This window comes from Pyrgilauda ruficollis, unplaced genomic scaffold (assembly GCF_017590135.1).
Source record: "Pyrgilauda ruficollis isolate IOZ18807 unplaced genomic scaffold, ASM1759013v1 scaffold236, whole genome shotgun sequence".
Lineage (NCBI taxonomy): Eukaryota > Metazoa > Chordata > Aves > Passeriformes > Passeridae > Pyrgilauda > Pyrgilauda ruficollis.
The window spans coordinates 347654-417720 of NW_024523205.1; the positions used below are offsets into that span (position 1 = coordinate 347654).

General features: G+C 50.0%; 3 protein-coding genes across 5 annotated transcripts in view; 2 read left to right on the plus strand and 1 right to left on the minus strand.

Annotated features, from left to right (window-relative positions):
- PDE2A (phosphodiesterase 2A) overlaps positions 1–1752 on the plus strand; it is a 23200-nt gene extending 21448 nt beyond the window's left edge. For both annotated transcript variants that reach the window (XM_041469563.1, XM_041469562.1), the window contains exon 30: positions 1–1752. This exon is cut by the window's left edge and continues 1261 nt beyond it. The gene's annotated coding sequence lies outside the window, so the exon portion shown is untranslated.
- A 1850-nt stretch (positions 1753–3602) lies between these two features.
- On the plus strand, positions 3603–16868 carry LOC121354724 (beta-arrestin-1). 2 transcript variants are annotated; one of them, XM_041469547.1, is made up of 16 exons: positions 3604–4023; positions 8980–9010; positions 9616–9676; positions 10101–10145; positions 10517–10713; positions 11296–11355; positions 11477–11544; positions 11987–12122; positions 12202–12286; positions 12384–12456; positions 12799–12936; positions 13125–13208; positions 13408–13431; positions 14309–14379; positions 14753–14804; positions 15434–16868. In XM_041469547.1, exons 1-16 carry the CDS (start codon positions 4004–4006, stop codon positions 15543–15545), a joined length of 1257 nt encoding a protein of 418 aa, XP_041325481.1. In that variant the 5' UTR covers positions 3604–4003; the 3' UTR covers positions 15546–16868. The 2 variants fall into 2 exon arrangements, with proteins under 2 accessions (XP_041325483.1, XP_041325481.1); XM_041469549.1 differs by lacking the exon at positions 13408–13431 and having other exon boundaries at positions 3603–4023.
- Positions 16869–20324: 3456 nt separating this feature from the next.
- WDR73 (WD repeat domain 73) lies at positions 20325–26221 on the minus strand. The gene is made up of 8 exons (XM_041469561.1): positions 26168–26221; positions 26024–26091; positions 25563–25651; positions 24806–24894; positions 23622–23689; positions 22795–22968; positions 21310–21684; positions 20325–20722 (listed from the first exon to the last, which is right to left on the minus strand). The coding sequence occupies exons 1-8, from the start codon at positions 26206–26208 to the stop codon at positions 20484–20486; spliced, it is 1143 nt and encodes a 380-aa protein (XP_041325495.1). The 5' UTR covers positions 26209–26221; the 3' UTR covers positions 20325–20483.
- Positions 26222–70067: the final 43846 nt, after the last annotated feature.

Consider the following 70067-nt stretch of genomic DNA (forward strand, 5'->3'; position numbering starts at 1 on the left):
ATCCTGCTGACATTTTGGGATCCTTCTAGTCTTGCAGACCACTGGACACGAACCTCAGTGGTCTCATGTGGTCCCTCTGGTCCTGCAGGCCACTATGCATCGACCCTGCTATTTTCCTGTGGTCCCTCCAGTCCTATGTGGCACCATGCATGGATGCTGTTGGTCTACCATGCTTGATCTGGTCATGCATGGACCCTGGTGTTTTCCCACGACTCCCTTCTTGTCCTGACTGCCATGCATGCACCCCACCAATCTCCTGTGGACCACCGTGCATGGACCCCAATGCTCTCCTCTGTGTCCTACAGACCACTGTGCATGGACCCTGCTGGCCTTCCTGTGGTCTCTCCAGTCCCACAACCCAACCCATATGGACCTTCTCAGTCCCAGGGGCTCCACCAGCTTCCAGGGTCTCACCAGCTGTATGTGATCCTGGGCTCTATCACCCCAGCCAAAGCCACTTGAAACACCCATGAGCAGGGGAACTGCAGTGAGCAGCTTGCCCTGCTGGGGCAGAGCTGAAGAGGGGGCTGGGGCTGAGTGGGTGTGCTCAGCATTGAGGGATTAGGGTGCATTGAGCCCTCAGGCTGCATCATCCAGCTTGTGGAGGCTGGATGAGTCCACCACCACACCAGGAAAAGGCGATGGGAGCAGCATGGTAAAACTCCAGCACTGCTGGCATTGGTGTTGGTTGTGTTGGGATCAAGAGTGCACATGGGACCATTTGCCGCCCCATCCCCACTCCTCTGCAGTAACCCATGGCACATCCCAAGTGGACCACAGCAGGTCCCTCCTGGATTTGGGCTGCACGATGGCTGCTTCTCTCCTTGGCTTGTCTGTAAGCGATGACTTGCCTGTGTTCTTGGGATACCTGGAGCGTGTGTCTGCAGGAGCAATGGGAGACCTCAATGCTGAGCTGCTCCACGTGGCTGAAGTGACCTGAATTCCTTTTGCCTTACCTACTCGGAGATGCCTTTAGTGAGATGTTTTGCCCGAACCCTGGTGGGACCCACTTGGTGACTGAGCCTGTCTGCTGGCCCATAGTTTTGCCTCCAAGACCCCCTTAAGCCCTTCCCCCCCTCCCCACTCTGCCATAGGGGGTGGGATGGTCCCAGAAGGCAGCAAACCCCCAGACTGCAAGAGGAGGACAGCAGCTCCACCCCTGTCGTGATGTTGGCACAGCCCTGATACCAACGTGCCAGTAGGTACAACTGTTCAAAGACAGTCCCTGCATCCCACTGCTGATCCAGGGATGCCTGACGATGCACGGATCTCTCCATCCAACAGATGTGGGGGTGTCCTGCACTTGGGTTCTGCATCCCGGGTACCACACTGTGGTGGGGGCACACAGGGTTGCCCTTTTCCCAGCTGTATCCCACTTTTCCAGCCCCTGCTGCTGGTGTGTGTAGGTAGTCAATGCTTTCCCAGCTCCTGCCCCTGTATATACCCCTCTGGATACTGAGGAGTGCAGCTCACACCCAGCCCAGCTCACCCGTGAGTGTGCACAGGTGTGTGTGGGTGTGCAAACCTCCTCTAGCTTTTCTGTCCTTCTGTCTTGCGGCACTGGTTGTTCTGGACTCCAATGGAGCCTAAGGAGGAGATGACTTCTCTTTCTTCCTCTCCTTCTTTTCTTATTCTCCTTCTTTTCTTCCTCCTCCTTCTCCTCTTCCTCCTCCTCCTTCTTTGTTATTATTTCTCTTTTTTTGGTGGGTTTTGGTTTTCCTAAATAAATTTCATATGTCAACCTTCCCGTGACAGGTTGGTGGGTGGCCTTGTTGGGGTCTGGGGAGCTCCAATTAAAACTGATGAACACCAAAATCACCTTCATGGGGAGAATCCAGCTTGGGTCGTGTAGCTCTGACTCCCCAGGAAGCTCCAGCCCCTCCTTGGATGTTCCACTCTCAAGGAATGGTCCAGTGCCCCAGGATTCACTGATCCCCTCTGAATGCTCCAGCTATTCTTGTCCCTTTCTGTGCCCTGTTCCCTCCTGAAATGTTCCAGAACCCCAGGATGCTCCAATGCCCTGGGATGCTCTTCTCATCCCCATCTGCCAGGTTGGGCCCCCCCATGCCTGGACAGGAGCCATGTTGGGACCCATCCAGCCTGGCAGCAGGGGGAGCTGGGCCTGCAGCAGGATCCAGCTTGGGCTGGGACTGCAGTGGGATCCTAGGCTGGGATGCAGGATGAGGCCTGTGTCAGGACCCCCTGAGCCTGGGCTGGGACTGGGGCAGAATCCAGCTGCTCCTCTGGCTCCTGCAGCCATCCTTGCATGGCCCCATGGGGGACCCCCTAGTCTGCCCATCATCCATGCATCAGGGCTGTAGCTTTCATTTCTGCCATCCAGCTAAGGAGCAATTTATTATCCAAAATCAATGCAGCACTTTCATCCCAGCCCAATCTGACAGCTTTTGGGCATTTTATACCCAGAGGAAAAGTCCTTGGAGGCTTTGGTGCTGGCATGCTCTGGCACTCCATGAGCTGCCAAAACTAGGGTGAAAAGCTGTCCAAACTACCAAATGCCTCCATCCTGCTCCAAGCGCCGATTCAAATCCTGGGATTAAATCCTTTAATCCTCCAAACTAGTCCCAGAGCAGGGTTTATGGCCTCCAGCCAGGAGCTGTCCCACTTCTGCCACCGACGGCTCTGTGCCCTTAGGTGACATTCCTTCCTGGATGCGTCAGGGTATCGCGGCCTTCCTTCCAGACCCTCACCGCAGCCTCGGCCTGACATTGCTTTCTGTCCTTTTGTCCTGGGTGATCCCTAAGGTGCAGTGCAGGTTTCCCCAAGGACAAGCTAAAGCTGCCCCGTGGGTGGGGTGCAGGTGTCCCCACAGTGGGTAGAGGGGACACCACGTGTCCGTCCTCGCTCCCCTCCATCCGCCCCACGGTGGCCGTGGGGGTGAGATAGGAAGGGGATGCTCCAGCTAGGGATGGCCGTAGCACTGGAATCACCTGAAGCCCGTTCCCCATGGGCTGCTCTGCGACAGGAGGCGGGCGGGAGACGGACACGGCCAATGGGGAGGCCGGAGGAGGAGGACGGACGTGTTCCTTCAAGGAAGGCGGATTCCATTGGAGGAGGGAGGGACAGCTCGTGGGCGGGGTGTTCGCAAGTTCGTGTGCGTGCGTGCGTGCGTGCGTGCGTGCAGGGGTTGTGGGCGCACATGTGTACATGTGTGTGCACATTCTGTTTTGTGTCCACGCACATGGATGCGTGCGCACACGTCTGTGCATGCATGTATGCGCACGTGTGTATGTGTGAGTTCACATGTGTGTGCATGTACGTGCAAGTTGTGTCCCTCTGTTCACGGACACCTCTCTTTGTACTCACACTCCTGCGCCTGTGTTCACATACGTGTCTCTGTGTTCACAGACGTGTCTCCGTCGGCACGCAGGTCTTTGCTGTCACACGCGTGTCCCTGTGGTCACACAAGGGGTTCTCCCGCTATGTCCACGTGCAGCCGCTGGGGGGCGCCCCGAGCTACGCGCGTGCTCCCGCCGCTCTGTGTGTGTGTGCGCGCGCACTGCCCCACACTCTCCTACCCCCTCACCGCCTTCCCACCCACCTCGTGTCAGCCCGGTGCCCCCCCCCCGCCTTCCCCGTATCCTCTCCGTGTCTTCTCCCCGCCCGTGCGGCCCTTGCGCGCCGCCGCCCCCGGCCCCGGGGCAGCGGCTCACGGGTGGGCGGAGGCGGCGGCGGCAGCGTCCGCACCGGAACCGGGACGGGCCGAGCCCTGCCGAGCGGCTCCGAGCGGCTCCGAGTAGTTCCGAACCCGCCCGAGCGGTTCCGAGCGGCCCCGAACCGGCCGGCGTGGCGTCCGCCCGGGCCGAGCCGAGCTGTTCCGAGTGTTTCCGAGCGTGCTCGAGCGTTTCGAGCGGTTCCGAGCGGGCCCGAGCAGGGCCGCACCGGGCCCCGCGCCCGCCTCGCCGCCGCTCCCTCCACCATCCAGCCAGTAATTTTCCAAGCCCAGCCGGCGCTTCTCGGCTGAGCCCGCAGGATCGGCGGGGCCATGGGAGACAAAGGCACCCGGTGAGTGAGGACCGGGACAGAGCGGAGCATCCCGGGGGGCATACCCGGGCATGGCGGGGGAGGGGTGGGACAGGCGCTGCCCGTGCCCTGCGCTGGAGCTGGTGGCCCCCTGGGCTGGCCCCTCTGCTGGGATATGGTGCTCCCGAGGGGTGGTGAGGACCCGGAGGCTGGGGGCGTCACTGCTCCCTCCCCATCAGATGTGGAGCCTGGATGGATTTGGGATGGGGGAGGCTGTTGTCATCTCAGTGACGCCAGGGGACCCAGGCCCTGATGTCACTCCCGGCATGCGGCACAGCTAGGGGTGTCAGGGAGCACGTGCCAGCCCTGGAACGCTGGGACACGAGGGCCTGCGACGCCTTCATCCCATGGGAATGCTGCCGTGGGGATGCTGTATTTTAGGGGCCCCTGTGCAGAGGTGGATGGGGACCTCCCTGTGCTCCCCAGGGCTCCAGGTGCAAAAGGCAGCAGGACCCGCTGAGCTGCACATCCTTCAGGGGGCTGTTGGAATTTGAGGGAGAGCCTGCCAGCCCTTGCTGGGAGGCCTGGGGAATCTCCTGTGACATCCGCTCACCGGCTGGTGCTGGCAGAGTGATCAAGGAGTTACACTCCCATTCTTCACCCCAGTCCCTTTCTGCCCCCGTAGCCATTAATCATGGAGGACCAGGGGTTTCAGAGGGCTCCTGCTCACCCCTCAACACCATCGCCCTCCCTTTGCTCATCCACTTGTCCCCTTGGCATCAGGATCAGGGGGCTTCGGTGCAGCCTCTGCTCCCCTCTGCCCTCCCCCCAGAAGGATGAGGAGGTCTGGCCCTGCCTGGGCAGAACCTTCCAGAAGCATTGCAGTGTTTTGGAATGGCAGGATGGGAGTTGTGGGTGCCTGTTGAACTCATCCAGCATTTGGGAAGCGGCTGTTGCTGCTGCTGGGTGTTGGTGCCCCAGCCATGGCTGACAGCATCCGTTTCCTCCTTGCTCAGTATCCTGAATTCTTGAGAATTTATATTGTGCTCCTGGAGCTGGCAGACGGCCTCACACATCAGGGGGCTGGAGCACCACTGGGTTCCCCCTAATGTCTGGGTGCATACCCCAGGATGCAGCTAGTTTGGCCTCCAGGTTTTTCAGGTGCCAGGGGGAGCTTGGTGAGCAGCATTCCCATCAGCAAGCGTGCCGGCAGGAGAGGCATGAGCTGATCTTCTCCCTGCCTACGCAGTGTGTACAGTGGGAGCCAGGGGAAGGTGGGGGGGGCGGGGAAGAATTGGGCTGACAAATCCCTCTCCAGTTTGGATCTCGAAACCCAAATCCACTGGGTTTGATCAGGAGGTTCAGCTGTGGGAGCTGATTTACTATCTGATTTCCCCAAAAGCCCATTTTTGCTGATTCCTGCTGTGGCACCCCACTTTTCTTGGGAGTCACCAGTGGGAAGACCTGGAAGAAACAACTGAGTTGCTGGCTGTTGGCATCATTGATCACCTTTCCCTGCTTTTCCCACTCAGCACCCAGCCAGGGCAGCTGCAACCCCACACAGGATGCCCAGCTACTGGAATTCCTGGCTGCTGGGAAGTGCTGCAGTGGTTCTGGTACACCAGAACCCACCTTGTCTGGCATTAAGCACCCCTTGCACCTTTCCTCTGGCCCAATAGTACCATCCAGCCCCTCTGTAGCATTCCACCATGGCATCTTGCTGCTGGGGGGTGACCCCCACTTAGCGCCAGACCTGCTGCTCAGTCCCTCTGCCATCCCATTCATCCCTCTAGATGAAGCCATAGGGTGTGGAGCAGGACAGGGATCTCCGCTGGAAAGAGAAAGAGCCCTAGAAGGTGGCTCAGGACTCCTGCTTCCTGGATGTTGTTTGGAGAGCAAACTCTGGTAATAACAGCAGGATCCAGACACATCCCGGATCCCACAGCTGAGACGTTTCCTTGCCAAGGAAGTTGGTGGAGCTCGGAGGGATGCTGCTGCTGACCCTGGGAGGGGATAGATGGATGCAGCAGGATGCAAAATGCAGCACTGGGCCTGTGGGATGCTCTTGCTTTGGGATTGGCTGGCATGGTTCTCCAGGCTTATCCAGGCACAGCTGGCATGGAGCTTCTGGCCGCCACCATGGGGTTGTGCCAGTGCATATGATGTGGTTGCTGGTGGTTCCATTATCCCTGGAGGTCCCTTCTAACGTGGCTCTAGCTAATTAGATCTGCCAGCCGACCTTGTTAGCATGAGAGCTGGCAAAATCCCTGAATTATGTGCCCTAGGTTCAAAGGCAATCAGTGGTGTTTGTTGCCATCAGATCCTGTTCTGATGACTAGGGGAATTAAATCCTCATAAATCTTCCCAACCAAGATCCAGCAGACCCCACCCAATCATTGGCCACCCAATAAAGCTATCATTAGCTCTGGCTGGGTGCCTAACAAGCTCATTAAGGGATAGGATCTGTGGCAGTGAGAGGGCAGGAGAGATGGGATGTGGCTGTGTGGCAGCATGACAGGCTCAGGGGGCACTGGGACTGCCAGCCCACGGCATGAGGCCCCAGGCCTCTGATGGGCAGCAGCGGAGGCCACTTCCTGCCTCATGCCTCCAGTATTTTGACACCAGGAAGGGCTGGAGGGGGAGGGAAGGCTTCACACTTCCTCCTTTCCTCCCTCTAGATCCGGTGGCAGGTGAGGGTCACCCCGCCGGCAGCAACAGGCCGCCGTGTCCCCATGTGCCCCTTCCCTTCTGTCACTGGTGCTGCAGGGGAGATGTGAGCTCCTGCACCCATGGTGTGGGGCCAGGCAGGGCTGCTGCATCCACAAGATGAGGGTACTGCATGCTCATGTACCCACAGTGAGGAGCCAGCCTGGGCTGCTGCATGCACAGTGTGGAGCTGTGCGGGTCTCACATTCTGTGGAGCTGCTGCACCCATAATGTGGGGCTTCTGCATCTGCAGTGTGTGGCTCAGCAGGTCTCAGGCTCCGTGGGACTCCTGTTCCAGCGTGGTGCCAGCATGAGAATGTGCCAGGCAGAGTGGTGAAGAATGGCTTCCTGCAGAACTTGCCATCAATCTCACTTCACTGGGTTCATTAGCAGCTCTGTTAGTGTCTGCAGGGCTGGGTGCGAGCATCACCCCTGTCTCAGGGGGCTGGCAGTGGCACCCACTGAGCCTCCAGCCTTGGGCTGCCCTTTCTGGGGCTCCCCAGCACACCTCAGGTTGTGATCCAGCATGCTGGACCCTCTTTGGGGTTTCCCTTGGGAGCTGGTCTGTGGGGTGACAGGCTCTCAGGGGATGCTCCGTATCCTGCTTTGAAGTAATGCCTCATTAATTACCCATGAAAATCCTGCTGTTAGTTGCTCTGGGCTCTCAGGAGGATGCATTCATTGCCCCTCCATCCCTGACTCTGGAGACTGATCCCCCCATGGCTTTCAAATCTCAGAAACTGTGGGGTGCTTATGCCCTTCCATGGCAAGTTGAGGCCTTTATCTCCCCAAGCTGCTTAATTGGAGCAGCATTCCCATTAATTCCATCTTTCTTTGCACCAGCACAGGATCACACCTTCATCAGCAAACCCTCATGACAAATCTTATTGTGGAAGTGCTTTCCCATTTCGTCTGGGAAAAGTCAATCCCCCAACCCCCACAGGGAAAAGCCATCCAGGAAGAGCCAGCAGGATGTTCCTGATGCTCCCCATGGCTTGGGACAGCCAGAAGGATGTCCCCAATATTTTATGTGTCTGGCAGAAGGTTCCTGTGGCTTATCTGGGGACAAGGGAATGAGGGCCCCCAGCCCCCACGCTCCCTTATGCAGACTAGATCCTGCTTCCTGGGCAGAGCTTGGCCAGGCTGCGCTGGTCCCCATGGCTCTCTCAAGAGAGAGTGGGATGTGGAGACTTGGGCGTGCAGGAGTGTACGGACACACAGATGCAGGGATATGGAGATGCAGGGACACAGGGACAGGATTTCAGGGATATGGGAGTGAGGGGTGTGCCCACACATCTCCTGATGCATCCTGCCCCGTTGCTGGGGTGGTAGGCACCCCCAGGCTGGAACCCAGCTGCTGCCTTCCCTGCCTGCCCCTTGCCTTGGTGTGGGCAGCTGCAGGCACTGGGGTGGCTGAGGGTTACTCATAGTGTGGGTCCATCATCCAGTAGCAGCCTTTGACATTTTGGCAGAGCCAAGCAGCTGCCCTGGGAAATTGTTTTTTTCCAGCCTAAAATCACTACTAATCTTCCTGGATGGTTTTAATGGAATTTAAAGGCGAGGAGGGATTATCTGAGGAGAACACATTATGGGTGGCTTTGTGCCAGGGCAGGCTCCAAAAAATCTGGCAGCACCAGGCACCCTACCTGCCTCTGCCCACTTCCTGCCTGCAGCAGACAGACTGGGAATGCTCTGGCATTCCCCAGCAGTGTTGGGGATGTTGGATCCACATCCTTTCTCCCATATCTCTGTGGGGTGTTTCAGAAGGACTTTAGGAGTTGAGAGGGCTGTCTGGGGGCTAGTTACGTGGTTTGGAATGGGAATAAAAAGCCCTGGGGACAGGAGCACCCAGACTTTTCTTGCTTCTCCAGTGGCTTTGGGATGCATCCATGTGGGGTAATGGTGAGGTGGGTGGGATGCTCCCATCCCGTGGGATGCTCTCATCCTGTGCATGCCTTGACCCCATGGTCCCACACGCTGGTCCCCAGGGCCAGGTGGGTGCTGGGGTGCTGCTGCTTTTCACAGTGGTCTCTGGGCTCCATCCTCAGGCGAAGGGGTGGGCCAGGGTCCTGATGCCTCCATTATCCAAAGCTGGGTCCTGGTAGTGGGTGCTGAGGGTTAGATGCACTTGGCACCATGGGACTGTGCCAGTGGGTGCTTCTTCCCGCAGGGACTCTTCCTGAAGGGGAGAGCTGGACAGCTCCATGGGCAAGGAGCAGGAGCAGAGTGGGGGGTTCAGGAGTGGAGGGTACCCCTTTCTCCAGCACTCACCCCCTCTTTGCTGTTTTGCAGGGTGTTTAAGAAAGCCAGTCCTAACGGGAAGGTAAGGGGGACATGGTGGGGAAAACCATGGGGTCACAGGCATGGCTGGGAGTGGGGGATGGGCATGTCCCTGAACCCAGATTCCACCCAGTGCACTGCTGTCTGCCTCAGCATCCTGCCAGGGTGGCAGGAAGGGAAACTGAGGCACAGTGGGGCTGGTGGGGGGCTTTCCCAAGATCAGGGGTCAAGCAGACAGGTTTTGGAGTGCTGGGGTGCAGGTGACTCTGCCTGTGGGGGTTTTGGGTTGGGCAGCAGGAGCTGATGCAGGAAACCTTCTGCATGGCAGCTGCCTGCCCTGTGCCTCAGTTTCCCCATCAGGAGAAAGGTGAGAGGGTGACACTAGGGGGCTCATCCCTGCCTGACAGTGGAGTACAAACCCCCGGGGTGCCACCCAAGCGTCCCCAGATGCAGAGTGCCTCCACCTCTGGGGGTATCTGGAAAGGTTCCAGGCTTTCACTGGAATGGAGTGGGATTGGATTTTGGCTACCACAGGGACAGAGTGACACTGGGGATGATGAGGAATATGGACTCCAGTGGGTGGTGACAACATGGGGGGCCCTGGGGAGTCTGCTGTGTGCACCCCTGACACCCTGTTCTCCCCTGCAGCTCACTGTCTACCTTGGGAAGAGGGACTTCGTGGACCACATTGACGTGGTGGACCCCGTGGGTATGTGGTGGCAGGAAGGGGACCTCAGTTGTAGTGTAACGCATGCCAGGGTGGGCTGGGCTGTCTGGGAAGAAGAATTTTGGGGAGCAGAAAACAGCTGATTTGGGATAATATTCATGTCCTGCTGTGGCTTTGCATATGCCCTGGGTGCAGTAGGTGCAGACTGTCCCTGCTGGCAGTGTGTTCCCCCCAAGCCCCAGCTGGTAGCTTGGAGGTGATGACTCTCTGTGTAAAGGGGGAGCATGTCCCCCTTTAATTGTGCTGGTGTCTCCCCAAACCCTGCCTGTACATTCTTTTGTAACCCTACCAGCATGTCCCCTGACCCTGCCATCGTGTCCCCTAACCCTGCCATTGCATTCCCTGACCCTGCCAGTGTGTCCCTCCGTCCCTGTGGTGCATTTCTGACCTGGCTGTTCCATTGCAGATGGAGTAGTGCTGGTGGATCCTGAATACCTGAAGGAGAGAAAAGGTAACGTCTACCCCTGGGATCCCTGGGGCCACAGGAGTGGCACTGCCACAGGGTGATGCTAGCATCCCCATGCAATCCTACCCAGGCATTGGCATCTCTGGACCCTTTGGTGACAATTTCCAGCCCCCTGTCCCCATGACAGATTCCCTGTCCTGTGGAGAATGGTGGTGCTGTGGTGGGCATCCGAAGGCACAGCTGGCTGCTGAATCCTCATATTCTTAACATGGCATGTCCTCAAGACACCACTACTTCCCAGTGCTGGTGGGACTGGCATGAGCCAGGATGCCACTTTGCCTTGTTGCCCCCATGCCATGATGGTCCCCTCCATGACCCACACCCTGCTACCAACCTCCCCTTGTCACCCTCTCCAGTCTTTGTGACGTTGACCTGCGCTTTCCGCTATGGCCGTGAGGACCTGGATGTTCTGGGGCTGACCTTCCGCAAGGACCTGTTCGTGGCCAACTCCCAGGCCTTCCCCCCGGTCCCCGAGGACAAAAAGCCCCTGACGCGGCTGCAGGAGCGGCTCATCAAGAAGCTGGGCGAGCACGCCTACCCCTTCACCTTCGAGGTAGGGTGACAGCAGGCGCTCTGGGGTGCTTGAAGGGACAGTGAACCCTTTGGTGGGGACATCAGGGTCCCATCTGGCCCTGTGGAGTTGTGGTTGGGGGTGAGATGCTGCTGTCTGTGATCAAGACACAGCTTTTGGTGGTGGATCTTCAAACTTGTGATCAGAAAGTAGCCACCAGTAGGGAAACTGCCAGTCTGTGTCAGCACCAGGGGGTTCATGCTAACACTGGGAATCCATGCCAGCCCTGGACAGCTCGTCAGGGAGTGGGGTGGGGGTAGACCCCCTGCTCCTCCAATTTCCCCAGCACAGCTTTGGCAATGCTGGCCCCTCCCTCTGGAGCTCTGTGACATTTTACGGTGCTCAATCCTATGGCCTCAAAAATGGCCCTGATGCCCTGATTTCTCAAAATCCCTGATTAATTAAAACCCTCTAAAGTAATGTATTTTTTAACACTTTGGGATTTGGGAAATGCAATAGTAAAATGAGGAAATCCTTCCTGGATTTCCTTCTTTCCACTGTGGATAGGATAGGGAAGTACTAGTAGCCCCCCCAAAAAGCTCCTCACCTCCCTTTCCCTTCCAGATTCCCCCCAACTTGCCTTGCTCCGTCACACTGCAGCCAGGCCCAGAGGACACAGGGAAGGTAAGGTCCCCCCATGTTCCCATGCCACTAGGACTGTGGTGAGTGGCCACTGCTGGGGACACCTCTTTGGGGAGTGCAAAGGTGTTTCTCTGTCTCCTTCTCCCCCCTTCCTGGTTTTCAGGCCTGTGGAGTGGACTACGAGGTTAAAGCTTTCTGTGCTGAGAACCTGGAGGAGAAGATCCACAAGAGGTAAGCAGAGAGGATCCATCCAGCCTGGATGGGAGCGGCATCCTCCTGGTACTGGCAGCAGGAAAGGGGCACCACAATTTGTTACCCATCTTGGGTGAGATGTTTTCCAGAATGGGATAGAATTGTCTTCCAGGAGGGGGCTTGGATGGGGATGTTTTCCACGATGGGGCTGGGATATGGAGGTGTTCTCCAGGATAGGGATGGGTCAGAGAATATTTTGGGGCTGGGATATCCACCACTGTGCAAGGAGCCCAACACTTGCTGTGGGCAACCTGGCCCGGCCATAGGGCTTTCCCTTTTTAGCTCTGGTGGGCATCCAGACAAGACCTTCCATGGCATCCTTCTGACCCAGCAGACCAGAAGAAAAGAGGGATTTGACCCAATGGGCCAAGAAAGAGGGTAGCCTGTGGGCAGCCTGAGTTCTCCTCTCATCTTCCCACAGGAACTCGGTGCGCCTGGTGATCCGTAAGGTCCAGTATGCACCAGAGAGACCCGGCCCCCAGCCCATGGCAGAAACCACCCGGCAGTTCCTCATGTCAGACAAGCCACTGCACCTTGAGGCATCCTTGGACAAGGAGGTGGGCAAGGACTGGGGAGTGTACACGGGTGGGGTGACCCTGGGGATCTCACCATCCTCTCTGTTCTGCTCCCCTACAGATATACTACCACGGGGAGCCCATCAGTGTCAACGTGCATGTCACCAACAACACCAACAAGACGGTGAAGAAAATCAAGATCTCAGGTGAAGAGTAGGGTCGTGTCCCCCTCCCCACTGGTGTGCCTGTCCCCATACCTGTGGGGGCCTACCCTGATCCCCGTCTCGCTGTGTCTCACCCCAGTGCGCCAGTATGCTGACATCTGCCTCTTCAACACTGCCCAGTACAAGTGCCCAGTGGCTGTGGAGGATGCTGAGTGAGTACTGGCTCCTTGGGAACATCATGAGGAGCCCTGGAGACCTCAGGGGGGTCTTGGAGGAGCATTGGAGGTCTCCTTCCCCATTGCAGCCCCACTGGGTTGTTGCACTTGGAAAGCAGGAACCAGTGGGAGGAACAGGGAGAGGGAGACCTTTTTTCTGGTGGCATCTTGGGGATGTCATCCTCTGTGTCCTCCAGGACGGAGATGTTCATCAGGCTGTGGCAGGGATGGGAATATCTGGAGTTCACCAGGCTAAGATGGAGATGTCTGGAGTGGCCTGTGGGGCTGTGGGAGCTGTGGGTGGCTGAGTCTCTGACTGATGGTGGAAATCTTCTCCAGTGATATGGTGGCCCCGAGCTCGACGTTCTGCAAAGTCTACACCCTGACCCCATTCCTTGCCAACAACCGGGAAAAGCGGGGGCTGGCGCTGGATGGGAAGCTCAAGCATGAGGACACCAACCTGGCCTCCAGCACACTGTGAGCCCCTCTACCCCCCAGGGCTCCTGTCTCCCCTGCAGCACGGGGGCAGAACCTGGCCCTGGTGGGCATCCAACCCCTGCTCCAGGGGTGATGCTTGGGGTAGAGGAGATCCCATGGAGGGACCTCCAGGAGGGCGGGTCCCCATGGATGTTCCCTCACTGATGCCCACCTGCCCTGTCCTCCAGATTAAGAGATGGAGCCAACAAGGAGATCCTGGGCATCATTGTCTCCTACAAGGTGAAGGTGAAGCTGGTGGTGTCACGAGGAGGGTGAGTGTTGGGCACACCCCCCCACCATACTGCACATCCTTCTCTAACCTTGGGACTGGTCTGTGCTGCAGGTGGGGCCCCATCATCCTTAAAGCTCTCCTGGGACTAAGCAGCATGGGTGGGACAAAAGGTGTGTGGGGATTGTGTGTCCTTGGGAGGGGACAGTGACTAATGTGTTGTATCCTTTGACTCATGCCAGCCTGCTGGGAGACCTCGCCTCCAGGTAACACCGCACTCCCCCCAGCGCCCCCCAGTCCTCACTGCAGCCCCCATTGCATCCCCTCAGCCCCTCAAGGTGCTACCTGGTCCCATGCCTGTCCTGGGAATTCCACTGTGTTGGGGATGCTGTCTCACCTAAAGCAAAAAACCTGGCAGAGGTGGGGCTAGGGTGATGAGTCTGGGAATGCTGGCAGGGTTTGAATTCTGCATCCTCCTACTTGTACTGGAGTGAGAGGCCTGTGGGCGCTGCTGGAGAGAGTGAGCAGGGCACAGAGGTGGCTCTGTAGGGCTGAGCATCTCTGGATGTGGGGAGGCAAGTCTCTGGGGCTTCCTAGGTCTTTATTCTCACATCACTGCCCTCCCACATGGAGGTCCCTACAGAGACCATGGGACTACTCATCCTCTTTTGGGACACTTCTCTGTCTGAGCTCTGTCCTGCCTGCCCCTGGGGCAGCTTGTGGCTGTGCTTAGGCTGTCATGCCCTGATGTCACCTTGCCCACTGAGCACTGGGAAAACTTGGTGCACCTCCTGCCATTCCTATGTCACTGACTGCAGCCTAAGCTCAAGGGATTTTGCATACCCCCCCCCCCCCACCCCCATAGCTGCTAAAGACAGATTTTTGTCATGCTGCTCTCCCTCCTGATGCCCCTCTGCTTCCCAGGGGACCTGTGCTGATCCCCCACCCTGGAGTCCAAGCTCAACCAAGAGGCATGAGAGCTGTTGAGCAGCTCCATGGAGGATGACACAGGGGTTTGCCCAGCTTTATGGTCTCTACAGCAGCTGTAGTGGGGAATGCTGTTCTGCTCGCTCTCTGCAAATTTGCCTTGCTCTACATGTAAAGTGCAGGCATGCCTGTGCTTTACCCTGGTGTCTCTTCCAGCGACGTTGCAGTGGAGCTGCCCTTCACGCTGATGCATCCCAAACCCAGGGAGGAACCAGTACACCGGGACAGTGAGTGTCTGTCCCTGAGTGACAGGGCCAGCATCCCTGGGGGTGGGTGGGGGCAAAGGGAGCCAGTGAGGCTGCGCGGGGGGAGATTCTTGGCTCCTGTTGACTCTGTTCACAGGGCCTCAGCGTTAAAATCATGGGGGTGCTTCCATCAACCCAGTGTAGCCAAACTCCAGTGGGGGTTGCATCCACACACTGGAAGTGGTGATGACCCCAGGGGAATCTCAGCCACCCCAGTAGAATGGCAATGATGACTGCAGGGGGGTCTCACCCACCCTGGTAGGAGGGCAGAGATGATCCTGGGGAAGTTGTCACCCACCTCGGTGGGATGGCAGTCACCACCCTCTGACTAATCCTGTGTCATCCCTTTGTTCAGTTCCAGAGAATGAAGCACCCATAGATACAAATCTGATAGAGCTTGATACAAAGTAAGAGACTAAAATACACCCTCCCCCAATTCCCACATTTCGTGTGGGAATGTGAAACATGGCGGTTGCATGGCACCCCCCCCCACCAATCCTCTAACACCTGCCGTGCCATGGGATTGGCATGTGTGATTAACCCCACGCATGTCACCTGTAATGCATGACGCATGCTGTTCCCCTCTCTCTTCTCTCCTCCTTCACCCTTCCCTGCATGGCTTTCCAAAAAACAGGAGAAACTGCAGTAAGAGGCCGCTGGGATCGTGTTGGGGGTGTGGGAGGTTGTTGCCACAGCGTTCCCCGGGCTGGTGACATGTTTGGGAGGTTTTAGGGTACTTAACCCACCCAGCTACTTCCTGCCAGTCTGCGGTTCCCCCAGAGTGGGACAAATGCCAATGGCCCTGGTAAAGCTGCACCTGCTGGAGAGCCTGGGGGCTCTTTTTTGGGTGCATTGGGCAAGTTAATACTTTTTAGGCTTTGAAAACCAAGGCTGTTTGCTAGAGATGGGGAGTTTTGGGGCCCCCTGAGCTGCTGTAACATCATGGTGGTGCAGGTTGAGCTCACTGGGCAAGCTGGGACAGGAGGTGTTTCACCTTGCACCCCACCTAAAGCCCCTTCCCTTGTGTCCCCACTAGTGATGATGACATTGTGTTTGAAGACTTCGCCCGCCAGCGACTGAAAGGCATGAAGGATGACAAGGAGGATGAGGAGGAGCGGACAAATTCCCCACAGCTCAATGACAGATAAGCGAGCCCCTCCCAGCTCGCCACCCTGCCCCAGGGACACCCCTACATTAGGCTGCTTCTCTTTTCTATAATTAATTAATTTTGTTTTCTACCTGTACTGGGAGCCTACCAATTGCCAGATGGCCACAGGACCTATAACCATCCAGCTGTGCCGTGTTGTCTCTTCATCCAGCTGCCAGAGCTGCTGTTTCCTGTGCAGGGCATGGCTGGGGAGGTGCTGGAGGCAATGGGGCTCACTATAACTCTGTCCCTGTCCAGCCTCCTGCCACTTACTAGAGCCCTTTACTATGAGATGCCCCTTTTATGAGTTTTATATAAGCCCAGTCTCAACACCAGTTTGCTACAGGGAGGGGGGTTGCAGCAGAATTGTGGGGAGAGGGGTGTGTTTTTTTAGGCAGCCTTCTCATGGGAAAAGGCACCTGTGCACCTTGGTGTCCCTTCCTTTCACCCATGGCAAATCCCCCTCTGTCTGGCCCTGCTGCATGTGTTCCCTCCCTGGGATGCACGAGCCTGGCTTTGACTTTGGCCCCTGCCCCATCTGCTCCAAGTAAATGGGGTGGGCAGTACCTGCCCTTTTCTTCCCCCAAGTCCCCCCAAAGTGGCCAACCCCAAGGGTCCTCCCAGCTGCATCTGTTCTCACACCAGTGTAATCTCCACAGAGGAAACCAGCTCAGAGCTGGGAGCTGCTGGTGCCAGGTTAAGGCAGCAGAAGGGACCCTGTGGGTCTGTGCCATCTGCCACACACTGCTTGTTCTGGGACAGGCCTCAAATGCCTCTTCACAGCCATGGCAGTGTTGTGGCAGAATAGCCTTGTCCCCCAGCGGGATGTTGCCAGGGATACTTTTGTCCTGCCAAGCTGCAAAGCCCCCCTGGTTGATGTTTTGCTCTGCCTGCATGGGATCTAGCACCTATTTGGGGGTAGGGGAGAATCAGGGCTTTTGCCACCCTAATCAGTGTTTCAACAGATGCTTATACCTCCCGGATTGGTGGTGCCTGGACCTCCTCCCCCCTCCAAGGGTCTCTGGTCTCCCACCACTCACTGAGAGGCCACTCCCACTATTTATTGTGCTGTTGCAGTCAGCGTTGTCATCTGAGAGCATTTTGTAGGGATAGCTCCATCCCCCCCACCCTGTTTGTGGGGTGCTGAGCTGAGCCCACCCCCCTCCCCCTGTAATTTTGGGTAAAGCTGATGGGCAGCGTGGTACTTCTTTTTGTAAAGTGGTTCCTTTGTACTGATCATTGATACCTGCTGCTTTGGTTTCTCCACCCTGTCTGTGATGTTTCTGTGTTCTGTCAAATAAATTATTCTAGTTTATTAAACTCAGAAAAAAAAAAAAAAAAAAGGAAAAAAAGAAAAAACAGTAAAATACAGTCCCAGTGCCTGGACACTTTTGTTGGCTAAGGGTGGGGGAACTGGCACAGACAGCAAGTCACAGAACTATAGAATGGTTTAAGTTGGGAGGGACCTTGAAACTTATCCAGTTCCATCTTCCCTGCCATGGGCAGGAACACCTTCCACTAGACCAGGTTGCTGAAAGATCCATCAAACCTGGCCTTGAATACTTCTAGGGATGGGGCAGCTTCTCTGGGCAACCTGTGACAGGGCCTCACCACCCTCACAGGGGAATTTTCTTCCTCCTGAGCAAGGACGAGGGAGCAGCTACCTGCCCTGCTCATGCCACTCCATCCCTCCACTGATGACAGCCTCCTTGGTGTGCAGAGACATGCAGAGCCAAGGAGGAGATGAAGGATTCTGTATCCCACAGCAAGGACTGGGCATTATTTTGGAAATTAAATGCATGGTCATGCAGTACTTGATGAGCACAGGGCACTAACAACTTGCTTGTTAAACAAGCCATGTCCAATCTGTGTCCCATTGAGGAGCTGCTCAGAGCTAATTTTAACGATCACAGAACCATTGAGGTTGGAAAAACCCTCTAAGATCATAGAGTCCAGTGGTTCCCCAGCCCTGTCGAGGCCACTAAACCATATCTCCAAGAGCCACATCCAAACATCTCTTAATGCTGCAGGGAGCTTCTCATCCCCTTTGAGAGCAGCAGGAGCCAGTACTGGGGAATGAGTCACGTAACACCTCCATTTATGGACCTGAATTCAGAGACAGTCCCTCATGGAAGGGCTGTGTTTTGTCCTCTCACAGTCAAGGAAGGAGAAACCCTGCCTCAACTTGTGACAGAGGAGGTTTAGATTGGATAACAGGGAAGCTTCCTTCCCTGAAAGGATTGTTCAGCCTTGGCGCAGGCTGTCCAGGGCAGTGGTGGAGTCCCCATCCCTGAAGGGATTTAACAGATGTGTAGATGTGGCAATTGAACACATACATAGTTTAGTGATAGATTTGGCTGTGTGTGGGTAAAGATTGGACTCCATGATCTTCAAGAGCTTTTCCAACATAAATGATTCCAGGATTCTGTCTCCAGCTGTGTTACCTTGCCCAGGGGTTAAAACTCTGTGGCCTCAGTGAAGACAGGCCTTCTGGAGGACCTTTCCATGGTCCCAGGGAGGGCAGAGGTTGGACACATTCATGTCCCATGCAGCTTGAGCTGCGCTTGCCATGCTGATGCTAAGGGGAGGGAGAGACTGTCCTTAAGTTGGTTCACTTCATGGGAGTTGGCATTTGTGCCAGAGGCTGTCCCAACCTTCCCTGCCAAAGACAAATCTGACTCCAGCAAAGCCAAAGTCTCTAAAGTCACACAACCAGACTCTGATCCCACATGGACATTGCCAGACACTCCATGTGGTGCATTCCTGAGAGCAATGTCCCTACTGCCCAGCACAACTCTCCAGATCCCTCCCGTGATAATCCCTTCCCACAGCATCTGTGAGTACTTAATATTTTTTATATCTCCAGTCCCCTGTCAAATCTGGTTCAAGCTGGCCAAGAAGGCTTAAGTTATTTTAGGAAGAAAAAAGGGAAGTTTAGATGGGTACAAATGGACCTATTGCTTAAGCCCGATTTTGAAAGCCAAGCAAATTCAGTTCCCTGTCCTCATTGCACTATCTGCATCACTGTGATGGGGGAGGGGGGTCAGCTCCTCCACATGTCCCAGCAAAGGAGGGAAGAGGTAGCTGGGGTACTGGGAAGGCTCCAGTGGTCTCTGCCTCAGAGCTCACCTCTCCAAGGTGAGACCCACAGAGGCTGTGGGTGTTTCCCACAGGAAGGAGCCGCACAATCTGAGTGCACCTCTGCCAAATTGCCTGCTCCCAGGGGTGCTTGAGGAAAGCCCATTGAGCTCCAAGATCCCTCTCTGGGAGCCCTTCATGTCTGTGTAATACACGTTGCCCTTCCTGGGGCTGCTACGGGTCCCAGTCATGGGGCAGAAAAGCCACCTCCTAAATGCAGGAACCTGCAGGTCTTGGTGCAGGGGAGGGGCACGCTCAGCTCTACCACAGCCGGAAGGAACTGACTCGAGCAGATGAAGAGACTAGAGAGGAAGGAGCCATCCCTGCTGCCCACACTGCACCAGAAATGCTCCCAGGCTCTTGGTCAGAACCCATTTCCCCCAGTTCAGCTCTGGCTCAACTGGGTTGGTTTTGCTGTGGACCCCTGGAAGAAGAAAGGATGCTCAGGCACTCCTGCAGGAGAGCTCAGCTCCTCTAGGACTCAAACAGGCGTTTCCTTTTGTTGATCGGTGGTGACACAGATCCATGCCTTTAGTAACTGATGAAACATTAACATCCCCAGCCTTGGGAAGGACTTGTTGCCCCTGCTTCACATGCTACTAGGCGGGGTTTTGGGATGAGCGTAAGTGCTCACATGGCTTGTCCTGGGAGAAGAATGAAGCAGGTTCCAGGCAGAGGTGTCAGGCAGACAACTGTTGCCATGGCACAGAATGAGTCAGTACAGCACATTCCCAGTGTAAGGTTTCCCCAGGTGCTCTTAAGTATAGCCTTCACCCCATTTCACCTGTCTTCAACCCCTCCTCACTTCAGCCAGCACCCAGAGCAGAAGGGAGCCTTTCGCAGACAGGTTGTTCTTCCCAGTTAACACCTTGGTAACAGTGTGAGTGTTGCAGAAGCTGCAACACAGCCCAGGAAATCACACCAATGCCTTGTCTCAGACCAGGTGCTCACAGGATCTAGAGGGGGAGGGGCAGAGTTTGGAGTAGGCTATGGCTGGATATGTTGTTCCTGTTCCTTTTGCAGGCTGCAAGCAGGAATGCAAGTGGTCACACTGAAACTTCCTGAGCGGAGGTCACTGCTCGTGACACGTGATAAATGTCAACACCCCTTGGGGGGTGCAGCTTCCACTAGGTGCTCTGGGCCTGGAATACAGTGGGTAAATATCCCACAAAAGAGCCTGTTTCCTCAAATTCCTGTTTTTGTTTTTTTTTTTCATGAAACTGGAGATTGGCTTGGTTTGGAAGGGACCTCAAAGCTCATCCAGTTCCAACTCCCTGCCATGGGCAGGGATACCTTCCAGTAGACCAGGCTGCTGAAAGATCCATCCAGCCTGGCCTTGGGCACATCCAGGGATGAGGCAGCAGCAGCTTCTCTGAGCAACCTGTGCCAGGGCATCCCCACCCTCACAGGGAAGAATTTCTTCCCAATAGTCCATCTAACCCTGCCCTCTGGCAGTGGGAAGTCATTCCCCCTTGTCCTGTCACTCCAGGCCCTTGTCAAGTCTCTCCTTTTTGCTCCTCTCCCTTTCTGCATATATGACACAAGCCTATGATCAAACAACAGCAGGATGTTCTCTGCCAGCAGCCACAGTCAGAACCACAGGCACAGCTCTCATCTGAAGGCTGGTACACAGGAGAACAAGTAACACAGGAAAAATTTTTACTATTACTAAAATAGAAATTTTACAGTTGTTCTGCTCACTGCAACAGTCTCCAAACAGTATCTGCAGGCAAACACACACACTGCAGCTGACAAAAATGACAGCAGAGGCAGGAAATGCCCCATCTCACCAAAACACCACCTACCCACACTTCCCACAGGGCTGAACCCAGTCCCAGACATGCAAAGAGCCATCACTCGCTGCTGACAACAAAGTTCTGGGCTTCTGCAGGTGCCATGTGTGCACAGTGACCAGGGGAGGGTCCCTGCTGCCACCTGCTCCACCAAATGTGTGGCCTTTGTGAACGAAGATGGGCTCTGCTTCCCTGCCAGAACTGTCCCAGCTCTGTGTGTCATATACATGCACGGTGCCATCAAAACCTTAGATAAAAGGGAATTAAAAGGATAAAGAAGGAATAGAGAGTGCAAAAATTAATTGCTTTGGTCTAGTCCAGCTGGGCTCAGGATCACCTCCCAGCAAGAACAAGGAAAAATGGCCCACACTAGAAACATGTAAGAAGAGAGCAGCTCTGCCTCTGAGGAGAGTGTCTCAAAGAAACAGCTGCTGTGGAGAGCCCAGACCAGATCCCCAAAGTTTGTGGACTCATGGGTGTGAACATGCAAGGCTCTGGTCAAGAGGCAGCCTTGCTGCCCAGCTGGCATTATCAATGCTGTAGCCTGCAGCCAGACTGTGACTGGCACTATCAGGGCAGTGCTTGTGGTCAGCCTGCGGCCTCTGATCTCACAGAAGGGCAGCAGGCATCTTCCAGAACCCACCAGGCCGCTTCTGGAGTTATTGGAAAGAGGCAGCTGCAGAGGACAATTAGTTGGCATCTCTGCTGGCTCCAGGGGCAGCACTGAAAAGCCACCCTGTCGGTGGGGGGTTTTAGGTGGAGTGAACTGGGTGTTCACAAAAATGTAAATCCAAAAAGCACCCAGAAAAGGAGATCTCTGCCCTAAGCACCTACCTGAAATGGCAAGGTAGCCTTCCAGAGCAGGAGCCCAGGAGACACACAGGAACTCTGCACCTGAGCCAGGAGAGGGGACTCTGGCCTTGGCCAAAGCCAGGAACTCAGAGGTTTTCCTGAGGTCTGTCAGGGTTAGGACCCCTCTGCTTGAGAGGCGAGCCACGGGCTGGGAGCTCGGCTCCAGGCCCTGAGCTCCATGCCTGGTGCCCATGCACCACTGCTCAGTGCATGGCGCCGAGGGCACTGGCATGGCCTCTGTGAGACTCTGCGGCTGTCGGATGTCGGCCAGGCACAGCCGGCCTGTGGCACAGCACAGAAGCAGCGTGTTGCAGTCCAGGAAGGCCAGGTTGCTGAGCTCCTCGCTGCCTCGGGAAGCTGGAAAAGAGAGGCAGGTCTCAGGTCCAATGAGGAGCATTTTCAGGATTTCTGTGCTGCAGTATTGCCTGAGAAAGAAAGCAGGATGTATGCTCAGGAGTAATGTGTCCAGCTCCAGGGCCCCCAGCACCAGAAAGAGTGGAGCTGCTGGAATGAGTCCAGAGGAGGCCATGGAGAGGCTCTTAGGGTTACAGCCCCTTTGTCCTGGTGACAGGCTAGGAGAGCTTGGAGTGTTCAGCCTGGAAAAGAGAAGGCTCCAGAGAGAAAAGAAGGAGACCATCCCAGTGCCTAACAGAGCTCAAAGAGAGCTGGAGAGGGACTCTGGACAAGGCCCTGGAGTGACAGGACATGGGGGTATGGCTTCCCACTGACAGGGGGCAGGGTTAAATGGGATACTGGACAGAAATTATTGTCTGTGAGGGTGGTGAGGCCCTGACAAGGTGGTCCAGAGAAGCTGTGGCTGCCTCATGCCTGCAAGGTGGTCAGGGCTTAGAGCTACCTCATGTAGTGGAAGATGTCTCTGATCATGGCAGGGAGTTGGAATGAGATAAGCTTTACATGTCTCTTCCAAGCCAAACCACTCCAAGATTCTGTGAGTCCTTCTGGCACAGGGACAGTGACACCTTCCTTTTCCTCAGTGCTGTGATACTGCCACTGGACACACACATCCCCTCTTCCCTCCCCAGCGATGAGCTCTGTGGGGACTGAGTCTCACTGCACAGGTGAAGGCAGAGAGTCCCCAGGTCCCCAAGGAAACCAGACCTGCACCCACCAGCTGTTGTAACCAGGCTGTCACCTCCCTTGTTTGGGGCAGCACACACAGCACCCCTCTGCAAACCCAGTTCTCCACACTGAAACTATCTGCAGGACTCAGGTAGTGCCCAGATTTGGAGCAGAAATGTGAGAAATCAGTATAATGTGAGTGGTAAGCCGTTGGAGATGGACCTGACCATTGTCACCTCTTTCCTCAAGACAATATACTCGTGGCAAGTATCTTTATAACCACTTGCACATGGCCAAAAGTACCTGCTCAGTGAAATGTTTGGTATTCAAGCAATTAACATTGCTTTACCCGAACTCCACCTTCCCAAAATACGACATTAGACTTGCCTTGAATACTTGCTGTGTAGACATTTTTCCTTGATTCAACCTCTGTAATTTGGACTCTGTCAAGTCTTGAGCCATGAAGGACCCATGGGGCTCTGGCTGAAATGGTGGCAATTTTAGCCCAGGATTGCCCAGTGCCATGTTCTGTTGCTATGGTGCTTACAGATTTGATAACATCTATTAGGAAGAGACAGATGTAAAACACATTGAGAACCAAGTAATCCATTCAGTTAAGCTGCTTCACAACAATAGCTCACAAAGGTAAAACTGACCTACAAAACCAATAAGAAATCTAATTATGCCTAACCCCTTCTTCAGGGTAAAATCCCTTTCCAACTCATCCAGTAAGGACTGACAAAATGCTGAGCAAAATGAATGAAAATTTGTGAATCGAGATGTTTATGTTCAATGAAGAAGTTTTCTACTTTTGCACTTCCTTTCTGGTGGTTTACAAGTATTTCCCAGTAGCAGCCTCCCTCTTTTTGAGAGAAGGTGGATCACAGTCTATCCCAAAAGGCAATGGATGGAGCTACATTTCTAACCTGGAGTTACTAAGGGGATAGAGTGCCAACTACATGCAGTACAAGACTACTGTGATGGGCCTAAACATTCCAATTCTCTGACGAGGTTTGTGCTGTTAAGTCCAAACCACCAAAACTGCTGTAGACCCTTGTCTTGTACCCTTCTCCAGCCTGTGCCACACAAGAGTGGTCACTCAGGACAGGGAAGTGGCACTCCTCATTTTTGACACACAGGAAGAAGGGGAAGCTAGAGATGTGAGATGCAACAACAACTGCATTGGGAAACTACTTGAGCTCAGAAACCCTTACCGGAGTCCTCTGCTGACACCTGCCAGACCTGGAGGGAGCCATCGGGTGGGCCACTTGTTACCAGCAAGCTGAGGAAACAGAAGAATCTCACAAAAGTCTCCTCAGGAGCAGAGAACAGCCTTGTTTTCCCCAATCTGGGACAAACTGGTCTGCTGCTCCTGTAAGCAGGAACTCCTGCCTTTGCTTGAAGCAAAGTAGTGGCTGGAAGGACCATAATCCCAGAACCCCTCATGTAGGGATGCTCCACACAGCCCATGCAAACATAGTCCCAAGGCAACAGCATTTATGAGGGTATTTTATGAGGATTTGCTGAGCAGCGGCTGAGGGAGCTGGGGGGCGGTGCTCAGCCTGAAGAAAAGAAGGCTCAGGCAGCATCTTTTTGCTCTCTACAGTTCCCTGACAGGAGGGTGCAACCAGGTGGTAACTTGGGTGCTCCCAAGGAAAAAGGGACAGGACAAGAGGAAATGGCCTCAATTTGCACCAAGGGATGTTTAGGTTGGATATTGAGAAAATTCTTTCCCTGAAAAAGTTGTCTAGCCTTGGCACAAGCTGCCTAGGGCAGGAGTGGAACTGTCATCCCTTGAGGGATTTAGAAGTTGTGTGTGGCACTTGGGGACATGTGTTAGTGGTGGGCTTGAAAGAGACAGGGGAATGCTTAGAACCAATGGTCTCAGACGGCCTTTCCCACCTAAATGATTCTGTGATTTAATTATTACATTTTCCAGAAGGACTAGACTAAGAATGATCCAGACAGCCCCAAAGTAGTCAATGGGGACTCATGTAGGAAGAAACACAGAACAAGAGATCAGCCAGTGGTATTTGTTTGGTCTAAATCCAGAGCAGGAAAAAAAGCTTCTGAACCTGCACAAACAGGGTCTTGCAGAGCAGTGGCACCAGCCACCAGTGTCCTGCTCTGCTGCTGAGCAGCTCCAAACAGTGTCAAATGCTGAAGGAAGGTAAGGTAGAGCAGGAAAACCCTATAAGCCCCTGCTGCTCAGAAGTGGGGTAGGGAGCAGCAACATCAGCAGTTTTTGGTATGTAACTGGCCCAGACTCACACTGGTCTTAGAGCTGGCAGGACTGACCAGCTGGGTTGGGAAGCAGGCATGGAAAAGGAGTTTGCTCTCAGTGGATACATCCCGTCTCCATTTCCAATACACCCTGGGAAGGACCTTGTGGTCATACCTGGTGTCTGGCACATATTTTAGGCTGTACACTGGGCGCTCTGAAAATCCACCACATTCTACCTTGAAATCTCTCTCTGGACACAGGCCCTAGAAATCAAAGGCAAAGCCATTTCTTCACACAGTGATGCACAACTTGTGCTCAGTTATTATAAAAAATGACAGAGACATGAGGCAAACTCTTGCTTGGTATAGCTCTTCCCTGTCCAGTGCTGCCTTTTTCAACAAAAGATATAGGACTGATCCCAAAATAGTCAGAGAGAACAGAAGTCTGGAGAAAGCTGCTGCCAAGAGCTCTGCCTCTGTTGCCAACTGTGCACATCTGGCTCAGGAGCTTTCTACTTACCCAGTGACCAAACACCACCTTCTACTCTAGTGCAGAGGTCACCCACCCAAGGGCCAACCTTGGTGCTCTGCAGGGTGGTCCCTCAGGCCTGAGCTGCTCAGCAAGCCCTTCCTTCACCTGGCTTGCTGTCCTCATCTGTTCTCTTTGCCCATGAAATGGGCCCATGAAATTCACATACCTGGAGATGAAGTGTCCACAATCCAAGCTGTCTGCAGAGCAGCTGCGGGATAACATGACTGGACAACAAACAGGTGACTTATGTGCTTTTCCTTTCAACCAAGCTGCTCAATCCCTGCTCATGGCCTTGTCACAGCAGCAGCTCATGAAGGCCACCAAGCTCTGGCTTGGTCTCTGAACATATCAGGCCAAGGAGGTCAGAGAGGTCTGGTGCCACACTGGCTCCAACACTCACCTGAGTCTCCTTTGTCAGCAGCGCTGGCGGTGGGATCAGCTGTAGGATCTCGTTCCCATCAGACTGTCCATACCCCGCTACACAGACACCTTGGTGGGGTAGGCATGAAGAGCCAGGAACACGGTGAGGGCTGCCCCCCTGCCCAGCCCACCCTCCCTGAGACAAACCCGAGTTACTGCACAGACCATGGACCACCAGGCCCTGAGCTCGAGCCCAGGCTGATCCCGGAGCAGCTCCAGTCGCTTAGCCCCACTTCTGGGGTCCCGGCCTGCACCCTGTCCTCCCTGCCGGGACCCCAGACCGGCCCAACCCCAGAGCCTCCTTTCCTCTTCTCCCGCTACACGGGCCTCGGCCCGGCCCCTGGGTCTCCTCCTTTCCTTCGGCTAGCCTCAGCCACCCCACCCCGCCAGACTCCAGCCTGGTCCCTCTCCTCCCCTCAGCACTCCCGGCCTCGCACTCACGGTCCCCGCGGGCCCATTCGATGAGGCGGGTGGGCGCCTGGAGCTCGAAGGTGTGCAGGTCGCGGTACCTGCGGAGAGAGGGCGGGTGTGAGGCTGGCGGAGCCCGGGTCGGTGCCGGGTGCCGGGGGTCCGAGGGTCGCTCACAGTCGCAGCGACTGCAACAGCCACTCGTCCGCCGCCTCCATGGCAACGCCCGCCCGCCCGGCGCGCCCCTGACGTCACATGCCAACGCTCGGCAGTGACGTCACAGAGGTTGAGGCGGCGGCACGAGCGCAGGGACAGCGTGTGACCGTGCGGCAGGGCCGGGAGGCGGAGGGCGCCGCCACGGCCGGCACCGCAGAGCTCAGCCGGCTCTCTTCCCCTGCCGTGGGAAGGGACATCTTCCACAGGACCAAGTTGCTCCAAGCCCTGTCCAGCCTGGCCTTGAACACTTCTAGGGACAGGGCAGCCACAGCTTCTCTGAGCAACCTGTGCCAGGGCCTCCCCACCCTCACAGCCAAGAATTTCTGTGCAATATCCCATCTAACCCTGCCCCCTGCCAGTGGGAAGCCATTCCCCTTTTCCTGTCCTTTCAGGCCCTTTCCCAAAGTCTCTCGCCATCACTCTTGGAGCCCTGTTAGGCAGGGGAAGGGGCTCCTGCTCTTCTCCTCGGAGTTTTCTCCAGGCTGAACACCCCAAGCTCTCCCAGCCTGTCTCCAGAGCAGAGGGCCTTCAGCCCTTGAAGCATCTCCATGGCTTTCCTGGATCTGCCACACCAGCTGCATGTCCTCATGTTTGGGGTCCCAGAGCTGGATGTGTTACTCCTAAACATAAAACCTGCTTTCCCCTTTGTGCTGTTGCTCCAGGCTCTTGCCAAGCCTCTCTCCTTTTTGTTCCTCTTCCTTTTGGTCTGTTTTCTTTTGCAGACGTAACACAAGCCTATAATCAAACAACTGCAGGATGTTCTCTGTCAGCAGCCACAGCCAGAAACACAGGTACAGTCACATCTCTCATTTGCCAGATCATATCCAGCTTTTCATCCAGTAGAATCTTCAGTGCTTAATGTTTGAAATTCCTTGCCCCTTCCATAGCAGGGGTTTGGAACAAGATAAACTTTAAGGTCCTTTTCAACCCAAACCATTTGATAGTACTGTGACTGTGTGGCAATGGCATCTTTCAAAAAAAAAGCACTAGGTACCTTCAGCTGAATGTAGATGAGTCACATGTTCTCTGACATAAATATGTAAAATTACAAGGAAATAGAAATATGAAGTGAGTCAAATCCTGTCTCTTAGTTGAGATCCCATGGATCACTGTGTTAAGGGGAAAGCATGATTGTATCTGTTCTGAAGACTACCACATAGGATAAAGAAATCTAAACTGGAGAGAGAAATATTCAGAAAGAGCAGGAAAAAAGGCACAGATTGCCCAGAAAAGCTGTGGCTGCCCCATCCCTGAAAGCGGCTTGGAGCAACCTGGTCTAGTGGAAGGTATCCCTGCCCATGGCAGGGGGGTTGGAATGAGATGTCCTTGCAGGGAACAGGATGAGCTATCTGCAAACAGTACTGTATCTGGGTAATGTGAGGGAACATAGTTAAATCAGTCTGTGGGTTATTTGAAATGTGCCTCACTTGCTCACACTGGAATGTTCTCCATCATCAGGTAGAGGTAAGAGGCTCACTGGATTTAGGGTGATGCATCTTCTTAAATCATCTTAGGCTTGTTCTGGCATTAGAGTTGCTGCTGCTTTGTCTTGGTTTGGAAAGACAGGTGTGTGCTAAGGAAGGCAGAAACCTCCCTGAAATGGAAACTGTAAACCCCCTCCCTCCTAATTGTTATAAACTTGAAATTAAGGGGGCTCTCAGGCAAAGATATGGGAGCAGGAATAACAGTTCTTTCTTAGGGAAGAAAATTAAAATAAACAATTCAGTAAATCAAAACAACACTGACAGTCAGAATACAACCTGACACCCTGTGGGTCAGGGTGTTGGGAACAGTCCAATTGGAATTGTGGCTGCAGTCCTCCTGGAGTGGCAGATGTGGTTCTGTTGGAGCAGGGATCCTGTAGAGGGGTGTAGTCTTCCTCTGAAGATCCAGTGGAAGAGGCAGATGCTCCTCTGGGAAATCCAGTGGAGAAGCTGTGCTGGTGTCCCAAAAATCTCAGATTATATCCAGTTAGGAATGCTTGGCTCTGGGCAGAGCATCTCACAATGGGATGCTGTAATTTTATCAGTCATGCAGTGGCACTCAATGGCCCATTAACAGCAAATGTCTCCCTGGAGGGAGGATTGGTTTGTGGAAGAGATAAAGAAAAACTGCCCGATTAACAGAAGATAACTGCCCCACCTCTAACAGATGGCAAATAGAATACACATTGCCTTGCAATCTGGGACATGCCAACACCAACTTAGTGAAGTCTGGTACTCCTGCTGCACCTGGGTCCAGGTGTGGCCAGCTCTTCTCTGTCTTTCCGTTCTTGGTTGCTTCAATTCCCCCAACCTGAGAATCCACAGTCAACAAAACACCACACCTCTGAGAAAACTTCGTACCTGCTTTTTGTGACCAGACATGGGAGCTCAATTATTGCCTCTATTCTTTCTGGATTTATAATTTGTTGCTCCTTCCCCAAAATAAAGCCTAAATATTTCACCTTGCTTTGGCACATATGAGGTTTGGGTGGACATAGTGTTACCCTTTTGCTAGAACAATACGTAATGTACAGTGTCTGCTACACAAGTAGAGTAATTTTATCCCTTAACTGCAGTGCATTAGGTACCAGAATTCTCTGCAGAGACAACAGGGCTGTGAGATGGATAAGGAATTTGTTGCATGGTCACATCCAGAGGGTGGTGATCAGTGGCTCAGTCCCGATGGACATCAGTGACCAGTGTTGTCCCTCAGGGGCCTGTGTTGGGACCAGTGTTATTTCCCATCTTCATTAATGACACAGAGAAAGGGATCGAGTGGACCCTTGGCCAGTTTGCAGATGACACCAAGCTGAGTGGTGCAGGTGACCCATGTGAAGGAGGGGATTTCAATCAGAGGGACCGGGACATCTTGAGAACTGGCTCATGGGAATCTCATGAGGTTTAACAAGACCAAGTGCAAGGTGCTGCATCTGGGTTGAGTCAAGTCCAAATCCAGACTGAGTGGGGAATGGTTTTGAGAGCAGCCCTGCTGAGAAGGACTTGGGTGTGCTGGTGGGTGAGAGGCTGAACATGCCCTGGCTGTGTGTACTGGGAGCCCAGAAAATTCTGTATGCTGGACTGCATCCAAATCCCTGTGGGCACTAAGGAAGGGGAGAATTCTGCCCCTCTACACCACTCAGGTGAGACTCACCTGCAGAGCTTCATCCAGCTCTGGGGTCCCAGCACAGGAAGGACATGGACCTGATGGAGCGAGTCCAGAGGCGGTCATGGAGATGATTAGAGGGGTGGGGCACCTCTGCTGTGAGTAAAGGCTGAGGGAATTTGGAGTGTTCAGTCTGGAGATGAGAAGGCTCCAGGGAAATCTTAGAGCCCCTTTCAGTACCTAGAGGGAGCCTACAGAAGAGATGGAGAGAGACTATTTAGAAGGTCATGTAGTGACAGGATAAGGGATAACAGCTTCACATTACCAGGGAGCAGGATTAGATGGGATATTGGGAAGAAATTCTTGGCTGTGAGGGTGGGGAGGCCCTGGCACTGGTTGCCTGGAGAAGCTGTGGCTGCCCTGTCCCTAGAAGTGTTCAATGCCAGGTTGGTCGGGGCTTGGAGTCAACCTGGTCTAGTGGAAGGTGTCCCTTCCCATGCCAGGGAGTTTGGAATGAGATGATCTTTAAGGTCTGTTTCAAGCCAAACTGTCTTGTGATTCTGTGATTCTACTTCATGATGACCACAACAGAAATTTAAAGCATTTTCTCATTGACTTTTTTTTTTTTTTTTTTTTTTTTTTTAATAGCAAAAGTTTTTTCCATCCTGTGTGCAATAGTCTGGGGTCTTTGGAGTCATTGGATCCTGGCATGTCTCTGAGTGGCTGCTCACCTGCCTCTACCTCATTTCTGAGGCCATTTCCTGCCATTTCCCACCATGCATAACTCCACCTGCAGCTTGTACACTGAGCTACCTCTTCTAAATGTATTCCTTAACAGTTCATTTCCTAGTCTGGGATTTTGAACATTCTCCCGGTCTACAGCCACATTTCCATATGCTTTCAGTTAAGCTTATAAACCCATCTGACCTGCAAAAAATGCATAAAACGGTAAGAGGATAAGAGAGAACTTATCCTTCACCCACTACTTTAAAGTTTTTTTCTCAACATTTGTTTACATTTTTCAGTGAGTGATAGAGTGGAAATCAAAGGAATGCCACTTGGATTCCCTCTCAAGGGAACAGAGAGGTGAAATGTCACCATGGGTTGATAATTGAAGAATGATTGATTTGATCTATAAACTGTTACCTGACCAAAAACAGTTGACATTCTGCAGTGCCATGGGTTCTCTTCCTACCTGAGCAGAAAGGTGTAAAAGCTCTTTTCAGTAGACAAATTAATGAGCAGAGAGTTGAGGAAGAGGTGGAAGGATGTCAGCTGTTGTGTGCAATGGGTTTGTAAAGCACTGCTGAGTGACTTAAAGCACCTAATGTATAGGAAGGCAGCAAAATATCTCTGTATATCCTGTCCTCTCAGGATTGGAGCTCAGCTGCATATCCATGTTAAGAGAAGAGGAGGAGGATTTTCCCAGGAGGGTTTTGATGAATTCAGAACAACGCCTCATAAACCATCTTAACGAACTATTTGCTGGCTGCTTGGCCTCTGTGCTTAATTGAATTGATCTGCAGCTGGGAGAGTAGCCTGATAGTCAGAAAAGATAGGCAAGAAAAGCACAACTGGGATGATACAAAAGGCAAGAGAAGAGGAAATACAGGTCTCACAGAAGCGACCCCTGTAGCCTCCCCGCTATCAAACCTGACATGGCCAAAAGCAAGGGACAAAGCGACTCCTGAATAAAGCCTAAAGTGGTCCAAAAGTATAGATGGGGAACTTATTGGAAAAATGAAGCTGAGACAGGTAGCATGATGTGCAGAGAGGTCCCACCAAATTGTGCTGACTCTGAAAAGTAGGACGTGCTCCACTGTCAGCACTTCCTTCAAACTCTTCCAGCTTGGGGTCCAGAGGGGCCCATGCAAAATTGCAGTGACAATCCTTTTGGTCACACACCTAAAAAAAACCCATGTGCTTTACAAGGTGAAAAATAAATCCTGAGGTGTGCCTGTGTTCGTCTGGGGAATAGCACAGGAGAGACAGGCTGGATGAAATCCATCTCTTAAGATAAATTTGTTACTCTGCTTTAGCTGCCACTCTAGTAATGTTCAACCTGTTGGGTGCAAAGGTGACAGACTGATGCCCCTGGTCACGGGCTGCCGTGGGCTGTGTGGCTTGTACTGATCTGTTAGTGTTTGCTATGTTGGTGAGAGGAGGGCAGTGGGAATTCCCAATCCATCACTGAGGTCATGGTCATGGTAGAAAGTGCTACAAGGGCAGCAGGGAAGAGAGGGCAGCACACAGAAGGTGAAATATGTTTGTAGTTGTCTTTTTGCAGCTGAAAAGGAGTGCTTTTTGCATTTCTCAAGCCATTTTCACCTCAAAGCTGAAAACCACTTTTGTAATCTTTATTAATTGCAGAGCAACTGTGCTCTTGTAAATGTTCTGTTTCTGCCATGACAACATTCACAAGTATGTTCAAAATAAAATTGTCACCTTCCATTTGAAAATTGCAGGTTCTCCTGCAAGATAGGCTCATGACTCCCTCAGTGCACATTTATTTTCCCTGTCAAGGCTGGACTACTCAGGTCCTGCATTCCTTGTTTCTCATTCATGGTCTGTAACAGCTAAAAACTTCTCATGAGGTGCAGTGAGGGTGTGGCCCATAAAACCACTCTGTCACTCCCCTCCCCAGCAGCGCAGGGGAGAGAAAATCTACCAAAAGTCTGATGGATCAAGATAAGGGCAGAGAGAGATCACTCAGTCATTACTGTCTCAGGCAAAACAGACTTGATTTGGGGAAATTGGTTTAATTTATTATCAATGAAATCAGAGTAGGATAATGAGGAATGAAACCTAAATCTTAAAACACTTTCCCTGTATTCCTCTCTTCTTCCACTCTTCCTGAGTTCAGTCAAGGCTCAACTTGATTGGCATGGAGTCCTCCAGCTGCTGCAGGTGGATCTCTGCTCCCCCATGCCCTCCATGAGCTGCAGGAGCACAGCTGCCTCACCATGGGCTGAACTATCAGCTGCCAGGGAATCTCAGCTCTGGCACCTGCAGCACCTCTTGCCCCTCCTTCTGCACTGATCTTGGACACTGCAAGGCTGTTGCACTCACATATTCTCACTCTGTCCAGCTGAAGTTGCCCAGTATTCTTTACTTTCTTGAATGCTTTGGCTGAGAGGTGCTCCCAGTGTTGCTGATGGGCTTGGCCTTGGCCAGCGATGGATCTTCCTTCCTTGGAGCTACCTGTCATTGGCTCTGCCAGACATGGAGGAAGTTTCTGGCATCTTTTCACAGAAGCGACCCCCGTAGCCTCCCTGCTATCAAAACCTGGCCACACAAACCCAATACAGAGGAACTGTCAAAGAGCCTGAATATCCCCAGAGCAGAGGTAAGACTTCCCCCAGGACAGCTGCCCCGATTTTGGGTCGTGCTGCTTTGTGGGTCTGCACTCAGCCTGTGCCTCTGGTGTGCCTTGAGGTGCTGCAGAAGTGAGCCTCCCTCTTGTTGCATGTTAGTTTGGGTTAGAACCCTTCTCTCTGGGAGAGAGCAAAAAGCCAGCATTACTCCAATGACTTTGAGAACACTGATGCCAAGAACAGAACTTTTGTTGACTAAGCAGAAGGAAAGCAGACCTCAGATTCTTCCAATTACAGCTCGACAGACTACCAGTAACTTTTCTTATTGGCCCTCAGCAATAATAAAGGACAGATGGTTGCCAATCTTCCCACTATTCTGCTGTAGCATTCACACTAACACCCACACCACATCTACAGTGATACTTGTCTGGGAGGGGACAGGAACCTTGGAAGTGATGTCAGAAAAAAGATCCACCTGTGAAAAAGTTTTGCCAATGTTAATGTCTGAAAAGCAGTGTTTATATAAGACTAAGTGTAGCCTTTGTACAAAATGTGCCGTTTCCATCGCATTTGTAATGAAAACAGTGACAAACCTGAGCATGCATTTTTAATAAGATCTCTCTGACTCCACCTAATTTAAATTCAGTAGCAATGATGGACACAAGGAAGGATGAAATGCTATGTTGTGAAAGTTGGTTTTCCCAGTATTTGAGGGAACAAGGAAGAAAAATGATACAAGTAAGCAACAAACATGGCTGTGAAGAGCTGAGGGTAGCCAGAGCAGGATCTGTGAGGACAGTCATGGGTGAAAACCAAGATAATCCCTGTACTGCTGATCCAGGAAAGGTGCTTGACTTCTGAGACTGCTTTTGAGAGACAAATTTACACTTTGTCCACTCTGCTAGTCAAAGGATACTTAGGTGTTTTTGACTTAGCCCTTTGCCATCAAGCTTTTTTTTCCGCTACAGTTGTTCATAAGAGCTGCCCTGATATAGATCCTGTTCCTACAAATCTGCAGAAAGAGGCAGATTTATATTAATAAAATGATTCCATGACAGATGCTATGAAAGGACATTGACTATATAAAAGTAGTGTGAAACAGTGGGCCGAATCTCTTCAGTCATTCATTTAATTATTTAATTTTATTCAAGACTTTTCTTTCTCCAAACAAGCATGTCTTGATTTGAAAGACAGGTGTCTGCCAGGGGAGGTGGGAACCTCTGTTGAAATGGAGACTATGACACCCTTCCCTCTGAACTATTATAACTTTGATATTAAGGGGCTTTCAGGCAAAGATATAGGAAAAGGAATAACCGTTCTTTATTAGTATGTGTAACAAGGCAAACAGCAAAACCAGCAACCAGTAACAAACAAAACCCGAGGCCCAGCAGCCGCCTTCTCCCGGCTGCGGTGCCTTCCCCTTCGCTGCAGTTCCGCTCACGGCCGGCAGGGGCGCTGGTGGCACCCCGCGGGGAGGGGCAGGTGCGGTGACTCCCCCATGGCTGCAGGGGGCGCTGTGGCCCGGGCTCGGCCATTTCTCTGCACGCGGACAATGGCGGACGAGCCCCGCGGAAAGGGGTGGAGACGGGGCTTCCCTTACAAACCCCCAAGGGTGGCTGATCCGGTGCCTCCTCTGGACAGCGACAGGAGCTGTGGCAGGAGCCTGGAAAGCAGCAGGCTGGAATGGCAGGGCGGGCTCATCAGGGGCAGCAAGCAAGAGGCAGCAGAAACTCTGCAGGTGTAGCTGGAACCGGCCAGCAGGCAGGGGGCGCAGGGCTACAGTGTAGGAAAAACCCAGGGTAGTGACAGAGGAAATGGCGGGGGCTGGGCAGCGGCAGCCCGGCTCTCGAACACGGCGGGGAGAAGCTCCCTGGGAGGGGAAAGGGCTCGGGATCCCGGGTTTTCCCCTGAGATACCACAGCAGATGGTGCAAGGGCTTTTTTTTGGTGAGGTAGGGTGTTAATAAGGTGGTAGTGCAATGGCCGCTCTCAAGAGCAAAAGCTCGCCCAGGGCAGGTGACAAACAGGGCAGGGCTGGGCTTCGGCGGTGGCCGCGAGTCCCGCTCGCCCCCTTGCCCCAAGCCGCCGCTCGACCGTCCTTCTCTCCAGCCGGGAGAGCAAGAAGAGCCAGCAGCTGCCCCAGTCCCCCTTTCCCCAGCCCAGTTCTCGAGGTATCTGCTCCTCCGAGAGAAACCCTCAAACAGGAGAGTAGCCAGCCGCACTGCTCCCGGGGCAACTTCTTTTGTCTCTCGGTCGTTATTGCCTCTTAGCAACAAAATGGGAGAAACTTCCCTAAGAGAAAGAAAACAAAAGGAAAAAATCCTAACCTCCCAGGAAGCATAAAATGATGATTTTATATTCCAGGTTCAAGACAAACCAAAAAGAAGACTGAACTGGGTTACAAAATGCATAGAAAACACTTCTCCCTCGGGAACTGAGTAATTAAGAGTTGAAAATTGAATTGAAGGTAGTGTCAGTATTAGTAGAAAGTTCCCTATGTTCCTGCTCTATTCATAATCTCGAGATACCTGCCTGAGTCTGGTAGGGGACTGGGGCTGGGGGCACTCTTGGACTGACCCTGCACAACTATTCTGAATGTGGTACAGAAATGCAACACCAGTGTGTTGCTCAGAAACTCTGTTACTGTCCTGCCCAGATCACAGTGTGAACAACACCTTGGAAGAACAGATACTTAATGTGTGCAGTGAATTACTTCGGGTCTGGGAGACCCAAATACATCTCCTCTGTGCCTCAGGAGAGTGAAGGAAAGAGATTTTCAGCTTTTTGCCATGCAAATTAGTTATTTTTGGAATGAATGTTGCATTTGGTGCTGTGAAATCTATGTCTTTTGAAAAGAGAACTCTATTAAAATCACTACTGATCAACTCCTTCCCTTTTGGTGGAACTCAGCACCTCTGTTTTCCTTAGAAATCTTTTCCCTGCTGTATACAAGCAGGAAAGTCATCCTTAAGTAGGTCACTGGCTTGTCAGGAACTTGGTCTTCTGTGTGGGTTAAAGGGAAGAAGTTAGTCCTATTCCTGGGACTATACCTCAAATTCATTTTAATGTACAACAAATAAACTTCAACTTTGGTGAGTTGTCTCAAAAGAAGAGCACAAACTTTTTATTTTCCCTTCTAATGGAAAAAAAATTAGCAGCAGGAATATCGGAACATTAAAGAAATGAAGAACAACTTTACTTAATAATGTTAAGCCTCACCTAAATTACAGCTGTAAATAAGGGGTTTGGGTAACAAGGAGATCCTTCATGGGGAAAAACCCAACCGTCATCCATTTCTCCTCTGGGAGTAGCCAGGCAGATACTCACAGTCCAAGTGTGCAAGAAGCAGCAATGCATCCTGCCAGCAGGGATGTTAAGGGATATCACAGGCCTTTTCTCTACTTAAAAGAGAAGGGTGTCCTTATAGGATATTCAGTAAAATATAATTACTCAAAATTCTTTCAAAAAAGATTTTGCTATTAAATAAAATAGAATTATTCAAAAGTCTTTTCAGAAGATTTGACAAAAGAATACATTGAATTTGAAAAAAATGTTCAATAAATTCTGAGTTATTTTACTATGCAGAAAGTTTCTTTCCCCCAAAATGAAGGAAAAAGGAACAGAAAAAACCCCATCCCAAACCAGAAACAATCTGCTAGGTCCTAAAAAGCAAGTGAGTGAGATAAGTGATTGAACACAGAATTACAGAAGGATTAAGGTTGGAAGGGATTTTAAAGATCATCTCATTCCATCCCTGCTGCCATGGGCAGGGACCCCTTCCATTAGACTAGATTGCTGCAAGCCCTGTCCAACCTGGCCTCATCCTATCAAAAAGGTTTAATTGAAATCTCAAGTTGTGAACCACATATATAAATTATTATATCTTAAAAACAAACAAACAACCCCAGTGGTTTGTATCTATGAAAATGAATAAAGCTAAAAATGAGATGGAAATTATTCCATTATAGACAGCTGTATCAAAATCAGAAATGAGCTGTGCCCTCTGTGTGTGTTCATGAGTGGAAAAATACAAGAGAGGACTCTGAAAGGGAAAAGTGACTTCTTGTAACAATTTACATGACAAATATGTGCTGATTAGTACATGGACTGATTAAACTGTTACATTTTTTCCCCCACATAAAATATTACTGGGACAAAAGAATTATCAGCATATACATGTACAACCTAGTAAAAGAAGCAGATGAAAATACTCTTGCTTCACGCTTATCTCCCCAGAGCCGGTGTGTGAGCTGAGCAATTAACATGAAAGACTCTTACAGCTGGAACTGGATAGGGTCACAATTAACGTGACTGACACCATTCTGGCACCTGGCAGCCCAGGTGCTGTGCATAGTGCTGTGGTGCCTGTAGTGCTGTGGTGGGCGGTATTCAGAGTGCTGCAACCTTCCTGAAGAAGGGTCTTGAAAAGACACCTCGGGGGGCACAGGCACGTCTGTGCTCATGCCAGGTGATTTCAGTTCTTCTGTGACCCAGGCGATGCCTGGGTCACAGAAGACAGGGTCTTTTTGTGAGGTTCCAAGGGGAGCCTTTATTGAGCTTCTTCCTGGAAGGGATCCAGGGAGAAAAGAACCGCTTAGGTAGGGAATGCAGGGGTTTATACATGGATCGCAAGGGGCGGGACAGAACACTAGAGCGAATGGGATGAGAGCACAGAGGCAGAACCAAGGGGTAGAAGAAATCAACATATTGTTGCAAAGGACTCTGGGGGCAATCTTCTTGCTCTCCCTAAGCAGTTGTAGCTCAGGGGTTGGCCCTCCAGGGCAGTGCAACAGGCTTTCTCTTTGCCAGTTCTCCGGCCCCCACATGTAGGGTCCAGGCCAGGCGGGGAGCACACTACACCTGCCCTGCCTCAGTCCTTGTTTTGGTGTGCTGACCACAGTCTGCAGCTTCATGCACTTGCATACCTGGAAGACCCCAGCTTGCAGAGCTGCCTTCAGCTCCAGGGCCCTCAACACAAGAAGGACATGGAGCTGCTGGAGTGAGTACAGTGGCTAGAGAGATGGTCCCTCCAGAGGGCTGGACTCCCTCTGCTCTGGAACCAGGCAAGAAGAGCTGGGGGTGTTCAGTCTGGAGAAGAGAAGGCTCCAGGGAGACCTTAGAGACCCTGCCAGGGCCTAAAGGGGTTGCAAGAGAGCTGGAGAGGGACTTTGGGCAAGGGCCTGGAGAGACAGGACAAGGGGGAGTGGCTTCACACTGCCAGAGGGCAAGGTTAGATGGGATATTGGACAGAAATTCTCCCCTGTGAGGGGGGTGAGGTTATGGCATAGGTTGCCCCGAGATGCTGTGGCTGCTCCATGCCTGGAAGTGTTCAAGGCCAGGTTGGTTGAGGTTTGGAGCAGCCTGGTCTAGTGGAAGGTGTCTCTACCTGTGGCAGGGGGAATGGAACTGGATAAGCTTTGAGCTCCCTTCCAACCCAAACCCTTCTGTTATTCTATGATTTTATGAAGACACTGAGAGCTGGCATCCCTGGCAGCTCACGGGGTGTGCAGCGACCCTGAGCTCCATGATTATCCCTGCTTTGTTCATGCAAAGAACAGCTTCTTGCTTAACCTGAAAGAGCTGGGCATGCCATTTATTTTCATGCTTTTCAGTAATTTGAGCTTTCTGTGTCAGTCATTTTTGAGTACTTTGTGGCTGATGCACCAGCACCTTATTGGTGCATTTACCCAGAAACAGCAGAAGGTGGAAAGTCATGTGGTGCTTTGGAGGACTCAGAGCAAGAGGGAGGTGAAGAGACAAATCAGTCACAATTAGCTACTGTCATGGTTTGACCCGGAAGTAAGGTTTTTGGGGGAACAATAATGTGTATTCCTAAGCAAGTGTTTTAAAGGTGTAGTGTCAAAATTATCTTTACACTTACTTCAGTCATATTTGAAGCAGTTGAACCATTGAAGTGGGTGTTACAGCATTGAGGAACACATTGGTTCCTGGTGAAGTGACTTCAGTCTGGCACAGACCATTCCTCCTTTTCCCAGGGCAGTGGTTTGGACAACCAGCCACTGGTGCAGAATGGTGATTTTTATTACCACGTCATTAAAACTCTGTGTTCAGGAGTTTTTTTTATGGACATGAACTGATGTAGCATCATGGTTTTGTTGCAGATATTAGCTTTAAAATGAAAGGGGATAGAGCTACATTAGGATAGTGCCTGGTGGGCACAGACAGAATCTGGAGATCAGAAACCTCCTGGAAGTGAACAAATGACTCTGCTGTTATTGACGTAGGTTCAGGAGCTTTAAAGCTTACACCACATTGCAAAAGCCCAAAGTGGTGCTACTCAAACTAATCCAGAATTTCCCTTAAGTACAAGAACACAGAGCAATTGTGCATTAGAGAAGGATTAATGAATATAATGGGTAATCAGCATGAAAACAGAGAAATCCAGAGACAGAGCACAGTTGTAGATGGAGTTTTCTTGGCAGGATTACCTGGCACTTCCCATGCTAAATCAGCTCACTGCTGCAGGCTCTTGCATGTGCTTAGACCATTTTTTAATTGTTACATTTGACACCACAAAAACTGCGTCAAAGGGAGAACTGAGTGGAGCCAAGTATTTCTTGTTTGTTTCCTTTGCACATTTATCTGCTCATGGGCAGCTCCATGGTTAAAATTTGCTCTTAAGTGTGACACGCCTGGGCTGAGTAGAGCTGATTGACTTCTACATTTTGTACATCCAGCATGTTAATTGTTGGTAGCAGTTGGTTAATGGGTAATCTGAGGAGGGTATTCCTAAAATCACAGGATCACAGAAGAGTTTGGGTTGGAAGGGACCTTTAAAAGGTCATCCAGTCCAACACCCCTGCCATGGTGTCTCGGCTTAGAGACAAATTTTAGGAGAAAAGTGCCCTGGAATGAGCGTTTTGTCCAAAGAGAAGGGCTTCAATAATCCCTTTTTGCTGATGAGGAGACTGAATACCCATGGGTGAAAGTGAAAAATGAAGTAAAACTGTTTATTAACAAAGCAAGATACCTGCAAAGCATAGGGGGAAAAAAGCACCTCATTGTGTGGCCAGGATGCAGCTGCCCTTCTTTGTCTCAGGGTTCTTCTCCTCACAGCAGGCGAAGTTGGTGGAGTTGAATGTCCCTTCTTTCACTGTCTCAGTCTTTCCCAGGATTTGGACTGTCCGTGGCTGCCCCCCCCCCAGGCTCCTCGGATTGAAGAAAAACAACAAACTGAGACAGTTCAAGGAAATAAAAATGAAAGGCTGCTGAAAGGATTTGCTGGTGAAAAGTCTCCAGGCTGGGGAAAGGAAAAACTCAAAATACCAGAACTTTCTTGCCTAAATTGGTGAAATTGATCTAGCAAAGGCAACAAAGTAACAATCTGTGTAGTCACCGACTGGGCCAGAGAGAGAGAGATTGAACAGAGCCCGTGCTTGGGGTACCCAGGTTCCAGCCCTGCCTCCTGGTTCATCTGAAATATACTACAGCAGCCATTTCTGGGCATAAAGCAGATGATTAGGGAATAAAGTATCATCATAAACTCACCCCAAGACACACTAGACCAGGTTGCTCCAAGAGATAGCCAGCCTTGAACACTTCCAGGGATGGGACAGCCACAGCTTCTATGGACAACCTGTGCCAGGGCCTCCCCACCTCACAGGGCAAAATTTCTGCTCAACAGCCCATCTAACCCTGCCCTCTGTCAGTGGGAAGCCATTCCACCGTGTCCTGTCACTCCAGGCCCTTGCAAAAAGTCCCTCTCCCTTATTCATGAATCCTTCTCTTAGCCCACTTATGGCACTGGCAGGGGCTCTAAGGTCCTCCTGAAGCCTTCTCCAGGCTGAACACTCTGATCTCTTCTTGCCTGGTTCCAGAGCAGAGGGGCTCCAGCCCTCAGACCATCTCTCTGGCCTCCTCTGGACTTGCTCCAGCAGCTCCATGTCGTTCTTGTGTTAAGGGCCCTGGATCTGGACGCATTCTTTTCCTCCCAGCATAGTGTTGTTCAGTGGCAGCATTGTCCCCTCTCTGATGAGGTGCGTGTACACTAAGACTGTCCAAGTGGCATTCCTGACCTGCAGAGTTGGTCAAGCAACGAGGACGATAAGAAGCCGACCCTACACAATTGTGGGTGGATTCTTTGGCACAAGCTGGGAGATGGAAATGAGGAAGACATGTTAGCATTCCCCTTGAATAGTTCCTAGGTGCTTTGGTGGTAGAAAAGAGGAGGATGATTTGCTATCTCTCAGAAAGACAACTTCCTAAATGCTTTGGCTTTTACATGGCTAAAAAGATGCTATTGCTAAAAGTCATTTTAAGCATGGGGACTCAGCTATCTCTTGAACAAATATCTTCTTCTTCTTCTTCTTCTTCTTCTTCTTCTTCTTCTTCTTCTTCTTCTTCTTCTTCTTCTTCTTCTTCTGTGTGAGCGCTGATAAATAATTTTTTTTTTCATCTGAATGCTTCATACTGTTATCAGGAGGCAGCATCTCTGAATTTTGTTCACCTAATGCAATCACAGTGCACTGGCATAGGCCAGGCTGTTGCTATAAATATTCCACACTCAAAGGTACAAAAATAACATTTTATCTCAGCTCTGTTGAAAGCAGGAACAGCAATGACAAGTCCTCACAAACTTCTAAAGCAGTCATATAAATCAAAGCAAATATACATTCTTTAAACTAAGCTGTTTCTGAAAACAACCATATCAGACATATCCAATATCAAATTATGTCAGAGCAAACTAATTTAGTTTGAAAACATGGAAACTGAGTTTCTCAACAGAAAAGAAGCAGCAGAGATATGCATTTTGGCATTGCTAAAGCATTTGTTTTTGATATGTTATTTAAGCAAACTGTGGGAGTAGAATTTAGATTTGCCATAGAATTTAGATTCACTATAAGGTGAATACTAAAAAGAGACAGAGAGAGTAGTTGTTGATCTTTATTGCCAAGATGCAAAGATGCATTAAATGAAGAGCTTTTGCTCTGCCTCTGTTTGCTTCCTAGTGCTGGTGATAGCCCTGCTCCATTTCAGGGGCAGATAATATACAGATGTTTTCAGAGAGCTCACGTGGTTGTCTTCATGCCTTTTCCCAAGCATTAATGCCTAATTTCCAATTTGTTAGTGCATGCCCTGTGTAAACCAGAGCCAGCACACAACTGCTCTACAGTACAGGATCACAGCAGCTCTTCCCAAATCAATTTTGTTACCCTTCATATTTGTGTCATGGGAAATTCCCCCCCTTTTTCCTTTTCCTTGTCAGAAGCATGACAAACTACATGGATTCAAAACAGACCCCACCTGTATTCCATTGACCTTCTGTCCTTGTGAAAAATGTCTCTATTAACCACGTACAGAGAGGAGACCTTTTTTTTAACCTGTGGTAGTTTTGTTCCTTTTTGGGTGGTTTTTTTTTTTTTGTGTTGGTAAGAGTCAGAAAGTAAGGATTATTCAAGGAGGAATTGCATACAGAGATGTCTGAAGTTGATGGAGTAAAGTTGACAGGTTTCTATATACTCTCTGTCTTGGTTTAAAAGACAGGTGTCTGCCAAGGAAGGTGGGAACCTTCCTGGAATGGAAAATATGACCCCCTTCAAATTATTATAACTTTGAAATTATGGGGTTTTCAGGCAAAGATATGGGAAAAGAAATAACTGTTCTTTACTAGAATATATATATATGAGACTAGGCAAGCAAACAAACTTGGGCAATGCTGGGAGGAGAGCGGAGGTGGAGCTGGGAGAAGGGGGTGTTTTGGGTTTTTTAAAATTTTCTCTGTCTTGTGTCCCTTGTGACATCCTGGTGATGGCAGCAGCAACCGGGCTCCTGCAAGCACCCAGGAGGTGCTTAGTCTGGAGAGAGGGAGGGGGTGGGTGGTCCTGGGTTTCCCCTGAGGCACCCAAGCAGGTGGTAAGGGTCCCTCCCAGTGAGTTTGGATGTCGAAAGGTCCCAGTTCAAGGGCCACTCTTGTGAGCAGAGGCTCACCCACAATAAGGAGAAGAAGTGAAGGACAAAAAACTCCACAGCAGCAGTGAATCCTCTGCAGTGGCAGTCCAAAACCACAGCCATCTCCCCTCCAATCCCAGAGAGAGAGAGAGAGAGAGAGAGAGAGAGTGTGAGCTGAGCCCAGTCCCTTGACCCCCGGCCAAGTCTTGGTTAGTACCCCACCCCTCGCCCCCCAAGCTCTTGTGGTATCTCTGCACTTTCCAGAAGAAAACCCCCCAGCCCGGGACCTCACTCCCCAGCTAAGAGACTGCAGCAACCGCACCCCTTCCCTCCTCCTCCCCATCCTTTCTACATCTTTTTGAAGTATTGTCATTCATAATCTCTTAGGCAACAAATGGGAGAAAAATGCCCTATGAGAAAGAAAAAAAAAAAAAAAGAAAAAAATTAACTTTCAACACCCTCCCAATAGAAACTCTAGATAATTTGAAAAGTGCAACAGCCAAATAAATGTAGATAGGAACTAGCCTGGGGAGATGGACCAAGGAGAATGGTCTCAGCCACAAGGGGGAGGAGGGGAGTGCTCTGTTGATCAGGTCAAGTGGAAGAGGAGCTGTCTCATCTCAGACACAGCATCATCCCTGCTCTGAAAAGTCAGGTCACCTTCCCCAGATATGGGAGAGGTGACATTTCAAATCAGAGGTATGCAGGAAAGACCAATGATTTCATGACCTGGAAGGTCTGACCTGAAGGGCTGACACTGAAAGACCCTGTAAGATGCTCAGCTGTCCCCAGGCATTGCACAGATTTCTGAGGAAGAAGTGGAGAAGAAAGCCACTAAGCCAGGAAGCTGCAGTAAAGCCTGGTTTGGGAATGGCTTCGCAGTTGTTCCTGGGCTCTCTGGGGTTCAAATAATAAGGCTTTCCTTCTCTGTAAAAGAAAAAAACCTTTCCCTCACTTCTCAACTATTTTCAGACTCTCATGGTGTGGTAAATGCACAGCAAGGTCACATAGCTCCCTGGGAGTGGAGTGAGGCAGTCAAAAACAGAAAAATATGTGCAGATAGCACAGGGTTAAAGGCAGATCTCTGTGTCACCAAGTGCTGCACTGTTGATGTAAATGGATGAAAAATGGTGTTGAACCACCAAGAGAATGATGAATTCCTTCTCCATACTCTGGGAGCTTTGCTATAGCACATCCCAGTGGAGAAGCTGTGTAACGAGGGCTCTGCTTGCAGGTATGCTCACTTCACAACCTGCAGCTTTATTGTTTTTTTATATTTTAAAACCCCAATAAATCAAAATGTGTATCCCCCTAGTGCAGATGTTATGACATTTCCAGCCCAGATTTCCTTCGCTCTTAAATTTAGAAACATCCCTAGAAACCTTTGTATTTCCCTGCTGTTATGCTGCAGCATCACTGTATGAGCCGAACAGGACTGATCTGCCTTAAGGAGGGAGGTGTCCAGACCACTCATCCTGGTGACTCCAAACATTTCCAGGTGCAGACCCTCCTGCATGGAGAAATACAAGAGGCAAGATGACTCAGCCTTGTGGATGGCTCTTTTTTTCCTTGCTGACTATAGAAGAGCTCAGCTGGAGAGGTTGGCTCTGAGGGATGAGAAGGGGAGACATCAAATGAGGGGGATGTTGCTTGTGGCACTCTTCACAACTTTTGAATGACCCCAGTGAGTATTGTGTCTTTTTAGGAGGGAAGGAGGTGCATCAGGGTACCCTTGAGTGCATTTTCAATGGCATGTGGTAGTAGGTAGTAGGCCTAGCAAAACCAAACAAAAACAACAAAATAAATGTGTTTTGAAGTTCTTGTGTTCAATTGTGAGCCTGAAGGAGCCATGGAAAAATATTATCTGCTTTTACAAGAAATTCATGCAGAAAAATGCAAAGTAGATTAAATTAATATTATCATTCTAAGCTATTGTTATGTCTTGACTTGAAAGACAGGTGTCTGCCAAGGAAGGTGGGAACCTCCCATGGAATGGAAAATCTCTCTGAATTATTATAACTTTGAAATTAAGGGGCTTTCAGGCAAAGATATGGGAAAAGGAGTAACAGTTCATTACTAGAATATATACATACATATGCTTATATGAGACAAGGCAAGCAAACAACAAACAAAACCAGAATTCCAACCACAGCCTTCTCTCGGCTGTAGAGCACTTTCCCCTTCAGTGCAGTTCCGCTCACAGCCAGCAGGGGCGCTAGTGGCTCCCAGCCGGGCAGGGCAGGTGCAGTGATTCCCCCGCGGCTGCAGGGGGCGCTGTGGCGCGAGCGCCGCTCTGAGCAGGTTTATTGGCGGGTGAGCTGGCAGGAGAGACAGGAAAGGGGCTTCCTGTGCCCACTGGCAGGGGCAGCTGGCCCCGGTGCCCCTACGGATGGCGGGATGGCCTGCAGGAACCTCAGAGCAGTGGCTGGGACATTACTAGAATATATACATACATATGCTTATATGAGACAAGGCAAGCAAACAACAAACAAAACCAGAATTCCAACCACAGCCTTCTCTCGGCTGTAGAGCACTTTCCCCTTCAGTGCAGTTCCGCTCACAGCCAGCAGGGGCGCTAGTGGCTCCCAGCCGGGCAGGGCAGGTGCAGTGATTCCCCCGCGGCTGCAGGGGGCGCTGTGGCGCGAGCGCCGCTCTGAGCAGGTTTATTGGCGGGTGAGCTGGCAGGAGAGACAGGAAAGGGGCTTCCTGTGCCCACTGGCAGGGGCAGCTGGCCCCGGTGCCCCTACGGATGGCGGGATGGCCTGCAGGAACCTCAGAGCAGTGGCTGGGACAGCCGTGGCAAGGAGACCCTGGAGTGGCAAAGAAAGTGTAACAACAACTCCAGAGCTGTGACAGGTCTTCCGCACCATCACAGGGAAGAATTCCTTGCCAATATTACAGCTAACCCTGCCCTGTGGCGGTGTGAAGCCATTCCCCCTTGTTCTGTCACTCCAGTGCCTTCCAAATTATCTCTCTTCATCTTTTTGTAGGCTCCATTTAAGAAGCCTGATCTTCTGGAATGGGGAGGGGATGCAGAAGTGGGGCTGACATCCCCAGAGATGAGGTAGAGTAATTTAATTGCAATAAGGAGTAATAGGTAAGAAAATTTGCTGCTTGGATAGAGAATAAGGTATTTTGCAGTGCTGTTCTGGCTAACACAGTATTAGAGTATTGTAAGTATTTGGGGGTTTGGATTCATCAGCAGAGTGCCTCTCGTGGTTCAGTTATGCCTGGAAAAATCGACACTCCGAGACTGCAGCTTCTTATGCTTGTTGTAATTCTTATTTTTTGTTTCATATGTAACTGAGATGAAGGTGTGGAGCAGAAAATGGATTATGGGAATGCAATGTTTTCTACAAGGCAGCTGAGTGACCCTGTGGATATTAGGATAATGCTGCAGATAACAAATGATATTAGTTGGAAATGGTTTCTAGCTATTAGGCAAAGCTATTATATTGTCAGATGTGATGATGCTAAAAAGTATTCAGCGTCCCATCTTGGGAGTTATATTCTGTGATGGTATTCTTCATTGGCTGCAGGCCTCTCAGCCCTCCCTGCTCTGACCTTCCCCCTTGACAGAGGTGTTAGGAGTCAGCTGAGGTACTTGCTTCCCTTTGAAGAGCCAACAGCGCTTCCAGATGAAAAAGTCCAGTTCCTCAAAGTGAGGGAACAGGTCAAACTGTAAAAGGGGAAAACTGTTTCAAAACTATGTATAATCCTCTGGGTGGATTTTCTTCTTTTATGTAACATGGTGGTTTAAAACGAGCTGGGAATTAAACTCCAAATAAGCCGTTCCTCCTCTCCCCTGCCCCCCTCCAGTTAGAGAGGGGCAAAGGCAGAAACTATGGGTTGATATAACAATTTACTGGAAGCAAACAGCAATAGGATGAACAGTATGAACAGTAACAGCAATATTAATAACATGAATATGTATACAAGAGAGGAGGTGCTTTACATATCGAAGATGCTCATCGCCTTGGCTCAGTTCATGTGGTCGCCAAGACAAAGACAAGGTGGTGGGTGTTTCCACAGCCTGGCAGGGACATGCAGTTTTTCCTGAGACAAAGACAAGAATATTGTGTGCAGTTTTGGGCACCACAATACAAGGAAGACATTAATGATTAAAGCGAGTCCAAAGGAAGGCAACAAAGATGGTACAGGGCCTTGAGGGGAAGCTGTAAGAGGAGTGGCTGAGGTCACGTGGTCTGTTCAGCCTGGAGGAGACTCAAGGGAGACTTCATTGCATTACACCTTTGCCGTGAGGGGAACAGGAGGGGCAGCTCTCTGGTTTTTGCTCTCTGGTGACCTGTGACACTCCCGAGGGAATGGTCTGAAGCTGTGTCAGGGGAAGATGAGATTCAATATTAGGAAAAGGTTCTTCATGCACAGGGTGGTTGGTCAATAGAACAGGCTCCCCAGGGAAGTAGTCACAGCCCCAAGGCTGCCAGGGCTCAAGCAGCATTTGGACAATGCTCTCAGGCACAGGGTGTGACTCTGGGGGGTGGTGCTGTGCAGGACCAGGAGTCAGATTCGATAATCCTTATGGCTTCCTTCCAACTCAGAGTGTTTTGTGATTCTGTGAAGATGGCAGTTGTTTCTAAAGTCAGCGTTCCCCTTACCCAAGCCTAAGACAAAGAAAAACAATGACAGACAAACCCCCCAAACCATCTTGTCCAGGCTGCGCTGCTCTGACTGCTCCCCTGGGCTTGGCTGTGTCTGGCAGCATTCAGCTGAGCCTGGCTCAGCTCGGCTCAGCTCTGTTTACTGCTGCTCTGTTCCCTGTGGCTGCTTCCAGCAGTGATGCCTGTGGCGTAGGCACTCTGCTGGACCTGTCTGTGTTTGCTGCTTGGAGCTGTGTTCTCCTGAGGGATGAGAAGGGACAGGCAGCAGTGGGAGAAGAACAGAGTCCCCAGTGGCAACCAAGGCAACTTCGAAGAAGAAGAAGAGAAGGGCATCACTTCTGGTGTGTGTTCACCTTTTCCTTCCCCCCAAAGCTGCACCCTGGTGATGATTTCAGTGATACAGAATAGCAACTTTGCAATGCCCATATGGCTCTAGGTTTTGCCCATTCTCCATACCTGTGAGAAAAACTAGGACATTATCTCCCCCTGATTCTCCCCCACCCACTCATGCCCAGATCCTACACCTTTCAAGACATATAAATATACACAAGCACAGGTATACTTTCTGTAGTCATGGCCATCCCTCCCAGATATCTGCTGAGTTCATTCAGCCCATGACTGTGGGTTCTATCCCTCTTAGATGTCTTCCAGGGTATGAGGGTTGGTGTGCTGTTGGCTAGCTGCTGCATCAGGAGCTCCTGGCTGGTGTATCTGGAGCAATCCATCACTGGACATGGCAGTTGTGACATACAGCAATCAATATTATTCATTCAACACTCAACAACCAGTATTATAGAATTCAACATTACAGACTGTTCTGAAACCAGATTCCCATCCAGGTACACATTGTGTTTCCCCATCCTTCTGCATTACCCACCAAGTACACCCAGGCCCTTGAGAAAAACAATCCCAAGGATGTGTTTGCCTTTACTTGAGGCAGGATTAATCCAAACTGTATTCCCCAACACATTTCTCATATGTACAATGAGGACTTTATCTCTTTCTGTGGTTCGTGGAGGTTTTGATTGGCCAGGGCCAGCTGGATTGGTGTTAGCTCACCACATGGCCTTCTCTAAATACAGATTCCAGTGTATGAAGGTCCCACTACCCATTGCTTTCAGTGTGGTTCTTAACAGTCCATTGGGCCGTTCAATTTTCTCAGAGACTAGTGAAATGACAGGGAATATGATACACCCACTCAATGCCATGGTCTCTGGCTCAGGTCTCTACAAGGCTGTTTTTGAAATGAGTCCTGTTGTCTGACTCAGTTCCTTCTGGGGTGCCATGTCTTGCTTTCCAAGGCCCAGGATGGTGTTCTGGCAGTGGTGTCAGGCACAGGGTATGTCTCCAGCCATCCAGTGGTTGCTTCAAAAAATCTAAGCACCAGAAACTCCTTCCTTGGTGGATTTATATGAGTGTGATGTAACCAAACTGCCACATAGTCATGCTGGCAATGAGGGGCTGCACTTGGGCTCTCCCCTTCACTTTAGGCTCCTCTCCTTCTCAGCAAGTCCAGAAAGGTCCCCTCCTTCTCGATGCTAGGTGCCAGTGATACTGCAATGTGCAAGGGGGGACAGAAGTTCAAGCCATAGCTTTATGTTAATAATTTCAAGAGACAGATATACTGGAATGATGCCTTCCAGTGTAGCTCCTGTAGACAGTTCCTGTGAGGCATGCAGAGGGGACACCTGTGGTTTGGGGGAGGTTTATTCTCGTATTATCATAGAGTCACATAATCCTTAAGGTTGGAAAAGCCCTCTGAGAGACCATTGAATCCAGCTGTTTGCTCAATACTGCCAAGCCCACCACTTATCCCATGTCCCCAAATGCCACATCCACATGGCTTTTAAAATCCTTCAGGGATGGGAACTCCACCACTGCTCTGGGCAGCCTTCTCAGGTGTGCTGTGTCAATGTTCTTTTTTTATCTCCTCCCACCCTATTTTGCCCATGGGTGTTGGAAGGGGAGGAGTGGTTCTGCTGAGATGTCTTAGCATTTCACTCCTATGGCTTCAGTGGCAGATTCTCCATTTTGCTTCATGGTTCTGAGCCTTCCCCCAAGACCACCAGAGGATTTTTATGGCAGCTGGTAACATCCTCCCTGCTGGCACTGGGAGAAACCCAAATGTGTCCTTTCTCCTTGATTTAGTTTTTCTTTCCTGGTGACTAGCTATGGGAAGAGCACAGAACTCCCCATTTCCTCACAGGCCATGTTCTCTCTCCCTCTGAATTATAATGAATTTTTAATCCTTTTCCAGCATCCTGTCCTAGAGTTTTGGGAGGAGTTTTCTAGCTGTGGGTGAAAAATGCATGCAAGCAAGATTGGTTACTAGGGAAAATTTCTTCCCTGAAAGGGTTGTTGGGTTTCAGGACAGGCTGCCCAGGGCAGTGGTGAAGTTCCTATCCCTGAAGGGATTTAATAGATGTGTGGATGTGACACTTGGGAACATGGTTTAGAGGTGGCTTGGCAGTGCTGGGGGAATGGTTGGACTCAGTGGTCTCAGAGGGTTTTTCAGCCTGAATGCTAAGAACCTGTGCCCTGATGGCTTGGGCACCCCTCTGGGATAAGCACCTCCACAGTGCCAGACTTTGCACAGCTCCCTGTTTGATCTGCTGTCTGTTTCCCATCCTTGGGGCACTTACAAACATTCATGCAATCAAAATAGTAGCTGAAATTCATATATATAGGGCTTTTTCCTCAGGAACACTTGTCTCTGAGAAATGACTTGTTGAGAAAAGTCAAACTATCCTATATGTATCAGGAGGGAAATGCTGGAATCTTACCCACCGTGCTGGGTAAGGATAATCTCTGTTTTATGATGCTGCAACAAATACAGGATTATTATACCGAGTTTTTATGGATATTCTTTAAAAAGGATGTTAAAACATAAAGAGGGTTGGAAGAAAAATCCAGAGAATTGTTAAAAGTTTGGAAAGTGTGTGTTACAGTCTGGGCCTCTGGGCACTCATTTCATATGGAAGAGTTGGATCATCATGTGTGAATTTACATGGGCCACAGGGATCTGGTGTCAGACAAAAAATTAAAAAAGGTCTTCTAGTGAGAAATGAATTACACCAAAGTGGGAATAAGGCTTAGGATTTTAACAGTGGGAGTAAAACAAAAAGAACATTTTGCTGGTCATTATGAACTGTTCTTCATTGTTAAACACTTTGTTAGGGGAAGGATTTCAACTGAAAACTGAAAACAATTGAACTAGATCAAACTATGTTGTTGTGCTGCAAGGAGATGTCAGCTCTTCTGGACACAAAGATCACAATATGCAAAAGTTGGGACCAAAGGTGAATTTATGATACATGGCACCTCTAACTCGGGCTAATCCTGCAATTCCTCAAAGCTCATTAGAGACCTCCTTGTCCCATGAAAGCCCTTCAGGCACCTGAACGTGGTGTGTTTGTTAGTGTGTCAGCAAGGTCCCTGGTGCTAGTCTCTCCTTTGACATTTGTGCAGGTCTCCTCTCTTGCAAATGGGGGATCAGTGCTGATTTTTCATGTGCTAACTAATGCATGGGCCTCTTATGTTCCCTGACTGGATCCCATGGTGCCTCTTCATGTGGAAGAAGATCATGGTCGCCACTTTTAGACAACCCAGATGATGCCATGCCATTGCCTGTGGTGGCTCTTACACAGCTTCTGCTCACATGCTTGTGACAGAGAAGATGCTCTCTACATTAGGGACTCAACAGGAAACAGTAAAGTCTATAGACATTTAAAACCAACATCTTCCACCCAAATCAACCACTGTGTTTAGATTAATTCTTTCTCATCACTTTTTCAATGAATTCCCATATATGTGTACATTTTTGGTAGTGGACAGTACAGGAAAAACCATGTCATAGCACATCTGGCTTCTCTTCTCCAGCACCCTTGGCTGGAGGCCCATTGCTTGGAGGCAGGCAAGAGATTGATCAGAGGAGGGTGATATCACTGCATGAGGGAACAAAGACCCTTCTAGGCTTACACGGACTGTTGAAGCAATGGGTTGAATCTGGACTGAATCATCATCTCAAGTTAAAAATATTAATGAATAAGCAAGGAGATAGCACAAGGCTACTCCCATATCTCTGTTGCACACCCCAACGCCTTTAATGAGCTTTGAAAGGTTCTGTTAAACAGATCCCGTGGGAAAGACATAAATTTCAGTCTGCTAATATCAGAAAAATCCAGGCATGTCTCAAAAGGGCAGAGATTTGCACTAGACTAATGGCCTGCTCTGGAGGAAAAAGGAACTGAATAAACTCCAGATGAACAATCCCACTTTCTGATGCTTGATAGCGTTGACAATTGGTGGTTCATGGTGGTTTATTGTCTATTGCTTCGTGTTGGCTTCCCTAGTGCAGGACCCTGTGAAGCAGGCTCTTGGATTTAAGAAGTGGTTGATAGCACTGTGTTGCACACAGACCTGGTTTCATCCAGCTATGCCTGCTCTCTTTTTAATTATCTTTTACTTTCTCCACAGCTCTGCAGTCCTGTGAAGTGATTTTTAGTCCTTACCTGGGAACAATGAAGTCCAGGGCCACCTCTGTCATTTGTAGGGAAAATAACTTCTGTCAGCCCAGAAAGTATTAAAAAGAGGAATTGAAAGAATGCATCCTTCATGGTGGAGAAAAGTGTAAAGAAACATGGTAATGCTCTAGTTCAGCTTTATTTAGTGCATTAATGGCTTCATTTAGTGCATTGGTGATTTAGTCACTGAAGGATAGAGAACAAACTAGAAAATTATAGATATTATAGAAAGTTGATTGAAAGAATCATGGAAATAGGCTGAAATATATTTATATTAACAGCGTGTGCCCTAGTTCGGGGAAACCACACAGAATGCCTAAGGCGATGATATCTTAACTCATCAGAGGAATGAAGTAATAAATAAAATAAAGGTTTCATTACTCCTTTGGAGTTGATCTGTAGTATTGAGGGGATGATATGGACAAATGACAGTGTGATGAGGCCAAAGGGATGATCAACACTGTCACAGCAACAGGGAACCCCAATGTCTGGAAATGGGCACTGAAGTCCAAGCATGTGGATTGTCCAGCTGTCAGGTGGTCACAAAAGCAGTGGTGACCCATGTTTTTGTGTCTGTAAGCTAATGAAGAGGTCAGTGTGATGATGGGCCCAGGTGTTAGCAGTGCAGGGATCCAGGTGTTCACTGCTAGTTGGATGCTCACTCTTCTTGTCACCTTGGCTGGGTAATGGGGGTGGTTGCAGGTGGCAGGGTAATGGTCATAAGCCTTCCAGAGCTCTGAGAGGGCTGGAAAGGGACTTTGGATAAGGGCTTGGAGTGACAGGACAAGGGGAATGGCTTCCCATTGACAGAGGGCAGGTTTAGATTGAATACTGCGAAGAAATTTTTTCCTGTGAGGGTGGTGAGGCCTTGGCACATCTTGTCCAGAGCAGCTGTGGCTGCCCCATGCCTGGAAGTGTTCCAGGCCAGGTTGAATGGGCCTTGGAGCAACTTAGTCTAATAGATAGTGTTCCTGTCCATGGCAGTGGGGTGGAATTGGATGATCTTAAACCTCTCTGCCAAACCAAATCATTCTGTGATTCAATGATGATTCCATAAAACAGGTGATGTTCAAGGTATTTCCCAAAGGAAATTTGAAGAGCTACTGTGAGGAAAACCCTCATTGGACCAAGGCTCCTAGAGCTGAGCACTTTGCAAGATAGAGCTTAGCCTCTCTTGTCTCTATCTCATAATTAAGATGATTTGGATTCTCTGTTGGAGATGTGGAGTTTGTCTGTAGATAGTATGTTCTTCAGCCTTGGGCACAAAAGTCAAAGAAAGTCAAGGTCAAACACACCTTGCTTTGAGTGTTCTCCATTCAGAGGCTCCCCATATGGACTGGTCCTTTGGGATCCTTTTCTGATCTGTGCAGAAAAGGCACATTTGAGGCCATGCAGGTCCTTTGCCCCATTCTGCACTGAGGAGAAGTTGAGCCATGTTATGGAAATGCCCACTTCTCTAAGGGAATTCAGGGAATTGGCTCGGAAGCAGTCAATCAGCCTTTTTTTGCTAGATTACAATCTTTGCTACCCAAAGTCCTCCTCACTGTTTTTCATACTCAAGCTGCCGCTGGTTGGATACTTGCAGCATTTTCCATTGCCATTGCAGTTGTGTTCTGCTGTTGTTGCTGAATTTCAGAGGAAAATGTGGAATTTCTTTTCACTTCCATCTTGTTTCCTGGTACATAAAATACTAGTGATAATAATTTTCACTGTAATTCTTTTGACTGATGGAGGCCATCATCGTATTCTTTAACATAGTAAGAAATGTTTCAAAGACACAGTAAAAAAAAGTAGGAATGAGCAGTGACTTCAGCTGACACATCTTTATTTTATGTAATGTAGCTCTACAGTTGTATTATTCATATAAACTTACGATGCTTTTTGGATTTGTCCAGGAAGGTTAAGACAGTGTGTGCAACTCTTTCCCATTTATTTTACATTGAAAATTCTCAATGTACAAAGATTTTCTTCCTTCTGTCATGGATTGACCCTGGCACAGTGCCAGTGCCCCCATGAAAGGTGTATTTCCAAAATGGTTACTGTGAGATGTGACCCGGAAACAGAACAAAGCAGGCTCCAACTTGGGAATGGAGGGAAAAGACAACACTTTATTAATCTACAACACAGAAACAGAAGGGAAAAAAGGAAAAAAACACACCCAACAATCCACAATGGAACTTCCAAAACACTCCTCCTCCCCTCACCCCTTTAACACTCAAATCCCCTCTAACATTCAGTTCTCAGTCCAATACCCTCCTTTCACACAAGCACCCCCCAGTTCATCAGGAGAGAGGAGTCTCCCTCTTTCACCATGGGCCTCCCCAGGAAACGAAACTCACTTCCTGGTCAAACCACGACACTTCTCAACAGAAATACTTTGCTGCTCATAAAGATTTAATGCAGAAAGAACTATTCTCCCAAAACCTATGGAATATGTTTATTTGCTGCAGAAAAAAATAGCAGCATTTTGGAAACTTCCAACTTTGATTCAAGCCACAAAAGAGCTGCTGCCCTTTCATGGACACAAATTCTTTGGGAATTTATCTCTTTTCTCTAACAGTGTGTAAATCATAACTAAGACAATGTTTGTAAGAAAAAAATACCCTTGTATTTGTTAGGCTTAAGCTAAAAAAAAAAAAGGAGAAATCAGGCTTCATTAAGGTTTTATGCCATTCCTTGGTTTCCTTATCCCAGTTTAAGAGAGGGGGAATAAAGCTCACTTGGAAATGTTTTGTGCATGGCCGTGAGTAGTTTAGAGTAATGGTTGATCTCATACAATTTCCCAACTTTATTAAATCTCTGGTAATTTTCAGATAGTTTTACCTTTCACCTAGAAACTTGTCTCCATAACCATATAGGAGGGATCCATTTAATATTACAAATAAATAGATTTTCTGCCACTCCAAGACTTAAATGCAATTGATATTTTGTTTACTCTCTACCTCTCACCTAATCTAACCTTCTCCACTTCTCATCCTTTTTTTTTTCGATACTGGTAAGCTTTGAGGATGTAATTGTATACAAAAAATTCTGTGCTACTAAAGAACCCGAGATAGTTTATTGTACCAAAATAAAATTCCCAGCATGTGAAGTCCTTAAAATTAGCATTGATTTGAAGATGTTTTCAGACATATTAGATCAAATTCTCATCCCTTGGAGCCTGTTGACATGGATTACAATCATATTTTTCCATCCTGGTCCCCAACAGAAAAAAGTAAATCAGAATGAAACACTTAATTAGTCTGAAAAATATCTTCCTATTAACTGAATAGTCACAGCAATAACTCACTTGTACTTTGGAGTTAACATGGTTTTCCCCTTCCTTAGTGTTATCCTTAGTGGGAAGTGCATAACTCCTGCAATAAATCAACAGGCACAGCTACTGCTGATGCTGATCTTGTTTGAGCATGCTGCCTTGCTCTCCAGAGATGCTCTCCAGGAGGTTTTCTTGGCTTGAGCCCACACATTTATTTAACCCACATGTTATTTTCCCAAAGGAGCATCTCAACAGTTTTGAATCCCCCTCACAGCAGATGGAGATGGTACAACCATATACTCCAGAGCAGCAAAAGAGGAATTTCCACTACCCAGCATTTGTCATATAGTGGAAGTGGGCTGTTGTGTCAAGGCCAATGGGAATCTATGAAGAAAGATTGGTTGTTTCTTCCCAGCTGGTATCTTTGATGTAAACCTGCCCTCTCACAGCCCTTGTCTTGTAACTCCATGCCCAAATCCAAATCCCTCTCCAGCTCTTTTGGAGCTCCTTTAGGCACTAGCAGGGGCTCTAAGGTCTCCCTGAAATCTTCTCTTCTCCAGGCTGAACACCTCCAGCTCTCCCAGCCTGTCTCAGGAGTAGAGGTGCTCCAGCCTTCAGAATATCTTTGTGACCTCCTCTAGCCCTGATCCAATAGGTCCATATTCTTCTGATGTTGCAGCCAGGTGGGGATCAGTCTTTTCTCCCAAGTAGCAAGCAAGAGGAAAAGAGGAAAGAGCCTCAAGTTGTGCCAAGGCTTGGGTTGGATACTGGGGAAAATTTCTTCTTGGAAATAATCTTTCAGCCCTAGCACAGTCTACCCAGGGTCCTGGTGGAGTCTCCATCCTTGGACGGATTTAAAAGCCACATGGATGAGGCATTTGGGGACACAGGTTGGTGGTGGGTTTAGCAGTGCTGGGGGAACAGTTGGATTTGATTATCTCAGAGGGCTTTTCCATCCCCAATTTTGTGATTGTATATCCTTTGATTGTCAGAGCAACTTCCCACTTGAATTTCTGATTGCATACAAGCGGAGATGGTGCTCCTCATGGTGGAGTCCCTGGACACTCATATTAAAAATCTTTCCTGTAAACATTTGGGAGAAGTTGTATTTCCAAATGTGGTTGGTTTGAAATACTGATTCTTACACTTGGGGGGCAATACCAGTAAAAACAGTGCAAATTAGTCTCTCAGTGACTAGGAGATCTTTTGAGTTTTAGGAATGCTTTTCATAATAATTAATATCCAGGGACAAACACAATCAAGGCTTGCACAGCTAGGGCTGGAGCATGCTGAAGCCTCAGGCAGCCTGAGTATCAGATGGCCTGGGTCCTAGAGAGCATGCAGTGGGACTTCTAATGAGATTAAATCCTTTCAACTCTCTGTATTTTGCAGCTGTGCCCCATGAAGGATCTCCAGGGGACTTGGGCTGTAGAGAAAGGTTACACTTCAGGCTGCTTTGCAGATGTGGGGCATCATCCTAGAACCATTTTTTTTTGCCCAGCTGTAAGTAAACTCATGAACACCACTGTGGTCTGTGGTTGTCCCAGGGTACATCAAGGGTTTTCATTCTCCTAATTATGACTTGCTGGGAAATACTTTCATTTTCACATAGATCCTGGAGTTAAAGAGAAGAGATTCAGTGAAGCATTAATTTATGTTAAAAAAATATTACATTGAGGCTATCTGAATTAACTTTTACTCTCTTTATTTAATATTTTTCTTAAAATTAAAATAACATGTTTGAATGTCTTTTTTTAAACTATTCATAGAACCACAGAATCACAAAAACATAGAATCACAGACTGGTCGGGGTTAGAAGGAGCTGTTAAATGTCATCTAGTCCAACCGGCTGCTGCTATAAGCAGGAACATCTTCCACTAGACCAGGTTGCTCAGGGCCCTATTCTCTACTTCAGTAGATTCCTTTACTGGTTTTGTAGAGCATCCCCTTCTCCTAGCTTGGGGGGAGGGGGTGAGGGGTAGACTGGAGTTTAAATGTCAGCTGTGCATTCACCTTATCTTCTTCCCCTCCACCCTGCTCCCTACTAGAGCTGGGCATGATCCCATATAGGACCAAACAAATGCCTCAGGAATGATCCCAGCATGCCCCAGTTCAAAAAATTACTTACCACACCATTGATTTGGAATTTCAAAAGTTCTGAGTAGGAACTGCTAATTTCTTTTTATGGAGGTAAAACACTTGGTATCACTCTTCAGCTCCCCTAGCTCCCCACTCTTCAATTTTACCAAGTGTGCACAATCAGTTCTTAATAAAATAGTGGAATAAGGGCAGATTAATGCATGGATATGCTATGAATATGGTGAGTGACATGGCTGGATCTAATCTGTATTTGGATGCCATAAAAATGCATTTCCCTGCAGCATGTGAATTTTATAAAAATCACCCACAGAGCTCAAATTGCAAGAACAAGAACTGGGAGAGATACAGGGTCAGGGGGACAATGACATCCTCCTTCCCCCATTGTCTTTGTGTTTTTCCTGTGCACCAAGCATGTGCCATCCTGTTAAAAGGGGTGAAGAATTTCGTGTGATTCCAAACACACAGTCAGTCTCGTGCAGCTCATGCCACACAGCCTCCAGGATGCTGTTCAGGTGAGCAGCTCCAAATTTATAGGCAGAGATGTGAGTTTTATGGGGAGTGGATTGAGAGGGGGGTGTCAGTGTGTTGATTCATGGGGCAACTCATCTGAACAGCCCAGACTGGACAGATGGGGAAAGAGAGGCTGGTGAAAAGCCACAGGACCCCCTCAAGGTGCAGATGTGGACGATCCCAGCTCATGCAAATCCATGAGCATGGGAACCCAGAACTGGCTGTTTCATTTTTTATTTTGCTTAGCAAAAAACTTTCAGTTAAAGTCATTATTTTTAATTTTCTCACTTTGCCCAGAGATATGCATAGAAATAAAACTAATCTGGAGGCCCGGGACTCTCTGGTGAGCTGCTGGGATGCAGGATACAGGATGTTCATATCTTCGGCCATTACAGCTCCGGGACTTCACAGGCTCCCGACTGGCATGCAGGAGTCTCCTCCTTTTGTGCTCTAACACTGCCACCCCCTGGCACATCGACACTTCCAGGGATGGGGAAGCCGTACCTTCTCTGCGCAATCTGTGCTGCTGCCTCACCACCCTCACAGGGGAGAATTTCTTCCCAATATTTAATGTAAATCAGAGAACCACAGCATGGTTAGGGTTGGGAAGGGCTTTTAAAGCTCATCTCATTCCAAGACCCCTGCCATGAACAGGAACACTTTCAATAGACAGGGACACCTTCCACTAGACTAAGGTGCTCCAAGTCTTGTGCAAACTGGCCTTGAATATTTCCAGGGATAGGGTATCTACTACCTCTCTGGGCAACCTAAATTCACGAATTTTGCACTGTGACTCCAGGTGAATCCAATGAAACCACCAGTGTGTGCATCAAAACAAACAAGACAAAGTGGCTTTTCATGTGGTGTCCTCGGGTTCTGTAGCCATCCATGACCCTGATGCCTTTGGCTGCCTTTGACCCCTGACTGCTCAGACACCTTCCACCATTGAGTGCCCTAGCAGCCCTTGACCCCAAGGTCCCTTGGCCTTCTATGATTCCAGAGTCCTCAGCCACCCTTGACCAGTGAGTTCTGCCATTGCCTTGACCCTGGTATGCCCTCAATCCCCAGGTCTTTAGGTTGCCTATGATCTGGGCTTTTTGGTTGCCCTCAACTTCCAGGTCTGGCAGCCACCCTCAAACCCTGGCCCCCCTGGGCCCCTGACCACCCTCTACGCCACACTTGAGCCCAGGTCCCCAGCTGCCCTTGATCCCAGCATCCTCAGCCACCCTTCATAGCCCTTGACCTTTGGGTCCCATGTCCTCTCTGGACCCTGGGGTCCCCAGGTGCCCTTGGCTTCCCTCAACCCCAAGATACCCAGACTGCATTCAACTCCTGGGTGCCCAGGCTACCCTGGCCCCTCAGGTCCCCAGCTACCCTCTGCCATCATCCATCCCTGGGTACTTCAGCTGCCCTCGACTCCTGGGTCCCTGACCACCCCCAACCACCCTGGACCCTGGGCTCCCCAGCCACTTCACCACCACCCTCAATCCTGGTTACCTAGACTGCACTCCACTCCTGTGTCTCCCAGCCACCCTTGACCCCCAGGTCTGACTGCGCTTGACCTCAGGTCCCCCAGTTGCCCTGTTCATGGGGTTTCCCACTGCCACCCTTGATGCCAGGTACCCAGACTGCACTCCTGGGTCTCCTGGCCTTTCACCATCCTCAGGTCTCCAGCTACCCTCCACAGCCTTCAACCTGCAGGTCCCCAGCCTCCCTCTGCCATCCTCAACCCCTTGTGTCCCTCAGTCACCCTCATCCACCAAGTCCCCAGGTGCCCCCTGACAGCCAGGTCCCCTGTCTGCCCTCTACCCCAGGATCTGCTCCCTTGACCAGCCTTGACCCCAGGGCTGAGGGCAGATGCAGGACCTGAAGGCAGTGGGAACTGAAGGTTGAACGGGGCAAGGGCCACAAAGGGCAATGGTGGACCAGCTGCTTCTTCCCTGCTACCCCACACACAGAGTCACCTCCTCTGGTGTGCTGCTTCTCTCCCCTGCGCTCGTCTTTGGCACATGCCTCATCCCTCAGCATTTCCCTTGAAGAACACACTATCTCCATATGCAGGTGCAAAGTGCTCCCCCAAACCCCTGTGAGATGATCTTACCATTGGTCCTTGAGACACCCACTTGGATCAGCCCTTCCAGGCAAACCCCCACTCCCAAATGCTAAAGCCTCTTACCATGGCAGGGTCTGCCCCATCATCATCCTCACTGGCCACAGCTGTCCCACAAAACCCTCAGTGTATCCCCAAGTCCACCCCAAGACCCCATCACTCACATCCCCTCCAAGTCCCACTGCCCCTCCCAGCCGCTCCTGCTCTTGGAGACTCCCCCAAAACCACTCAGTGTCCTCTCAAAATGCCCTTGTTCCACCCAAGACACCCCCAAACTCCCTCTACCCCCTCTCATCACCCACATCCCCCCACTTTTAAAGGACCCCCACCTCACCTGTCAGCAGGAAGTTGGGTCTAGCGGCCCCCATAGTGCCAGACTGTAATGTTGGCTTAGGAGGAGTGTGCTGGAGACAGAGACCACTCACCCCGATGTTCGTGTGCAACAGAGAGAGTTTATTCCCAAGCCCTTCCTTATAAAGGAAATAAATTTGAAAAACCCGGTCTGGATATTTTTATTGGTCTGATCTCTACACCCCTTCAGGTTCTGGACCACTGAAATGCCTGCAGCCTTAGGAGAGATGGAATTGGGCAAAGCCCTTGTCAGTCAACCCAGGGAACAAGCCAGCTTGTACTGTGATATGTGGCAACACCATAGCAACCCTCTGGATTTGGGTGAGATACCCCTCTGGATAACCACAACAGATTCACATTTCCCACCATTTTAGACCCCTTTCTCCCTCACCACCATGTTGCCTTAATATAAACCCCTAAAATAACAGAAAATGAGGGTTTCCCCTGAATTCCAATCTCCCAGATGATGGAAAAGGGGGGTTTTCCTCAGCTTAAACCCTTAAAATGGTGAAAACTGAGTATCTCTCCTCTATTTAAATCCCTAAAAGGAGGGAAAACTCCCCCCTCAATTTAGTTGCCCACATTTGTTCCCCCTCCCACCACCATGGTTTAATTGAGGTGTTAGGGCATGGGTTGGACTCAATGATCTTAAAGGTCTCTTCCAACCTAGTGATTCTGTGGTTCTCCCCTCAAAAGCCACAATTTTTGCAGCTTTTTGACATCTTTTTCCTTCATGAAGATGTGAGACACTGGAAAGACAGATGTCCTGAGAAGATCCCTCAAAACAGAGGGTTCACATATGTTCTGCTGTGGCACAGCTCCCTGACAAGTCATCGGTGCATGACCCCTATTCCATGGCTTGTATGAAAGAAATGCATTGCCCCCATTCCAAATGGATTTGTAGTTCTCCTTTCAAAAGTAAAGGTTCCTTCTTGATGTAAATTTTAAAGTGACACATAGAGAGGTTTGTCTCAATTTAAATCCTTTAAAAATGAGGGATTCACCCTCCATTTAACCCTCAAAATTATGAAAAAGGAGTATTGACCTTTGATTTAAACCTCTAAAATATTTTCCCATTCCATATAAGCTGTAAAAGAATGGAAAATTGTGATTCCCTGTCAATTGAAATGTTTCATATCAGGTAAAAAGTAGGTTTTCCTCATTTAAACCATTAGAATCACAAATAAAGGAAGGCCCCCTCAATTGAAACACAGGAAAAAAAAATAGTAAAGGTGGTTTCCCCCTCAATTTAAATTTTTTGCCTCCAAATCCCCAAGTGAAGTAGGATAAGGATGATGAGGGCATAAAGCTCCACGCCTGTCTCTGACTCTTCTTCCTCTGTGTTGCAGAGTGAGATGCCCCTAGACCATCCCTCTGAGCTGCTATGCTGGGAGAGTCCCTACCCTGCCTCATCTCCTTCCCAGGCAGTTGGATTCCCTTCCCCAGGAAAATGCAGAGCTGCCCTGTGCTTGGCTGATCCCCAGATTCCCCCTCCTCCTGTACCCCAAACTGCCCCCCCAGTTTGCCCCAAGCTGGTGCAGCGGCAGCTGCAGCAGCTGTGCTGCCCTGTGTGTGTCACCTCTCCCACAAAGACAGGTGAGGTCTCCCCAAATTTTTAGTGGGCTGTCCACCCCTTAGACCTCCTCCACAGCTCCTTCCTACCCCCACTTCCTCATGGGGGTTCCCCCAAATTTCCCCCTCCATTCCAGTCACTCCTCACCCCCATCAGCAGCTCTGTGGCCAGGTACTCAGGTAAGAGGGGCACCACGAATTTAGGGTGGGGGTCCCCTAATTGAATAGGGGGTCCCTCAAACCCTCCTGCCCCTTCCCTGCAGCTGCTTGATGTCCCTGGAGACTCCCTATTCCCACAGCACTCCAATATTGCAGCTGAGATGCCCCTATGCCCCCAAACTGGTGGTACCCCAAAGTAGGGGGTGATACCCACAATGCTTTTCAACCCCCACAGATGGGCAGAGCCTGTAGGTGATCTGCAACTCCCCTGGCCTTCAGCAAAGGTGAGTGACCCCAAATCCATCTGGTTTTACCACAAAGCACTCACCCCCCATTCAGGGCATGGAGGGCAGCTGGGGCCCCCAGGGTCGAAGGCAATGGGGTGTGACCAACAAGCAGGGGGTCGAGGGTGACCAGGGGACAGAGGGGTTGAAGGTGGCATAGATCTGCTGGGGACCTGGGGGTTGGGGGGGTGGGGAGGGGTGATGGAAAGCTGGGGGGGCCTGGGGGTCAAGGAGGGTGAGGACAGTGAGGGACCCAGGGATCAAGATGGGCTTGATGCCAGCAGTGTGACCAAGGGCATCCTGGTCAGGAACAGTGTGGCCAGCAGGAGCAGGGAGGTCATTCTTCCCCTGTACTCGGCACTGGTGAGGCCACACCTTGAGTGCTGTGTCCAGTTCTGGCCCCTCAGTTTGGGAAGGACGTTGGGACACTTGAGCACATCCAGAGGAGGAAACAAGGCTGGTGAGGGGCTTGGAACACGAGCCCTGTGAGGAATGACTGAGGGAGCTGGGGTTGTTTAGCCTGGAGAACAGGAGACTCAAGAGGTGACCTTATCACTCTTACAACCTCCTGAAAGGTGGCTGTAGTCAGGTGGGGGTTGGTCTCTTCTCGCAGGCAACAACTGACAGAACGAGAGGACACACTCTTAAGCTGTGCCAGGGGACATTTAGGTTAGACATCAGGAAAAAATTCTTCACTGAAAGAGTAATTGGGCAATGGAATCATCTGCTCAGTGGTGGTGGAGTCACCACTTTTTTATTTGAAAAAAGACTGGATGTAGCATTGGGTGCTATGGTTTATTTGATGAGGAGGTGTTAGGTCATAGGTTGGACTTGATGATCTCAAAGGTCTTTTCCAACCTAGTTCATTCTGTGATTCTGTGACTGTGCAATGGAGATGACAGGCATGAAAGCTGATGCTGGTTCCTTCCCCCCAGGTGCTTCCCAGCCTGGGTGTGTGCCCTGTTTGCCCATCTCGCTGTTCCAACCCTCTGCTATTTTTCCCAGAGCCTGGGGATGGCATCACCACCTCATTGTTCTGGATGTGTGGTGAGGAGCTGAAGGCATGTGGCTTTCTGGGTTCTCTGCACCTTGCTGAGAGAAAGTGTGTGTGGATGAGGCTTATTTTTGTGGAAAACAGAGATGCCATGCATGAAACAGAGCTCTTATTTTCAGCTTCAAGCAAGGGCTTGCCAGGGAATAGGTACTGATGCCAATTTCAGTGGGAATGAGGTTGGAGTATGAGGATTCAAAAGACACTCTCTTCCTCTCCCTCCCAGGTTGGATTGGGTGTTGAATCAGGAAAAGAAAACATTTTGTGTGTTGACATAAGAAGAGTTTAATAATTGAAAAAAAGTAAAATGTAGTACTAACAATAATAGTGATAATAATAATAATGAGAGCCCCAGACAGACAAGTGATACACAGGACAATTACTCATCACCTGATGACCAATGCCCAGCTTGTCCCTGAGCAGTGACTGTCCCCTCCTGGCCAACTGCCCACAGTTTATATACTGGATGTGATGTTCTGTGGTGTGGCATACTGGATTTGCACAGCCTGGTTTTTCTTAGCAGGGGAGCCACCGAGGTGGCTTCTGTGAGAAGCTGCTAGAAGCTTCCACAATATCTGGTAGAGCCAATCTCTGATGGCACCAAAGATGGATGTATTGCTGGCCAAGACTGGGCCAATTAGAAGTTGTGGTAATGCCTCTGTGAGAACATATTTAAGAAGAAATAAAAACAAAGGTTGGGGTGGAGTTTTAGTTCCAGTCAGAGAAGAGCAGAGTGAGAATATGTGAGACAAACAACTGTACAGACACCAAGGTCAGTGGAGAAGGAGGGGAAGGGGGTGCTCCAGGCAGTGAAGCTGAGATTCCTCTGCAAGCCATGGTGCAGCCTATTGTGAAGCAGCTGTCCCCTTGCAGCTCATGGAGAGCCACAGGGATACAGAGATCCACCTGCAGACTGTGGAGGAGACCCATGCCAGAGTGTGTGGATACCTGAGAGGAGGCTGTGACCCTGTGGGAGACCCGTGGAGAGATGGGCCCTGCTCCCATGCTGGAGCAGCCTGTCCTCGAGGGACTGCACCCCACTGAAAGTGACCTGTGCAGCAGCAGTCTCCTGCCTGTGCGATGGACTCTGGTTGCAGCAGTTTGCAGAGAGCTTGCTCATGAGATGGACCCATGTCAGAGAAGTTAATGGAGAACTGTCTACTGTGGGAGGGATGACACAGTGCAGCGGGGAATGACTCCTCTCCCTGAGCAGTGGGAGAAGCCATGGGTGATGAACTGTCCATAACCCCCATTCCCTGTCCCTTTGTGCTGCTGGGGTAGGCAGCAGACTGGGAAGGAGGTAAGACTGCAGGGAAAATGTTTTTAAGGGCTTGTTTTACTTCTCATTATCCTGCTCTGATTTTGTTAGCAATAAATTCACGTTATGTCTCCAATTTGAGCCTGTTTTGCCCTTGATGGTATTTAGTGAGTGATCTCTCCTAGTCCTCACTTCAGCTTACAGACCCTTCATTAAATTTTCTCTCCACTGTTCACCTGCAGCAGGGAAGTGAGTGAATGACTTTTTTTGAGTTCCTGGCACCTGGCCAGTGTCAACCCATGACATGTGGAATATCACTCTGGTCAGTTTGGATCAGCTGTCCCAGCCATGCTCCCTCCCAGTTCCTTGTGTAGCTCCTCACTGGCACAGCATGTGACAAGGAAAAGTCCTTGACTTAGAGTAAGCAGTACTGAGCAAAAATGTCAGTGTGTTCTCAACCTCATTCTCATACTAAATCCAAATCCCAGAACGTTGCCAGGTACTGGGAAGAAAATTAACTCTATCCCAGCTGAAACCAGGACAATGGAAAATGCTGGCAGCACAGAAAAGCATGGGGCCTGCCAGGAGAGGAGTGGAGGGGCTGCACAAACCCTTGACCACCAGAGCATCACAAAGAGAATATGAGGAGGCTGAACTGGGAGAGATAACACAATGCTGATGAAAAAGCAAAGGCTGCTGTGTGTAGGGGAACACAGGCAGAATGAAGGGAGGTAGATGAAGAAGAGCTTCATTCACTGCTCAGCAGGAAAGAACAGACAGAGGAGGATGCACGGAATGCAGAGGAGTTTGGTAATTTATTTTTTTAGATTTAATCTTCATAAAAATGCAGATAATGAAAGAGGAGGTGAGAAAACAGGCCACAACAGGAGAGGTAGGATAAAGGAGAATGTAGATGTATACCTTGTATTCAGTGTGGGGTGTCTGGGAGAGATTGTGAATATGCTGGAGAGAACAGGAAGAGGAACAAGCCCAGCCAGAAAAAGAGAGTTTATCAACCCATCTTCAGGGTGATATTGAATAACTGTTCACTGGATGCTTTTGTGTTTGAGACCATTTGTACCACAGAAGATGATCTCAGGAGGTTTTTGGCTTATGGCATGTCTGGGTGTCTCTGTCAGATGAAAATCCAGAGCGCCAGCAGAACAGGGGGCTGGGTTAAATCACAGTGCTGAAACTGTGGACAGTTACCTTCAGGAGCCAGCTCTATGCACACAAGATTTCAGATGGCTTCATGGAAGGGGTAATTTTTCAAGGCTAAGGAAGTGCAACTACAGAATGAAAATCTATGGTTACTCCCTTAGTGGAGCCAAAATAGGGTATCATTCCCCACTGCAGCCCAGAGCATCAGCCAGGCAGACTTCCTCTCCTCATCTTTAGACCACTTGTTTCCAAGCCAGTGCCAGAGAGAAGTTGGGAGGTTGGGCTCAGTCCAGTGATTAGGCAGGTCCTATGAAAATGAGGGGCTGCAGGGCCTGGCAAGAGTGCTCAAGGTGGCCAGATTGGACGTGTGAACTGATGTGAGTTGGTCATAGCAGGTACCTTGAATAGTCCATGGGGAGAAGCAGGAGCTTCCATGAGTTCATTCAGTCAAAGCAGATACAGGGCCAAGGACTAATTCTGACACATTATATCCACATAGGCCTGATGAACGCCACAGTACAGTGCTTGAAATTCCAGTTGGTCTTCAATATTTATTAAGGGTTAAAGCTTTTTTTCCTTTTGTTCGAATTTGCCAAGCTTCAGATGCTCTGCAGTTTTCAAGTGGAAAATGGTCTGGTCTTCAAACTTTGTTAGCCAGATGTTATAGGTAAAAATGAAATATGCACATTTCAAAAGAATTTATTCATGACTGTGATACAGTCCCGACAGCCAACAATCAAACTGACAGCACAACACCCCCGGGAGACAGGCTGGGTGAACATGGATTTGGCCTCTATCACACCAAATCCCCCTCGTCCACACTGGCTGTTCTGAGGGAACAGTTCTTATACTCTTTATTTCACTTGCAGCAGAGTCCCTTTGTCTCTTTTCAGAGTTCTTCATATTCAAGTTGGTTCTTTTCTTCAGTCTCTACTGCACAAAGCCTTCGTCCTGGAATAGATTAATGCTTCTCCCCAATTCCCGCAATCCTGTATTCAGGTGGCAGGTGTTGATGGCCCTGGTTATCTCAGATGGGTATCTTTGTGGGCCATCATCTCTGGGCATCTCTGGATACGTGCCACCATGAACAACCATCTCCTGTGCAGCCGAGGTTTCCTTTGTATGTAAATGTCATGGTATCCCCTTGCCAGTCTGCCATGGTTTCATCATCCTGAGAATGAAATTCCTAGCCCCCCTTTGTACAGCCAGTTTGGTTCATATATTTTATAGAAGTCTATATTTTATCTGCACGAATTATTAACTATATCCCCAACACCAGACACCTCAGATGCCTGCCCTTTTGGCTATCACAGTCACTGATTTCAAAGCAACCCTGGAAACAGTTTGCTTAGATCCAACCTCCACATCTGATTTCCTCCTTTATTTGTTTTTTTGTTCAAAAGTTTAAACTGAAATAACATTTCAAAATCTTGAAATGCTTCTGGAAACCAATTAAATTTTCTCCACTCTAGTCAGAAAACTGTGGGCAGGAAGAGAAGGCAGAAAATTGACTCTGCAGGGCTGAAGCTCCAGCCTTGGGGCCTTCACTCACCAGGAGCAATGTCTGAGCATTGCAGAATAATATCTGATTGCAGATGTACTGAAATTAACATCTTTAATAACCATGGTTTATTGAATATTTCTTCTGCTGTAGTATCAGATGGCTTAAACCATGAACTATGAGTCTGGTGCTGTAAATCATAGAATCACAGAATATCCTCAGTTGGAAGGGACCCACTCAAGTCCATTTCCCAGCCCTGCACAGTACACCCCAAAAATCCCACCATGTGCTTAAGAGTGTTGTCCAAACAAACAGTCCTTGAGCTCTGGCAATCTTGGGGCCATGACCATTCCCTGGGGAGCCTGTTCAGTGCCTGACCACCCTGAGTGAATAAATTTTTTCCTGATACCCAAACTAAACCCCCTGTGACTCAGCTTCAGGCCATTCCCTTGAGTCCTGTCACTGGTTACAAGAGGGAGGAGATTGACACCTGACCCTCTACTCCCCTTCATGATGATGTTGAAGACTGTAATGAGGTCTCTCCTCAGTCTCCTCCAGGCTGAACAGACCAAGAGACCTCAGCTGCTCCTCATACGGAGCCTTAAGGCCCTTCACCATCCTTGTTGCTCTCCTTCAGAAGCTCTCTAATGACAATGTCTTTTCTATTTCATGGTGCCCAAAACCACCCCCAGCACTCGAGGTGAGGCTGCCCCAGTGCAGAGCAGAGCGGCACAATGCCCCCTCTTGCCTGGCTGGCAATGCTGTGCCTGATGCCCCCCAGGACATGGATGTCCCTCCTGGGTACCAGGGCACTGCTGACTCCTGTTCAACTGGCCATGGACCAGGAATCCCAAGTCCCTTTCTACAGCTGCTCTCCAGCCTCCCATTCCCCAGTCCATAAACACAGCCCTGTCCCAGCTGCAGAATTTACTCACACACAGAATCACAGAATGGGCTAGGCTGGAAGGCACCACAATGGGTCATCTGGTCCAGCCTTTCTCCTCAAGCAGGGTCATCTCAGAACACGTGGCATAGGGTTGTGTCCAGACAATTCTGGAATATCTGAGGTGAGGGAGACTCCACGCCCTTTCTGGATGATCTGTTCCAGTGCTTGGTTACTGCACAGGAAAGAAGCTCTTCATGTTCAGGTGGAACTTCCTGTGCATCCATTTCTTCCTGTTGCCTCTTGTCCTATTGCCTGCAGGCACTGACAGACACTGATGAGGTCCCCTGTCAGTCATTTCCTCTTGAGGCAGAACAGCCCCATCTCCCTCAGCCTTTCCTCATAAGAGAGATGCTCTGGTCCCCTCATCATCTCTGCAGCCTCTGCTGGACCTGCTCTAGGACCTTTATGTCTCTCTTGTCCAGAGGAGCCCAAAACTGGACACAGCACTCCAGAGGTGCCTCACCAGGGCTGAGCAAAGGGGCAGGATCAGCTCCCTTGACCTAGCGTCAATTCTTTCTCTTCCTAAAGCCCACAGCGAGTGCCCCATTGGTCCATTGGCCAGTGCACCTCAATGCACCCACAGACCTCCTTGGCCCCCAGGGCACTGCTGGCTCAGAACGTCACGTTGTCCACCAGGACCTTGAGGTCCTTCTCCACAGAGCTATATCTACTTGCATGTGAACTCTGCTTTGGTACATTATTGCTTTAAAGAACAAACCTGAAAACTGTTAATGTAAAGAGTTCTGATTTTAAAGGAAGTTCAGGCTTGGCTCTGAACATGCATTTGGTGGCTTGTGGCTGCTTGCAAAAAGAAGCATCACAGGAGCACAGCACTCCTTGCCAATCCTTGTTTTGACTTCTCTGTGAAATCTTGGCACCATGTCCCAAGAACACTGTATGGAAATAAAGCTTTTGTTTAACCTATTTATGTGGGCTCACCTCCTGTGAAAGTGATTGTCTGCCTGGCAAAGTCTGTAACTCTGGCTGCCTGAACACCATCATCACATAGAAAGTGCTGGGGGGAATAACTGCATGGAGAGATGTCATTGAAGTTGCTCTCACTGACTGCAACACAGCCAGGACAAGAGGGAAGTATGACCCCCTACTCATGGTACGGTCAAGCCTCAGGTCCTGTTTGTAGGTTGACCCCAGGAACTCCATTTCTCACACAATGGAGGGGAGGGATCAGCCTGAAATCCTTCTCCTCTTTACTCCTGCCACTGTAGCTTTGTCCTTCTGGCTGATATTATAAAGGCTGCAGACTGTGCACACTGGTGTTTGTGGGTGTGGAGAGGAACAGGAAACATGAGAATAATGTCCTGACCAGGTGAGGTTAGAAGACAAAAGTTCTTCATTTAGTTAGGATGAACATGCCTTGGTTGTCCACCCAGGCACTGCTGTCCACATGTGCCCAGCCAGCAGAGAATGGGCAGGTGGAAAGAAAATGAGTGAAGAATCTCTCCAGACAGGAAGGCCTCCAGCTGTAATGAGACAGGAGGCTTCACATCCTGAGAGGTCTCTAGCAGATCATTCCCCTTATCTGGAAAAACAGGAGGCCCTAAGCAATGAGAGGAACAAGCCTCGCATGTTTCATCTGTGGACTCAGAAAAAGAAAGGCACAAATGGATGCTCCTCAGAAAGCACTGGAGATGCCTTTATGATTAAATGGCATCTACTTGATACCTTTCCCTGGCCAGCTAATAAACTGCCTTCTCCTTCCAGACACCCAAGCTACATGTTTGGAAAATCCCTGGCCCCAGATGTGTCCCAAGGTTGTTTAGGGTGGTGATTGTTGGGCTAGGGACCAACTGCTGGTAGTAGGATTTTAGCGGGTGAATCCAGCACTCAGGAACTGATCTGACCTGTTCAGATGCAATCACCACAGAAAGGCAAAAAAGTAATGCTCCAGTCACTGGACAATGTGCAATAACTGGTGGGTTTGGACAATATGGAATCATAGATTAGAATCACAGAATAATATCCTGAGTTGGAAGGGAGCCACACGGATCATCAAGTCCTTCTCCTAGCCCTGCACAGGACCATCCCAAGAACTCCACCAAGTGCCTGAGAGTGTTGTCCAAACACTTCTCCAACTCTGGCAGGCTTTGTGTTGTGACTATGTCCCTGGGGAGCTTGGGACTTTGGACA

Coding starts and splice junctions, on each gene's coding strand:
- LOC121354724 (XM_041469547.1), top strand. CDS start 4,004: ATGGGAGACAAAGGCACCCG. Junction 9,677..10,100: donor TGACGTGGTGGACCCCGTGG/GTATGTGGTGGC, acceptor GTTCCATTGCAG/ATGGAGTAGTGCTGGTGGAT. Junction 11,545..11,986: donor GAGGAGAAGATCCACAAGAG/GTAAGCAGAGAG, acceptor ATCTTCCCACAG/GAACTCGGTGCGCCTGGTGA.
- WDR73 (XM_041469561.1), bottom strand. CDS start 26,208: ATGGAGGCGGCGGACGAGTGGCTGTTGCAGTCGCTGCGACT. Junction 25,652..26,023: donor CGAATGGGCCCGCGGGGACC/GTGAGTGCGAGG, acceptor TACCCCACCAAG/GTGTCTGTGTAGCGGGGTAT. Junction 20,723..21,309: donor AGGCTACCTTGCCATTTCAG/GTAGGTGCTTAG, acceptor CTTTTATCTAAG/GTTTTGATGGCACCGTGCAT.